Source organism: Tenrec ecaudatus, chromosome 6, assembly GCF_050624435.1.
Source record: "Tenrec ecaudatus isolate mTenEca1 chromosome 6, mTenEca1.hap1, whole genome shotgun sequence".
NCBI classification, from domain to species: Eukaryota; Metazoa; Chordata; class Mammalia; order Afrosoricida; family Tenrecidae; genus Tenrec; species Tenrec ecaudatus.
The window spans coordinates 8,290,957-8,361,418 of record NC_134535.1 but is presented as its reverse complement, the minus strand read 5'-3'; the positions used below and the strand labels follow the sequence as shown (position 1 = coordinate 8,361,418).

General features: G+C 49.7%; 2 protein-coding genes across 3 annotated transcripts; one reads left to right on the top strand and one right to left on the bottom strand.

Moving 5' to 3' along the window:
• Window positions 1-28,718: 28,718 nt before the first annotated feature.
• DDX17 (DEAD-box helicase 17) lies at window positions 28,719-48,263 on the top strand. Of its 2 annotated transcripts, none has more exons than XM_075553564.1 (13): window positions 28,719-29,094; window positions 32,829-32,979; window positions 33,606-33,705; window positions 35,043-35,176; window positions 35,451-35,516; window positions 37,466-37,607; window positions 37,935-38,095; window positions 38,178-38,350; window positions 38,765-38,875; window positions 39,068-39,129; window positions 40,100-40,159; window positions 44,024-44,260; window positions 45,415-48,263. In XM_075553564.1, exons 1-13 carry the CDS (start codon window positions 29,045-29,047, stop codon window positions 45,942-45,944), a joined length of 1,977 nt encoding a protein of 658 aa, XP_075409679.1. In that variant the 5' UTR covers window positions 28,719-29,044; the 3' UTR covers window positions 45,945-48,263. The 2 variants fall into 2 exon arrangements, with proteins under 2 accessions (XP_075409679.1, XP_075409678.1); XM_075553563.1 differs by having other exon boundaries at window positions 44,024-44,266.
• A 659-nt stretch (window positions 48,264-48,922) lies between these two features.
• Window positions 48,923-62,441, bottom strand: KDELR3 (KDEL endoplasmic reticulum protein retention receptor 3). The gene is made up of 5 exons (XM_075553565.1): window positions 62,218-62,441; window positions 54,222-54,322; window positions 50,593-50,751; window positions 49,737-49,989; window positions 48,923-49,084 (listed from the first exon to the last, which is right to left on the bottom strand). Exons 1-5 carry the CDS (start codon window positions 62,306-62,308, stop codon window positions 49,044-49,046), a joined length of 645 nt encoding a protein of 214 aa, XP_075409680.1. The 5' UTR covers window positions 62,309-62,441; the 3' UTR covers window positions 48,923-49,043.
• Between the last annotated feature and the right edge of the window lie 8,021 nt (window positions 62,442-70,462).

Sequence of the window (70,462 nt, the reverse complement as noted above, 5' to 3'; positions counted from 1 at the left end):
CTCAGGCCCTGCCACAGGCAGTGTGTGACGCAGAGAGTGGTGGCTGCGTAGGCAGCCTGCGAGGCCCACTGAGGAGCAAAGGGATCGATCGGCTCAAGACAAGAGACATTGCCACTCACTGGTGAGGGCTGTAGAGACAGGAAGTGCTGCCACCGCTGGGTGTACGTTTTTGGCACTTTTTCAAATACGATCAGCCTCTTGCTGTCTGAACTCTAGCATTGAACTGATCCAGAGAGTGAATATGTATGGATTGTGATAAGAGTTGTATGAGCCCCTAATAAAATGTTAAAAAAACAAACAAAAAAGAAGTGAAACAAAAGAGGTCAAAGAACTCTGAAGGCCACACTCGTCTCCACTGTCTTCTTAAAAGAGATGCAAGTGAGATTTCAGGAGGATCGGTCCGGTCCGGTAGAGAGCTGGCAAACAGGTAAGAGAAATAACATTGGTTTCGGGGAGGCAATTTAGAAAAGCAGTCCTCATCATTCCATTGCGAGATGCTAAAAGATGGTGCTTGGGTGGGATTAACAAAACGGATAGATGTGGGATACCAGAGACTGTTCCCCAGCTCGACTCCCCCAAATATGTATGTTAGACTTAGGACACTGCTTGCAACGAATGGTAAATGACTGTCAAGTTCTCTCCCTGAAGACTCCAGCCATCCAGAGCAAGCAGACACCGTTGTTTCTCCACAGTAGGCAGGGCTCACTCCCTGCTGTTAGGGACAGTGCATTGCTTCCCGAGAGTCCAGGCTAAATAAAGGCTCCAGCGTTGGGCGAGCAAGGTGAGGCTGCCATCATGAATCTAGGATCTCCCATCTTGTCACATGTAAACCCTTAATCCCTCCTCTTTCTATAGTGTGTGTACCCCTAGATAGTCCCCTCTCTTTACTGTATTACCTATAGCACAACCCTTTCCTGTGACGTGTGTCTTTACCTGTAATTATGGGGCTTGCACGGCCCCAAAAGATACATAAGCCTTGGTGAGCAATAAATCTTTCTCCCCCGGTGGCTCTCCCGGTCCTCACTCCCCTGTTCCCTCTCCCCTTGTCCTCTTTCCCCTCCCCCTCTCTCCTGCCCTACCATCTTCCATCTCCACGTGGACCACCAAGCGGGGCTGAGGTGAGCATGCTACCATGAAATGAGTCTGACCCCATTATTTCAATCTCTCTTCTATGTCTCCTGCTCTCTAGGACTTTACTATAATCTTTACTTACGATCGCTGTACAATTGCACCTACTGGGTCTGTGATGATGTGTTAGGGGCTGGCTCCCCCGACAGATAGACAGTTCAAAAAATAAATTGAGATTGAAGTTCCATTGAATATAAAGAGAGGATGAGAAGGTAGAGTCACAGGTGAAAGTATTTTGGGTGGTGAGTAAAGTTCTATGATTTGTGAGAAGTGATTATGTCTATGTCCTAACAGGCATGAAGAGGAAACAGAGAAGAGATGAGGGCTTTGACCTAAAAAGATTACTGAGAATCAGGACCCAGGAGCCCAAGAGACCCACAGAAGCTATTGGTAGCTAACTTCAGATACATGGAAGTCAAGACCTAGGAAAAATAGAGTATTCATGTAGACCAGGAAAAGGTTGACATAGACCATCTCCAGCATCTCTTTAGACCTTCCCTGTCCAATCATTCTGGAAAGAGCAATGGGAAAAACAAAAACAGGAGGCCCTGAGATCCTAATCGAACGGCCAGGTCAAATGGAGGCAGTGCCATAGACCAGCCTCGCAGGTTTGATGCCAGGGGATACTGGGACCCTAAACAGCAAGCTGCCACCGGCGTGTTGGCTAGAGTGAATAAACAGTTACCCCCTGCCCCCAGTTTGTGTCACCTATTTTGAGACTGGGTAATGAGCACCGATCACAGGCAGAACAACATGGGTCAGACGCCGTTCATGCATGCAGTGCCAGGCAGGCTGGCAGGACTGGCAGCAGTGGGGGTGAACTGAGCAGGCTGTTTCTGCTGCCAGGCTGCAGCGGCGTGACTCCTGAACAGCAATGCCGCTCAGTCCCCTGTACATTCCCAGGCTGCTCCTCCAATCCAGTGACCCCAAATGTCCTTCTGATGAAGCCCCCTGGCTTCAGTTCAGGTTGCGTCAGCATTGGGAGTCTATGCAATTCAGACTCCCACCGAGGCAGCCAGCCACAGGGTGTCTCCAAATTGCTGCTTCAGGGAACCAGCAGGGCGTGATTCGCCCTCAGCTGGGGGAGTTCTCATTCTCCTACTGTTGTAATATCCCTGTCGTCAAGAGTTTAGGGAGGTAGCATATGATCATTAACCATAGTACTGAGTGTCACTGAAGACACTGGGCGGGGGGGGGGGGGGGGAGCTAGCTCCCGGAATGGACAGAACTCCAATGGAAATGTTTCGACAAAGGAGTGGAACGCCGGAAGTGCTCACTTGAAGCTCTGACTGATGAAGATCAATGGCTACAGTTTCCAGTACAGATCACATCTCAACATAACCACAAAAATCCTCACAGCTGGACCAATAGACAGCATCATGATAAACAGAGAAGAGTCAGTCTGGATTCTGTGTCAGTCTGGGTAGACTAGAGAAACTAATCCATGCTCACACATATGTGTATAAGAAAGAGATTCATATACAAGAGCAATTGAACATTGAGAAAACATCCCAACCCAGTCCAGATCAAGTCCATAAGTTCAATATTAGCCTATATTTCTGATATCAATCTATAAAGTCCTCTGCAGACTCATGAAACATATGCAATGATGCTGAATGCAGAAGATCACAGGCCAATGGATGGAGAGTCTTTGGATCCAGTGTCATTGGAAATGTCTTGGTGCTAGCAGGGGTCTCTCTGTTGCCTCTCCGGATTCCGAGGTTTGGTTGCATCCGTGTGGCTTGTGTTCTGCAATGTCTCCCAGGGAGTAGCATAGAGATAGAGGGATGTCTTCGCCTCCAAGAAGGAAGTACCAGATTTCCCAGAATTCTCAGGAGAAGGCCATGCCCACGGAAGTCTCATTGTCTATCTCCAGATTGACAGCCTAGACTCCACCCCTACACTCTTAATCCTTAAATTGGCATCAGATTAGGTGACTGCCACAGATTCCAATTCACATGGCTCTCCGATCAATGCCCAAGGAGGCATCCATGAAGAAATCAAATGCTGTATTGCATTGGGCATGTATGCTGCCAAAAAACAACCAAACTCTGTAAACGTGTTAGAAAGCGAAGAAGCCACTTTGAGGACCACGGTGTGCCTGACTCAGATACAGTGTTTCCCATTGCCTTGTATTCACATGAAAGCCGGCCTGTGTGAGGGTGGGGTCTCTAAAGAGGCAACATCAGTGATGCTTTTAGAAAGTGATATCGAGCAATGGCTCCAGTTGTAGAAGTGAGTAAGCACTGTCAGTTCACGTCTATGGGTCAGCTACTAAGATGGACACCTCCCCCAGCTTGTGAAGCTGCGGGGCCTGATGAACCCGGAAGCAAGAAGACACAGCAGGAAGAATGTAGGCTGGTGGGTACAGAGTCAGCAATGCACTGATGGCTCCTAGGATCGGCAGGCAATATGACAGGTCAACGGACCAAATGCAGAATCCAGGTCTAGCAGAAGTACTAGCTAGCTTTGCCGAGTGCCCATCTATACTGGGTAGGCCACGCCCTGAATGAAATCTCCCCTCAACTGTATCAATGCGGTGACCAGGTCAAGGGGGTGGAGGAGCCCCACAGAGTGGTTACGCATTGGGCTGTGATCTGCAAGGTCAGCACTTTGAATCCATCACCTTGGGAGAAAAGCAAAGCTTTCCACTCCTGTGAAGAGTTAGTTTCAGAAACTCACGGGGGAAGTTCTACCCGGTCTTACAGGGTTGCCCGCTGGGTCACTATCAACTTTAGGGCAGTACATTTGGCTTCTGGTCTACCCCACCCTAATCTTCCCATGGTGGCTTGGCTGTTTCATAGAAGATCCCATCATGGCATTGACACTACTATTAGATTAAATTGTGGGAGAATCCTGGACCGAGAGAGCTGACATAAAACCTAACTCGTGTGATTGAACAATGGAATATTATGATATCTGTAAGAGCTCCCAATAAAATAATTTTTAAAAATCATAAAAAATTTAAAACCTCTCACATGGACAATGAATAAGGAGGACCAAGGAAGAATCGGTGCCTTCGAATTATGGTATTGGCAAATAATACTGAATGGTCCATGGGTGATCAGAAAAAGTAACAAAGATATTTTGGAAGAAATCAAGCAGAATGTGCCTCAGAATAGATGGTGGTGGGACTTTGTCTCACGTTCCTCGGACAAGTTATCAGAAGGTACTCGTCCCGGAGAAGGTCCTCATGCCTCGAGGGTCAGCAAGAGCCAGGAAGACCCTCACCTAGAAAGTCTGACCCAGTGACTGCGATGATGGGCTCACACGTGACAGTGACCCAGGGCGCGGCCCAGGACGGGGCAGGGTCTGTTTTGTTGTACACAGTGTTGCTAAGAGTTAGAGCCCGTACCTTAAAAGGGAAATTGCCAAAGAGAGTCTACTAGTTAGAATTTTAGTGGCTTCACAAGAGAAAAACCTACACTAACAGCCTCTGAAACAAAACTGAGGCTTGCTTTTCGCTCACAGAAAAGAAATAGATTGAAAATGATGAGGGTAATGAAGGTACAGATGTGCTTTACACAACTGAGGTCTGTATGGATTGTGGTAGAGCTGTATGAGCCCCTAAGAAAATGATTAAGAAAGAAAAGGAACCGAGTTCTGTAGTCCAGGACTGTTGGGGTGGTTTGCCTCTGTCATCAGGAGCAAGGCTTCTGTCTTTCTGATTGATCATTCCTGGTTCCTGGCTTCCATCCTCAAGGTCACCTCAGGGCTTAAGGCAGTGAGCGGGACAACTCTGGCCGGAGAAACTACGGTAAGTTGTACTGAGAACAACTCCTGGCAGAAGGGGGAAAGTTCCTCTTGCTGAGTCACCACCGCCTGCGAAGCAGCTCTCCCACACAACACTCTCCCCTACATTCACTGGCCCAAACTGTCACATTCAGCTCCAGAAAAGGTAGGAAAATACAGTCTTTGGTTATAGACAGCAATGTGCCTGTCTAAAATTCCGAGTTTGCCATGTAGGATGAAAGGAAGAATGGTTATTGCAGTAGACAACTAACAGTTTCTCAACAAAATCTTATTTCTTACCTCCTCAACCCTGGTAAACTTAATGCCACTACCAGGCGGTGTTTCTGTTTTTTTTGGTTTTTTTAACTGAGAACTAGTTGAATATGAGGGGCCCACCCCCCGCCCAATATGGAAAAAGCTCCACTGGGCAGAGCTTTCATAGTACGAATGTGTCCCGCTAGGCGAGCATCTAGTGACTCACTCTGAGTTAGCGCACCCAGTGGCATCGCTTGGGAAGATTCTGGTCACAGTGAATTTTTTTTTCACAAAAACAGTTTTGCTCAAACCTTGATTTTTGTGATGGCTGATTTAAGAGAACGGCGTGTGGCTGTGAAATTTTGTTTCCTGCTTGGGAAAAATGCCGCAGAAACTGTTGTGATGTTGGACACAGCTCACAAAGACAGCGCTCTGGGAAAAGCAAGTGTACGAGGGGTTTTCTCGTTTTAAAAAAGGTGAAATGTCGAGTGATGGCAAGCCTCATTCAGGCCGTCTGTCAACTTCCCAAACTGATGAAAATATCGACTCGCAGTGCATTTGGAGTTCGTTCCAGCAGGTCAGACTGTTAATCACGCTTTCCATTTAGAGATTCTTAAAATGTTGTGGACCAGCATGCGACAAAAAAGGCCTGATTTGTGGCAGACAGGAGACTGACTTTGCCATTCAGCCACTCAGTGTACCAGCTTTTTTAGCAACAAAAAAAAGCATGCCTCTTTTGACCCACACACCTTATTCACCTGATCTCACTCTGTGTGACTTCTTTTTATTTCTGCCAATGAGGTGGGACAAGAAAGGATAGCGGTTTGATGACATAGAAGAGGTGAAGAAAAAAACGAGGGAGGTGCTGTCAGCCATCCAACCAGATGAGCTTGAAGAATGCTTCCAAGAATGGAATCAGAGATTTGACCAATGTCTTAAGGAGAATGAAGAGTATTTTGAAGGTGATAAGGTTGTTTGTGGGGGAAAGCCCAGCCCCCCACAACTAATCGCAGGTTCAATAGGCGCAATTGTACGGGTACAATATATATAAAGATTATCATAAAGTCATAGAGAGCATGAGAGATAAAAGGAGAGACTGAAATCATGGAGTCAGACACATTTCATGGTAGCATGCTCACCTGAGCCTCACTTGGTGGTCCATGTGGAGATGGGAGACCAGAGGACAGGATAGAGGGGGAGGGGAAGGAGGAGGACAAGGGGAAAGGGAATAGGAGAGAGAGGATGGGAAAGGCTGAGAGAGGATCTTTATTGCTAACTAAGGCTTATGTATTTTTGAGGAGGCATGCAAGCCCCCTAATTACAGGTAAAGACATACCTCACAGGAAGAGGTTGTACTATAGGTAATACAGCAAGGAGAGGGGGACCATCTAGGGATATACACACAATAAGAAGGGGAGGGACTAGAGGCATACATGTGACAAGATGGGCAGACCCTAGATTCATGATGGCGGCCTAATCTTGGTCACCCTTAAGTGGACTTCACCTCCTTGGGCTCTCCTTCAGGAAAACAATTTACTACTATCCTTATCAGAAGGGAGTTGGTCCTACTTGTTGTGGGATAGACAGTGGTGTCTGCTTGCTCTGGATGGCTGATAACCCTAAGGGAGGATAACCCCTGACCTACTTCTGTTGATCTCCAAGTGCATAGTCATTCACCATGTGTAGCTAAGTTTGGCATATATTTGGGGGAGACATATATATAAGTTTGGCATATATTTGGGGGAGACAACTTGGGAGAAATCTTTCTGTTACCCACAGTTGTTTGGTTAAAAAAATGTAAATACATATCTATGAAAAAAAATTCTGTTTTTTTTGGGGGGGTAACCCTCGTATATCCAGGAAAAGATCCAGAAAAGCCAACTCAACGCAGCCTAAACAATGAGGAACTAGGCCCTCCCAGCGTCCGGAAGCCGAGCAGGGAGTTAATGCAGAGGCTCCCGCATGCCACCGGCCGCCTTCTTCCTTCTCCTGCTTTCCCGTCTTCTGTGTGCTGGGCTGTCCAAACGTTCTCCTCACGCTCCAGTGACGGCGACAGCTGCTCCAGCATCACGTCCCCGAAAGGTATCTTCCAGGGAAGACAAGGCATTCTTTTAGAAGAAAAGGGTCCTCAAGCATGCCCCACCCCACCCTGACCCCCAGCAGGTATCTCTTCTGTGTCATCAGTCAATCTCATCTTGTGCCAGTTCCGGCAAGAGGAACTGGACCATCGAGACTGACAGGTCAACAGGGACATCTCACTGCCCCAGACTGAGGTCGACTTAGTCTCCTCCAGGAAGCGCTGCCTGCCACAGAGAGAGATGGCATTTGAGCAAACTGAGCACTCCATGAACAGTGACCCAGAGTGAGTGACTGTGAGGGAAAGAAGGCCTGGTGGCGCACTGGTTGAGCACTTGGCTGCTCACCAAAAGGTTGGTGGTTTGAAGCCACTTGCCGGTCCACAGGAGACAGACATGGGACTCTGCTTCCATGCAGATTTATAGCCTTAGAACTTGGGACTGTTTCACTCTGCCCTAAGGGTTAGAAGTGCCTTGTGGGTACTGGGTTTGATTCTGGGGTTTAACCATCCGTGTTAGGAACCACCGGCCGCTCCAGGGGAGAATGTGCCTGCAGATCTGCTGCCGTAGAGGTGACAGCTAAGGAAGCCCGGTGGAGCGATTTCATTCGGTAACCCACAGGCGACCATGAGTGTGGATTGATGAACTCAACGGCAGTGGGTTTAACCAGTCTGCCACAGGGGCGATGGGGCATACTCAGAGAGGCAGAGTGGAACCATGGGTACTTGGGTGGTGAACTTTCTAAGTATAGCTCTTCTGTCCCTGTCTCCGTAACTCCCAAGTTATCGGGTGGGACCCTGCAAACCGAATGTGAAACACTCATAGAGGGATAGTGTTAGGTTTCTCTCTCCAGCCTAAATCTCAGCCTCGGTCCTTGGCTCCACGCGAGAAAGATTTCACGCCAAAGCCAGGCTCATGATCCAAGTGAATTTAATGAAGGTTCAAAGAAAGCATCAGGTTTTATGCGGCACCCATAGGATTCCTTTGACCATGCGGCCTGGCAGAGACTGCTCCGGGTCACGCAAGGATCTCTCTCCTCCCACGGAGACGACCAGACCGCCCAAGCAAGACAAGCCCAAGAGACCAAGAGCCCCTCTCCCTTCCGGTCCCTGCCTTTTCAAGGGTTCCCGGGGGAGGTATGGTGAATGACCCCAGGTCGATCCCAATGGCTGAATTGCAATCACCCAGCCCAGGTGGGCTGCTCCAGGTGTAACGCCCATCCAAGCCCACCGGCGGGAAAATCCAGCTTTTGTCTTGCTGGCTCTCCTGGGCATGCGTAAATGGACTTCCCAATTCCCTAGGCTAAGCTACCTAACAATAGTTGGTTTGGTTGCGGTTGCCTCCTGTATAAGAAAGCCAGCTCAGAAGCAGAGGGAGAAGTCCCAGGACTGGCCGCCAAGGAAGAAGAGGTCCCAGTGGAGATCCCTGAGGCAAAGAGACCATGAGACAGAAACTAAGACTGTGAAGCGGAGCCGCGGTGGGCTTCCTGGCCCTTGGAGGTAGAGACCAAGGCACCATGTGACTGAGAGGCTGAGGACCTGAGAGAGACTTGGCTGCAGGCAATGCTGTGGACCAAGCACTGCACCCTTAATCTTTTATGATGCTGACATGTTAACTTCCCTAATGAAACCAAACCCACTGCCATTGATTCAGTCTTGCTTCCCAGCGACCCTACAAGACAAAGTAGATCTTGATGGGAGGAGAAAGCCCATCTTTCTCCCACAGAGAATCACAGCCCAACGCCAGGGATCCTGGCTTTCCTAATAAACACCCATCAATGTGACGAGTGTCTGTGAGTTCTGTGTGGCCATTGCAAAGAGGATTGAACCCCAGTAGAGAAGTAGAGTGCTGTGGGAGGGACATGTCGGAACAGGGAGAAAGAAATACGGCCAGTGGAGGCATGTCTGACCCTTGCCTCATTGCGATCAGCTTTGGGCTGGTGAACAGTTGGATTCAGCTTCTCCCTGGTGTAGCCAAAGGGAGTCAGATGTGTCCTCCTCACCATTTTCTTTAAAATATATATATATTTTTAATTTTTAAATGTTATTTTTATTTATTATGTTTTTTAACATTGTGTGCCCACCTTCCTGATATGATCGCTGAAGACAAATGGGTGCATAAGCAATTGTGGTGAAGAAAGCTGATGGTGCCCGGCTATCAAAAGAGATAGTGTCTGGGGTCTTAAAGGCTTGAAGGTAAACAAGCGGCCATCTAGCTCAGAAGCAACAAAGCCCACATGGAAGAAGCACACCAGCCTGTGTGATCACGAGGTGTCAAAGGGATCAGGTATCAGGCATCAAAGAACAAAACATATCATTCTGAAAGAGGGGGAATGCAGAGGGGAGACCCAAAGCCCATCTGCAGGCAATTGGACATCCCCTTACAGAAGGGTTGTGAGGAGGAGACGAGCCAGTCAGAGTGCAGTGTAGTAACGATGAAACATACAACTTTCCTCTAGTTCCTAAATGCTTCCTCTGCCCCCCACCCCCCACTATCATGATCCCAATTCTACCTAACAAATCCAACTAGACCAGAGCATGTACACTGGTACAGATAGGAACCAAAACACAGGGAATCCAGGACAGATGATCCCTTCAGGACCAGTGGTGAGAGTTGCAATACCAGGAGGGTGGAGGGAAGGTGGGGTAGAAAGGGGGAACAGATTAGAAGGATCCACATATAGCCCCTCCCTGGGGGATGGACAAGATAAAAGTGGGTGAAGGGAGACATCAGACAGTGTAAGATAGGGAAAAATAATAATAATTTATCATTTATCAAGGGTTTATGGGGGGGGAGCAGGGAGGAAGGGGAAAAACGAGGAGTTGATACCAAGAGCTCAAGTAGAAAGCAAATGTTTGGGGAATGATGAGGGCAACAGAAGTACAAATTGTGCTTGACACAATGGGTGGATGTATGGATTGTGATAAGAGTTGTACAAGCCGCAGTAAAATGATTTTTTAAAAATTAAAATAAACATAGGACTTTTCCACACAAAAATTTTTGTTTTAAATATTTTAATTTTTTAAATTTATTGTTTTTACAAAAAATTTTACTCACCATGTTCTCAGCTTCAAAGATTTGCATTTGAATGCAGGGCACCACCGAGAATCTGTTAGGTAGTTCCAGCGTAGGGCTGGGGAATGTCCATTCACACATGCCCAGAGAGCCAAACACAGGAACAAGGAGTGGCGCACTGCACATGCTCAGAGGTTCAGGTTTCCCGCAGGTAGGCATGGGTGGGCGCTAAACCTGGATTGGCCCACCTAGGTCACCTGGATTGGCCCACCTAGGCCAGGTGAATTCAATTCAGCCAATGGGGTCGATCAGGGGTCGCCCACCACGCCTCCCCGTGGAATCCTTGAAAAGGCAGGAGCCCAGAGTCGAAACACAGACCTTTTGTCTGCATGATGCCGAGCAGCTTCTGCCAGGCTGCATGGTTGGGAGGAGTCCTATGGGTGCCGTGTAAACTCATAAAACTCACTTGGATCACGAAGCAGGCTTCAGCGTGAACTCTTTCTCGCACGGGGCCAAGGACTGAGGTGTAACTCCAGCATCAGAGCGATCTAACGAATCCAGTGCCTGGTGCAGTGACCAGTCCTGTGTGGGTCTCGCTTGGTGTCCATCACTGTGACACTTTAGCTGGCTATAGAAACTGCTGCCTAGCCCTGTGGGGCACCTTCCTACAGCCTGAGCCTTGAGGTAACAGCCCTGTCGACCAGCTCAATGGCACCCAACAGCCACCACTTGGCCTTAACCAAGGCCTAACCACAAGGACAGCAATTCAAACTACCAGCTGGCCCTCAGGGCAAAGGTGAGATTGCCTCTTCCTGTAAAGAGATACAGTCTCTGAAACCCTACACAGGGGTGCCATGGTCATAATGGACTCAGTGGGGGCTGGGTGTGTTAGATTGCTGGAGGGGTTTATGTTGGGGCCGGGTTCGAACTAGGCAGCCCATTAGGACGAAGCTGGAGCAGGTCTGGGCCCTGCCTGTGCTTCCCTGTACACCCCAAAGGTCAGCAGCCACATAAGAGAACGGCCAGATAAGATAACCAGTGAAACCAGATGTTCTGGGTTTCAAGAAAGCCACAAGCAATCTCGGAGTTTCCAGACCCCATATGCTAATTGCCATAACTGCCATACATTCCTCACCACCCCTTAACTCTAAAAGAATCCACACGGCAGAAGCACGTTGATAATCCAGGTGACTTTTTTTGAGGAAGAGGGAAGTTTGGGGTATTCCCAGGAAATCCCAGGGACCAAGAACAGGAAACCCTAAAAGAGCGCCCTGAGAGACCTGAGAGGGAGTTCAGGCCCCAGGGCCCAGGTGGCACATGTGTGCCCCTGCCCTCAGACCTGCAAGAGCACCCCCGAACAAAAGTCAAAGAGGGGAGTTAAAAAAAAAACAGACTTGGCCTTCCTGTGGCAGGCTCTTATCAACTCCAGCTGGCGAAGCAAGGTTGAAGGTACTGACTGACCTCATTGGCTGAGTTTAAGCGCACCTGGGTGATGTCATGTGGCTGGGCCTCGTCTGTGCACCAGGTGGAACTCCCAGCTGGGCCTAGGGGGCTGGCGTCTGAGCATGTTCAGCCTGGGTCTTTCCATAGGTGTCTGATGGGTGCCTGCTTTCTCTGGAGTCCCTTTGTGATGGCCCCATGCAGGCATCTGGGGAGACAACCCCCATGCCACTCCACCCCTGCCCACTTAGTCCCGATGGTGGCTGCCTAATAGTTGGATGTGGGCTTGTCCCAAGAGTACTCGGAGCACAGTGGTTCCGTTCTTAGTTGCTAACAGAAATGTCAGTTGTTTCTGTTTGGGCCTGGACCGCACTAGGCAGCCCCCATCTCCTCTCCGGCTCCCCAGGAGGATAGAACTTCAAGGCCCCCATTTCCAGCCTCTCCGGAAGATGAATGATGTATTGAAGTCTGCATCTTCTGTCCCAGCATTCCAAGGAGCTCCTCTCTCCAGACCAAGGTTGTGCAGCCGTGTCCCAGCGCTCCAGGGAGCAGGTTGGCAAACAACAAAGGCACTTCATCCTGACTCAAGGTCCTGCAGCTGCAAGCAAAATATCTCCCTTCTTGTCGTCAATGTATCCCTCCTTAGCTCGAGCCCTAGATATCTCCCACCACCTCACTGACAAGCTGCGATTTCCGATAGCAGTGCAATGTGTAACCCGCTACAACCCCAAGCAAGTTCAAAGTAAGGAGTAGAGATGATGAGCAAACAGAGGTTGGGTCTACGGCCTAACCACCCTGAAGGCACCTGATCTCATCTGTTGGCAGAAGCTGAGCAGGGTGGGGCCTGGTTAGCACTTGGGAGGGACAACAAATGGGGGTAGTCCTGAGCCGAGGAAAAAGGAGGCGATGCACAGAAAGAAACTGAGTGAGAGACCTCTCTCAACTTTGCCTTGGACCCTAACAGTGTGTCACTTGCCTGAGGCCTGGCTCGGCTCCCGTTCTTATCCTGAGAGCTTCAAGAAGCCACTCTGGATCCTCACTATCAACTTGCCTTGCCCGGAGCTGGCTGGAGTGGAGTTCTGTTCCTGACATTTTATCTCTCCCCGTCCATTGCCTTAGTGTGTCATCTCAGGCCCCTTCCAGCCCTTCCCATCAAAATGAAGTCAAGCTCTCTACAGCATAGTACCGTTGCCCATCTCAGAATCTTTGATGACTCTTCTCATTGTCTATTGAATCAGTGCTACACATTTTCTAAACCTATTCGTCGTCTTTTTTATTAACAGATCATTTTATTGGGGGGTCTTGCAGCTCTTACAACAGCCCACACATCAATTGTATCGAGCACATTTGTACATATGTTGCCGTCATTCTTTTCTAGACATTTACTTTCTATTAAGCCCTTGGTACCAGCTCCTCATTTGTCCTTCCCTAGCCCCTTACTCATGACCCCCTGAGAGATTATAAATTATTATTTTCATATCTTATACCGACCAGTCTCCCTCCCCCCATGGTTTCTGTTGTTCTTCCCCCTGGAAAGGGGTGTGTGTGGTTGCGTGTTGATCATTGTGATCGGGTCCCCTTTCCTCCCCTCCTCTCCCCACCTTGCCCCTGCTCTTCTGGTATCGCGACTCCCATTCCTGTTCCTGGATCCCATGTGTTGTGAGCTCTTATCTCGTACATGCTCTGTGTACATGCTCTGGTCCAGTCTGAAGTGAGAGCCAGCACTGGGGTCATGACAGTGAGGAATGAGGCCGCCTCATGGAACCAGAGGAAGATTGTGTGTTTCATCAGTGCTTTACTGACTCATCCCTTCCCTGTGACCCCTCATGGAAGGATGTCTCATTGTCTACAGATGGGCAGAGACCCAAAGCCCATCTGGAGTTCTCCACATTTGAAGCCAGCACTCAAGGCAACACGCTGTTAAAAAGGCCATGGTAACTTAGGGGTAAACTCAGCCCCTCTGCTTGTTGGTGTTGGGTGCTGTTGACTCTGACTCAGAGAGGAGGACCCCTGGTGGTGTCATGGTTCGGTGGCAGGCTGTGATCCGGATGTCTGTCAGCAGTTGGGAACCATTAGCAGCTAGAGGGAGAAAGAAGACAGGGCGTTCTACTCCAGTCAACAGTTACAGTCTCGGAAACCCACAGGGGGTTGCTGTGAGTCAGCTTTGACTCGATGGCATCGAGTTGGCTTTTTGATTTGGACTTACAGAGAGATCACGTGACCGAGTAGAACTGTCCCACTGGGTTTCCCGGGTTATCATCTTTATAGGAGTGGCGAACCAGGCCTTTCCATGGGGCCTCCAGGTGGGTTCAAACCATAAGGCTCTCAGTCAGCAGCCAAGGTTCTTAACCATCAGATTCTGTTGTCAGGATAACACACTTTCAACAGTCTAGGGCAGCAGTTCTCAACCTGTGGGTCGCGACCTCTTTGGGGGTCGAACGACCCTTTCATAGGGGTCACTGGATTCATCACAGTAGCAAAATGACAGTGATGAAGTAGCAACAAACAAAATGTGATGGTTGGGGGTCCCCACCACATGAGGATCTGTATGAAAGGGTCACGGCGTGAGGAAGGTGGAGGACCACGGATCTAGGGGCTCTTGCCCAGCACTCTTTCCAAGCTCTTTATTGGCTCCCCCTCTCTGACAGGTGCTCATCCAGGCAACTCTCCCCACATTAGGTCTGTTCATGTCCTTCCCGCCACCAGAAACACACTCACCCCCAAGCTGTTGACGTTCTCCCTGTCCTTGAGGACCCTTATCAAATGCCATTTCCACGGAGGACTATTTCTTCACAGCGTTTCATGTATGACATCCTCCACTATATGTACAGAGACATGAGGAAGGTCAGGCACAACGACTAGAGGAGTGACTGACCAAGACAGATGGTTTGGGGCATGTGGAATTGCAGGGATCGCCGCCCCAAAGGACTAATTCCCATTCTGGTCAAGTGCTACAAAGGGAGAATGTGCAAGCAGCTATGCGGAGCCCCCGCTGGGAAAACGACCTGGCCTGGGGTTCACCCACTGCCAAGATCTGCCAGGTACCATAGACATTGACATTGTCTTGGCAACAAGGTGCCCTCTAGCCTGGATAGCTCTTGGATGGCTGCTACCAAGCTCACCAAGCGATTCCATCCCTCCTCTCCATGGCTCTTGGCGAACAAAGAGCTGCCTTGAACACAGCCCAATTGAATCCACAAGGACAGCCAATGGAGCCAACTTCCTCGTCTCTAACCTACCAACTGGCCTTTGTGGTGAATGCCATTGGGAGAGGGGTGACGCCTCTAGGACCGGCTTAATCGGGTTTATTCCTTTAGCAGCAGGCAGTTTGAAAACCACTGGCCTGCAGTACCCCCATAGACTCTCAAATATACATGCTTGAAATTATGTGTTTACACAATGGTAAAAGTCCTTCATTTTGACGACTGTTTCCACTTGGTATCATTTGGAACCACCCCCAAACCCAGAGGGGTGTGGGGGGGTGGGGGTGTGTGGGAGGGGGTTGTGTATGTGAAGTGGTGTGCGCTTGGTATTCTTGTGTAGAAACAGAACAAGCCTTCCACAAGGCTAACCCAAATGCTCGTTGGTTTCCGTCCAAGTGTGTACATACTCTGTTATGCCTCTGTGATCCAAATGATGTTAACACCAGAGCTCTGCTTCCCGCTATGCAATACCGTGAACACGCCAGTTGGTGTTTAACTGACCTATCGGTTTTTTTCACTCTCTGTCCTTCTGTTCTGAGTTTGGTGCCAGCCTGTTTTTCCTCACATTACTAAGTCCCCATACTTCTGAAATACACTTCGACTGGAACACCATTATATCCTTTGTGATCGATTCCCTACCTTCCCATTCTGGTCCCCAACAGGACAATGACAGGTTTCCTCTGGCTTTCCATTCAGCTCTGTGTCTGATCAACACCCCCAGATTTCTCTCTTGGGGTGGAGGGACATAGGGGCACAGGCTGAAAAGCATGACCCAACCCCTCCCAGTGTTATGCAGAAACTAAGGAAGCTGGGTTCCGTTTTAGCGTACACTCATGCCCTCCCCTCCTGCCTGTGAAGGCGCGGCTTTTCCTCTGTTAGGTCTGCCATGGATTCCGTATGGATTGCAATTCAATGCAAAGAAACTCAAAATCCTCACAGCTGGAGAATGGATTGAAACTGTCAAGGATTTCATCTTGCTTGGATCCACAATCAACGCTCATGGAAGCAGGAAATCAAAAGGATGCACTGCCTGGTCACTCTGCTGCACCACACTGCTTCAACATGTTGAAGTGCAAGGATGTTACTTTGAGGAGTAAGGTGCACCTGACCCAAGCCATGGTATTTCTAGAAGTCTCATATGCCTGTGAAAGTTAGACACTGACTAAGGAAGGCCGAGGAAAAGTCAATGCGTTCGAATGAGGGTGTTGACGAAGAATATGCAAAGCACCACGGAACGCCAGAAGAACACACCCATCTGTCTTGGAAGAAGCACGGACAGAACACTCCTTCCACGCAAGGATGATGAAATTTCCCCTCGCCTACTTTGGACCCGCTGTCAGGAGAGACCAGTCCATGGAGAAGGACACCGTGCTTCATAAAGTCGCGAAGCAACGGCAGAGGAAGACTTTGCACGGGATGCATTGGCACAGTAAGAACAGTTTTAAGAATGGCACAGAACCAGGCAGTGTGTTCTGTTGGATGAGTCGGGACCACCTCCCTGGCGCCCAACAATGACAACCACAACAGGTTTGTCACAAGCCAGGCAGGAATTCTGGCCTGACAAAGTAAGAAATCGTTTTTATAGTCCACAGCAGACTAGGTCCCTTCCCTGGAAGTGTCCTGTCAGCTAAATTACAGATTAGCTCATAAAACATAGAATTGTACCTTCAAGTAAATCATTTATAGGAGGTCAATGGTCAAAAATGACTCTGGAGCCAAGATGAGACAGTAAAGGGGCCGAGAGACTAGAGTGCTGGAAACAGCCAGAATGGGACAACCCATGAGGCAGACGAGACACTGGGAAAGGCAGCCAGCAGCACTGACTACAAGGCTGTCTACTCCCTCCCGTAAAGGGGGAATGTCTCGGAAACTCACAGGGGCAGTTCTAGCCTGCCCTGTAGGGCTGCACTAAGTTGGCATCAATTTGATGGCAGTGAGGGAGTAAGGATCAGTGAATCATTTGTGCAAAAATTCTTCCATGAGAACTTAATCTCTTCTTCTTTCTTCGTCGTCTTCTTCTCCTTCTTCTCCTCCCCCTCCCCCTCCTCCTCCCTCTCCTCCTCCTCCTTCTTCAAATTGTTTGAAACTAGTTCTCAGGCCACAAAAGCATTAACATTTGTTTCAGTGTTAATTTTCCATTTACTACCTCTCCCACCAGTGTTTAGATCTGCTGGGTAAGGAAACTGGAGGGCTTTCAAGGCTGTGTGGGAACCTAATCTGCTGTGTAAACTTTCCCTTCACTGTAATCAGATACTATTAAAAAGAAGCGAGGAAAAGACCTACCGTATATACTCGAATATAAGCCGATCCGAGTATAAGCCGAGGAACCTAATCATTACCTGGGAAACCAGAAAAACTGACTGACTCGAGTATAAGCCTAGGGTGGAAAATGCAGAAGCTATTGGTGAGTTTCAATAATCAAAACACATGAAAATAAAATTACTAAAAATTGAGACATCAGTGGGGTAGTGTACTTAAATATTTATTTTAAATAAAAAACATAAATAAAAGGACAACAAATCATTTAACATTAGTAAACTTGCACAGTAAGTGGAAAATAGGTTCGACAAAAACAATAAGGTATCAACAATGATACCTTAAGAGTACTATTCCCTGAGCTCAATCAGCAACCAAGCTAAAATGTAAAGAGTTAAAATCCTTCAAAACTGGATTCCTCATCATCATCCATATCCCAATGCAGAGCTTCAGCTGGTGTGAGGTCATCATAGATGCTGTCCTCACTGAGATCGCCATCATCACCATCACTGCTGTCATTTTCATACAAAGCGCAGTCTTCACTGCCATCCATAGCACTACTAATACTACATTTCTGGAAGGCACATCGCACCATGTCTTCTGGAATGTCTTCCCATGCATCTCGAACCCACTTTGCTATTAACTCTATGTCAGGCTTCATGAGATTTCCTCCTTTTGTTAGTCGGGCTTGACCAGATGACATCCATTCATGCCACTGACCCGTGTATAAGCTGAACTCGTTTTTCTGCATATTTTTTGTGCTGAAAAACTTAGCTTATACACGAGAATGTACGGTAAGTAAAGAAAATAAGATGTAGCCCCTACTACTGTTACGGGGACATGGGTGGGGGGGCCCATGCCCCGAGGGCCAGAGTGGCTCGGTCCTAGCAGGGCGAATCTGGAACCCCCGAGTCCTGCCCAGAAGAATTCTCAGGCCATCATCAGCAGGTCATGTGGCAGGTGGGCCTGGGCCACAGAGATGCAGTAGTTTGCCTGGGTTCATCCAAAAACAAGAAGCTGCCACTGAGACGGCCTTAGTCTTAGTCATTCAGACCTTGGTCAGCCCACACCTGGTGAATTAGCTGGTTTTTCTACTTGAAGCCAGCAGGGTAGGGTCAGGGACACGAGCCGGTCAAGCCTTCACTTGCTGCAATGGTTACATGCTCAGGTGCTACCAAAGGTCGATAGCTCAAGCCCACCAGCAGCTCTGTGGGAGAAGAGACTAAAGACTGTTGCCTAGGAAACCCCATCTCATTCTCTTCCTCTGCCTGCCACCAAGTCCATGCCGACTCACGGCGACCACATCACACAGGGTAGAAGTGCGAGTTTCTAGAAGACAGGGCAGAACTACCCCTGCGAGTTTCTGAGACCATCACTCTTTAGGGAGTAGAAAATCCTGTCTTTCTCCTGAGGATCGGCGGTGGTTTCGAACTGCTGACCTTCCAGTTAGCAGCCCAACAGCTCTACCCTGTTCTGTAGGTTCAAGAGGACTCAGGAACGTGAAAGCACATGGCAACAATGTAGCACCCATGGGCATTATTGATTTTACTGAAATTAAATTCATCGTCGCCGCATTACCTCATGCTCCCTATCTTCCTTATGAAAACTTTTTTGTTTTACTCTATTTAACACCTTGAATTTGGCACCCCTGTTGTCATTTAACACTCACTCCAAGCTAAAACAAAAGCACATCAAAACTCCCTGCCATTGAGTGGATTCAGACTCATAGCAACCCTGTAGGACAGGGTGAAAAACTGGCCCTGTCAGTTTCGGAGACTGTAACTCTGAACAGGAATACAAAATGGCACCTTTCTCTCAAGGAGCAGCTAGTGGTTCTGAACTGCTGACCTTGGGTTAGCCACTCATCACATAACTCCCTATACTGCCAGGGCTCTGTCATTTGCCACAGTCTTTCATTATGTTCATACAACCAAAGGCCCTTCAGTTATCATGACCCCCTTGACTTAGAGCTGCTAGGGCATCGGTTCCCAACCTGTGGATTGCGACCCCTTTGGGGGCCGAACGACCCTTTCACAGGGGTCATCCGATTCATCACAGTAGCAAAATGACAGTGATGAAGTAGCAAGGAAAATAATTTTATGGTTGGCGGGGTCACCACAACATGAGGAACTGTATTAAAGGGTCACGGCATTAGGAAGGTTGAGAAGCACTGTGCTGGGGGATTCTACTGAATCATTTATTTGTTCTATTCCCCCCCAAAAAAGTTGTCTTGTCCTACTCTAATTAGAAAGAGTCGTGTGCTGAGGCAAAGGTCGGGGAGGATGCGTCATCCTGTGTGTCCAGAAGAATAAATGCTAAGCATTTCTATGTTAATGTGTTATTTGTCACAACTTGTTAATTACACCCCTCCTTCTGACTTAGAGTTTTTTACAATGTATTAACACTATTAATTCCAAGGCTAGTGAGTCATTCTCTCTCCTTAAGGTAACTCTGAATAGTTCAACCTTCCTGTACCTATAGTCTGAATTGTTTTCTCATCTAGGGGAGGAGCTGAACTGGTCCATTATTTTAAAAGTTAACAGCAAACATGGTTAATGTCAACAGAATCATAGTGCTTCTAAGGGCCGGAGGACAGAAGACAACTTCCAGAAGGCTGCAGGAGTGAGGGGAGGCTAACTAGACCTTGAGCTGTTCAGTGGTAGAATTCTTCCCTTCCATGCAGATCTGGGTCGGATTCCTTGGCCATCCTCCTGCAGAACAGCTTTGTTGCTGTCAAGTTGAACATGCCTCAACAGAGCATCGAAGACTAGGGAAAGAGGCCTGGTCATCCACTTCCCGAAAATCAGCCATGGAAATCTCATAGATCACAAAGGTCTCCCCCACAGTGTGTGGGGTCCCCATGAGTCAGGAGCCAACTTAATGACAGCGAACAACAGAGAAGCATTCATAAAAACCATGGGTGATGGCCAAGAGAAAAGCTGATGTGAAGAACAGAATGGATGGGAAATGCGGGAGCAGAGGAGGGGCGGGAGGGGTCAGATTTCAGAAGGTCTCAGAGGTCAAAGTTTGTGGAGTGCATGTCCGGCCTTTAGGTCACGGGGAACCATTGCAGGATCTTTCCGCAAGAGACTTGCCCTGAATAACAAAGGAGAAGCACAGTGTGTCCCTGATAGAGACGTCTCTAACGTAGACATTCAATTAGCTATCGCTAACTGATGTGGACTTTAAAGTATTACAGGCTGGCCACATTAGGTCAAACAATGAGGCCCCCACTTAGATGGAGCACCTGGTCCAGTCTCACTCGTTAGAACAATGGTTTTCACATACCACTGGGAAAATTCTACGATTCGGGGTTGACAGCTAAACTTTCTCATCTTTAAGTGTAAAGACTTCAAAGGATGTAATTTATGATACGACGAAATATTGAAAATTTAAAATGAAGCTGTCATAGCACTCTCTTAAATGTATCTCAGTAGAATTTAAATACCAGAGCAGTTTGATAGCCACTAGCATTGGTTAAAAATGCATTAGTAAGTTCTTCTTTAAGAATTGGATATTCACCAGATCTGACCCCACCACACAGAGGCAAAACACTAAGGGCGTGCAACAGAACTGCAAGGGGAGCAGAGCAAGGAAGTCCCGAGAGAGTATCAATAATAGACTTTGGGGCCAGGGCATAGCACCTCATCAGACACACCAGAAAACACGCCTAAAGGTCAACAAACAGACCATGAACTATTTAAAGGCTTTTTTTTTCTTTCTGTCATTGGTTTCTTTGTTGTCATTGTTTTCTTTTGTCACTTTGCTTTGCTCTGTCTTGTTTTTTGTGCATATTATTATGTTATTATCTCTGCGGGTCTATCTAGATAAGATAGGCTGGATAAACAATCTGAAGGAGAAAACAACGGGACCAATGGTTCGGGGGGTGAGGGGGGACAGGTGAGAAGGGGAGGTGGGGGAAAGAAAGTGGTGTTAACCAATCCAGGGACAACGGAACAACAAGTGATCCAAAATCAGTGGCAAGGAGGGTGTAGGAGGCCTTCAATCAAGGTTAATGTAACCGAGAGGAATTACTGAAACCCAAATGAAGGCTGAGCATGTTCGTGGGACAAGACGAAAGTAAAAGGAAATAGAGGAAAGAACTAGGAGGCAAAGGGCATTTATAGAGGTCTAAATACAGGCATGTACATATGTAAATATATTTATAATGATGAGGAAATAGATCTATATTCACATATTTATAGGTTTAGTATCAAGGTAGCAGATGGACATTGATAATAAACCTATAAACACTGATACTCCACTCAAGTACTCCCTCAATGTAAGAACAAGCTTTTCTATTAAATTGGTATTCCATGAAGCTCACCTTCCCAACACAATTGCTGAAGACAAATAAGCAAAGGTGGTGAAGAAAGCTGATGGTGCCCGGCCATCAAAAGATCTAGCACCTGGGGTCTTAAAGGCTAAAAGGTAAACAAGCAGCCATCTAGCTCAGAAACAACAAAGCCCACATGGAAGAAGCATACCAGCCTGTGTGACCACAAGGTGTCGAAGGGATCAGGTATCAGGCATCAAAGAACAAAAGATCATACCATTGTGAATGAGGAGGGGTGCAGATTAGGGACCCAAAGCCCATCTGTAGCCAATTGGACATCCCCTTACAGAAGGGTTGTGGGGAGGAGACAAGCCAGTCGGGGTGCAGTGTAGCAACGATGAAACATACAACTTTCTTCTAGTTCTTAATTGCTTTCTCCCACCCCACCCCCACTATCATGATCCCAATTCTACTTTACAAATCCGGTTAGACCAGAGCATGTACAGATAGGAACTGGAAACACAGGGGTCCAGGACAGATGGATCCCTTCAGGACTAATGGTGAGAGTAGCAACACCAGGAGGGTAGAAGGAAGGATGGGTAGAAGGGGGTAACCAATTACAAGAATCTACATATAACTCCTCCCTGGGGGATGGACAACAGAAAAGTGGGGGAAGGGAGATATCAGACAGTGTAAGATATGACAAAATAATAATTTATAAATTATCAAGGGTTCATGAGGGAGTGGGGAGCAGGGAGGGAGAGGAAAATGTGGAGCTGATACCAGGGACTCAAGTAGAAAGCAAATGTTTTGAGAATGATGAGGGCAACAAATGTACAAATGTGCTTAACATACAATGGATAGATGGATGGACTGTGATGAGTTGTACAAGCTCCCAACAACAAAAAAAAATTTTTAAGTGCATTGCATGGTGGATTATGTGAATAGCCTTCAACACGAGTGGATTGGAAGGCTGGTTAAAACAGATATATTTAGGTTAAAATTTCACATTTTATCATTTGTTCTATCTTTTGATCCAGTTAAAATCTGTTCTAGGTTTTAATATTTTCTGCTATGTTTTCAATAAAGTTTTCCTTTCTTTTAAAAAAAAGAGTTGGATTTTTTTAAAATGAAAAATATAGTTGGTATGTATATGCATGAACTGTGAAAAGAATTGTATGAGCCCCAATAAATTGTTAAAATTAAAAAAATATATATATATAGTTGGATGTTTTACATGGTACCATGTGCTCTTGGAATGCTATTTTCCTTTTAGAATTTTATCACATTGCATATCTTTTATTCACCACTTACATATATTTCTCTAAGCTTCTCAAAGTTCCTAAAAATTATAGCACAAAAATGAAGGCATTTTTTTCTTTCTAGTTTTTGTGACCTTAAGGTTCTAAGTACGAAAAGTTCTTTGGGATTGAGTTATCATGTGACACCTTTAGACAGATAACTATGAAATATAAAGGGTTAAAAAATTAATTGGACCCATCCCCCAGAAGAATTTGTTTCAAAGGACGACATTGATTCTGCAGCTCCGGGAGAGGGACATATCTGATCAGAGCACACTGGAGCAGATGAAGGGGGAGGAGGACGAAGTAGAACACATCCTGGCCCACCAGGCCCTGAGGATGATGATCCCAATTAGAGCAGCCAGTCCACAGAGAGGGCCACATGGCCAACCCCACTATGAGACGTCCCTCACTCACCCATGGCCCTGCAGGGGACAGCACCAGAAACACATGGTGGGAATTGCGCCTGACCTGATCCCACCACACTGAGGCAAAGCACTGGGGGAGTGCAGTGGAACAGCAAGGGAATGGAGCGGCAAGGTCCCCAGGGAATGCTGAAAGTGGACTTTGGGGTCAGGGCGTGGTGCCCCAACAGACTGAACTGGAAAACACTCCTACAGGCCAACAAATGTTCCTTGAACTAAAAAATAATAATTGGAAATGCCTCTTTTAATGATAGGTTTTTTTTAAAAAAGAAAATTCTTTATCTATGGATAAATATTATTTTGGATTAGAGCAAATCAAGGTTTAAAATCAATTCTATTATTTTTCTCTTTGTTTTATAGAAGGAAGTGCTGAGAAACATTGAGCACATAATTTAATAAGTAGAAATAGAATTTTGATATAGTGATGTCATTCAATTATTTGATTTTCTAAGTTAGATGCCCAAAATCCACAGTGATCGTTCCTAAGAAGTTATTTATCTTAATGGCCTATCTTGGATGCATCTTGGCTGAAAAAATCCTCCTTCCATTTTATTGAAAGCAAAAGTAAAAATGAACCCCTGCTCATTGGCAAAATGATCTGTTCCCCAGTCAACACAACATATGAAATGGAAGACGAGCAGTTTGAACCCACACGTCATCCCTTGGGAGTGTGTTAGAGCACAAAAAGCCACCCCCACACACCAGCCGCCCCAAGTCTCAGGAGAAAAGTTATAAAATCTTAAACAGGAAAAGACAACAACACATCATCCGGATGAGACAAACCACGAACACGAGGTTGTAAGAGCATCCAAGGGTTTCCAGAGACTCAAAGGACGAGAGAGGGCTAAGGAAATGGTCACAAAAGCAGATCAATACATCACAGTTGCAGGTAAGATGACAGAAGTAAGGATGGGACCGTGACTGGGACACATACCTTATGCTAGAAGAGCTGCCAAGATGGCTTCAGGGCCCTCCACCGAGGCAGTCAGCTGTGACTCCTGGCCATGCGACCCTCACCAAGGCAAGTCCCATAGCTCATCCCTCACTGATGTACTCTCTCTGCCTGAGGGCAAAGCTATGCACTCCCCATGGAGGCTGAAGTCATGTGGAGATTCAGAGAGAGAGAGAGAGAGAGTAACAGCATCATGGGTAAGCATGTTGAATCCAGCGCAATGATTCTCAGGTAGGGGCATTTCACAATGTCTGGCAGTTCTCTGTCAATGTGCTATTGGACTGTGTGGACCATAATGCACAGTTTTGTGGATGACCTTGAGAAGAATGGGAATTCCAGAACCCTTCGTTGTGTTCATGTAGAACTTGTACCTGGATCAAGAGGCAGTTGTGTGAACAGACAGGGGAATGCTGAGTGGTTTAAAATCTGGAAAGGTGTGCGTCGGGGTTGTATTCTCTCACCGCACTTCTACGAGAAGTGTTCAAATCTACAAGAGAAATCATCAGAAAACCTGGATTATGTGAAGAGTTGTGATTGGAGGAAGGCTTATGAACAACTTGCGGGATGCAGATGACAACCTTGCTCACTGAAAGTGAGGAGGACTTAAAGCACTTGCTGACAAAGTTCAAGGATTGTAGCCTTCACTATAGATCACAATGTGAAGAAGACCCAAATCCTCACAACTGGCCTAATAGGTAACACTACGATAAATGGAGAAAAGATTGAAGTTGGCAAGGAGTTTGTCTTGCGTGGATCCACAATCAATGCTCACAGAAGCAGCAGTCAAGAGATCACAAGACATATTGCATTAGGGAAATCTGCTGCACACGACCTCGTTAGAGTATTGAAGAGCAAGGATGTTACTTTGAGGATTAAGGGGCACCTGAACCAAGCCGTGGCGTTCTCCACTGTACCTTATACATTTGAAAGTTGGACACTGAATAAGTAAGCTGGAATAATCAACGTGTTTGAATTATGGGGCTGGAGAAGAGTATTGAAAGTACCATGGACTGCTAAAAAGACAAACTGATCTGTCTTGGAAGAAGTATGGCCAGAGTGCCCCTTAGAGGCAAGGAGGGCTAGACTTGACCTTACATTCGTTGGATATTGTCAAGAGAAACCAGTCCCTGGAGAAGGACATCATGTTAGGTAAAGTGGAGGGGGCGACAAAAAGAGGAAAGGCCTCAATGAGATGGACGGACACAGTGGCTGCATCAGCGGGCCCCGGCATAGGAACAATGGTGAAGATGGCGCAGGACCACGCAGTGTTTCCTTCTGTTGTGCACACAGTTGCTATGGGTAAGAGCAGACTCCATGGCACCTCACACCACCACCACCTGGGGGCGTTTGTATTGTCACAGCTGGGCGGGGAGTGGGTCCTGATGCATCTAGTAGGCAGAATCGAGGTGCTAAGTATTTTACATTGTGCAGGACAGCCCTCCACAACAAAGAACTACCCAGCCCAAAATGCTATCAGTGTTAAAACCCTTCCAGAGTAGCTGGACTTGAGGCTCAACTGTGACGTTTGCTGTGTGACCCTGGGCTGACAGCTACCTTGCTGAGGCTCAGCTTCCTCATTTGTAAAGGGGAGCGATGACAACAGCTAATGCTTGTTGACTCTTGATTATACAAGAAACCACTCTAAAGTGTTTTTCCCAGCACCCCTACGAGGTACTGTTACCGCGATTTACAGAGGAAGATAAATGAAATAATGAAGATAAAAATAAACAAAAGCTCCTATCACAATCCTTAGAACACAGTGCGCACAGGAACTCAAAAACTGTCAGCTGTTAGGTTTGGGGAAAAGGAATGAATTGTACCAACAGTCTTGGCTATACACTTATTAGGTCATCTAATGCCCCAACCTAATGGAAATTGTCAATGACCTCTGGGAGGAAAACAGAGAGACCTGTATCAAGAAAGAAAATGACATTCTTCAGATTCATTTCATAATCATAAAGTTCTCTTGTAGAGAAAGATGAAGAGATTTGTGTGGGAAGGGAATTCATTAAAATAAAGTTTCTATCACTAGATATTGTGATAAACTTTAAGAAGGCACAGGAACTACGTAATACTCTAAGATGAAAACCTGATCTAGTAGCAAAATATAAATTACTCTTCCCTGGAAATAGGCAGGGAAGGTTTCATTGGACCTACTTTCCTTTAGGAATCATTTATTGCTACGTATAGAGCCCTTGCATAAATGATAAACATGAACATCAGTCTAAATTATACTTTCAATGCCCATCACATTGTCTAAATTCAGTTAGAGTTTAGTATGTGCTGGATGACTCCATCAAGATCCATCATTGATTTTTCTTCCACATTCATTCCATCAGCAAATCTTTGACTTGATTTTCAGAATCAGACCACTTTCTCAACCCAGTGCTATAAACGCCTGGATTACTGCACATATCCTGGTGAATCCACCTGCTTCTGCTCTGGGCCACCCTCAATTTATTCTCCACTGTACAATCACCAAACCCAAGTCAAACTCACTGCCATCAAGTCAGACTCCTAGTGACCTGTTGGACAGGGTAGCACTGCCCTCTGAGTTCCTGAGACCCTAAGAGGCCCGTCTTTCAGAGGTCCTCTAGTTATGTCACTACTCAAAACCTTCCAGAGATGTTCTCTTTTACTCTAGGCGGGAAAACCCCACAGAATTAGCCATGGGCTATGAACTGGTCACAGTGCTGCCTCTCCCCACGGTTCCAGCCACGCTGGTTCCCCCTCATGGCCTTTACACTTGTGGTTCCCGCTGTGAGGAAGGTTCCTCCCTTCACTTCAGGGTTTTCCTCCCATGTCATTCGGCCAGGACACCCTACCTAAGGCTATGCACCACCCACCACCGCCCACAGTCTCAATTCCCTTTCCCAACGCTTTTCTGCCACAACTGTCTAACCGAGAAACGTAGGAGCCCTGGGAGCCGAGTGGTTAACACAGCAGCAGCGGTTCAAACCCACCAGCTGCTCTGCGAGCGTGAGCGCAGAGCTCGCCAGACTCAGAAACTCAAAGGATCAGTTAGTTCTTCTCTGTCCGATGGGGTCAGTAAGCCTGGGGTTTGGGTTTTGAGCCTAAAGGAGCCACTGTGGGTGTGATAGTCAAAGCACTTCACCACTCTGGCAGGTGCTCTCAGGACCCACCAGCAGTGCTGGGGACAAAGATGAGACATCCAGCTTCCCTGAAGATGTAGTCTGGGAAGCCCTATGCCTACGGGTCGTGATGAGTGACAATCAATTGGGGTGGCAGTGGGTCAGATCATTGTCTCCTGGACCAGCGAGACTAAATTCCAGGACGCAAGAGCCCGTGTCCACTGGCAAGGCCGCGCCCCGCCCCGCCCCCAACAATGCCTGAAGCACAATAAGCCTGCAACACTCTCAACCAACCCTCGATTCCGGCTCCCTTTTCGTCAATGGCCCATCAGGTGCTTCCCGGAAAGATGCTCTCTTTATTCTACACTGTCCCTACAGTAAGGGACCTCAAATCTCATTTTCCCCATCTGTCAAAAAGCCAACAGAAAGGTCAGGCAGCAGTTCTGCAAGGGTCCTAGCCGCTCGACCTTCTGGAACATTCCGTCGAGCTTAGGCCGTCCAGGGCAATTTCAGAGCAGGAGGGAGAGAGGGAAGTGGAAAGAGTTTAGATCCTACGCCTTCCTCATGCCGCGCCCTTTTCATAGTTCCTCGTGTGGGGGTGACCCCCACCATAACATTACTTCCGTTGCTCCTTCTTCACTGTCATTTTGCTACTGTGATGAATCGGGCGACCCCTGTGAAAGGGTCGTTCGACCTCGCGACCCACAGGTTGAGAAGTGCCTTGCTGCCTCATCACACGCGTCCAAGGGCCACCCGTTAAATCCAGCAGTTCGGAGAACACGAGGGGACAGCGGCTGGCCGCTGAATGGCGGCCAGGGGACGGCGGCGGCTCCGCCTGGCGGTGCTTCACGCGGGCGGGCTTAGCGGCGCGCACGTCCACCGCGCTCCGCGGGGAAGGGGCAAACGTTGTTTGGACAGTGCATTCCCTTCCGAATCAAGCGCAGCAGGTAGCGCCGTCCCGGCCGGCCCGGCGCCCAGACGCCCCACTCCCGGGAGAACGGGCCCGGGCGCGTCCATCATGGCCGCCGGCGCCAGGGCCGCGAGAGGCAACGCGCCGGGATGGCGCCGCGGCGCGCGGCCGCTCTCGGCGGAGGGGTGAGGAGACCCCGGGCGGCCTCCCGGAAGCGCCAGCCAGGGGCCACGGCCGTCCCCTTGAGCCCTGGGTACTTGGCGCCCCTGGAATTCGGTGACTGCCATAGGGAGGTCAGTTATTGTCTCCGAAAAGCACAGCCGGACTCCGTCCCGCGGCCGGAACCGGGCAAAAGCCTCCATTCTCTAAACAGAATGCGTTACGCACACGACGCAACTCCGCAACAGCGCCGCCAAGAATGTTACGTCGCCCCGGAGGCGCCCCCGCCCCGCGCCACGCCGCGTTCCAGCGCAGGCGGCGCGAGACCACTACGCCGGTTACGTATTTTGTTGTCTGTCCGCCTGCTGTAAAGCGCGCCCGGCTGCGCAACCGGCGCAAATCGATTCCAAGAATAGCCGGATGGCTCTGCGGCGCCCTCAGGCGATTCCGTGCACTGTTTACGTAGGGCCGCGGACGTACGTAGCGTTGAGCTGGAGCAGGCTCAGCGGCGGCCGCCATTTTGTGCAGTCGCCGAGGAGGACGGAGACGCTAGAGTCGCGGCATTGCCGGGTTTGAGGGTAGCCCAACCTACCCGCCCTTTTGATAACCCCGATTCTCTGGGTTTTGCTCCCGTCTCCGACGAGAGAGGCGGCGACGGTGGCGTCTGCGACGGGAGATAGCGCGTCGGAGCGAGAGAGCGCCGCGCCTGCCGCCGCCCCGACAGCGGAGGCGCCGCCGCCATCGGTGGTCACCAGACCGGAGCCACAGGCCCTCCCGAGCCCGGCCATCCGTGCCCCGCTCCCAGATCTCTACCCTTTTGGGACCATGCGCGGAGGCGGCTTTGGGGACCGGGACCGGGATCGTGACCGTGGAGGGTAAGGGTGGAGGAGGAGGGGAAAGGCCTGGCGTGTGCGGGGGGCGGGGAGGCCGTGTCCTGAGGAGACTGGGGGCCCCGGGGACGCCGAGGGAACGGCAGGTCCAGTTAAGCCCCCCCGAGGGGGCCCTCGGAGCAGCTGCGGGCCGCCGGGCGCGCCTGGGCCCCGGCCCCTGCGGTGACCTGGCAGAGGGGCGGCGGCCCGGCGGCGCTGCAGGCCCCTCCTCGTGGGGGGGGGCCGCCGTGGCCGCCACCAGCCCGGGCCAGTCACGGGATCTCTCTGGGCCCCCTCGTGCCCCGGAACAACGCGGGGGGGACACACGGGGATCTGTGGGAGCGGCACCGGAAGATGCAGGCGAAATGGCTGCCCTGGGGCTCTCAGCCTCTCGTCAGAGAGAAGGGACGGTTCGGGGGAGGGGGGGCTGGACACGGGGTTTGAAACTGCCCCAGAAGGACTCCGTAAGTCACCTATAGGATCCTTGGGGGGGAGCCGGGGCAGCATTTCTCTCCTCCCCCACATTGGTGACAGTTCGCGTGTGGAACAATGGACGCACCGGCCTGGCCGTGGGAAGGATCGTGTCTGAGAAAGGGGGTTTAGGGGTTAAGGGATTTGGGGGTGGGGTCCGACAGATGCACGGTCGTCTTCCCTCTTCCACCACGCTAGGAAATTTCTGCTGTACCAAGGCTAACGTTCCTGGGATGGAAGCTGAGGTGGGCTCCAACCTGAAGCCCTGCCAGAGTCTGGGGTTCAGATCTTAATGCCAGACGAGGAAAGGCGACTTGCGCGATCCCTGTTGATTTGTACTGCTACTTAATCAGTTCCAAGGGTTGGCGACCCCCCCCCCCCTTAAGCTTAATCTGGCCCCTTAATACTCGCATGACCTTGGATCCCCGGCCTCTGTCTTCATCCGAGGATGATCCTTGCCCTTATTCCACAGTGTTCCTGTTATTCTTGCCCAATATTTCGTCGTCCTGGCTCAAATGCACCAGGGCCAGGCATCCCCACCGCCAGTTTGCTCCTCTATGCACGCGCCTCATTTGCAGCGCTCCGCTTGTTTATTTTGGCGGTAAAATGTAGAGGGCTGTACAGTTTTGCTGAAGAGTTTCACAAGAGAGCTCACTGGCGGGCACCCTCTCTAATAAAGTTGACATTGAACAGTGTGACTCCTCTCCCAAGCTTGAACTCCCTGCATTCTGGGGTTAGAGAAACCAGTGCCTGGAACAACAGACTACAGCGCAGGAGCCAGCACAAAGCCACGGGTCCCTGCAGCCAGTCGGAGTCATGCACGTGCATACGAAGGGGCGGCACGGAAAGTGGAGGCAATGAGTAGATTTCAGAGTGGGCACTGGTGGGCTTGCCCAACCTATGGGCAGACGTGTGCCCCCAGGATACTGGGAATGTTTCCTTACCTTGGGAGTTTGGCTGTGCATATGCCTTTTAAAGTGACCAATTATTTGAAAAAAAGAAAAAAATAAGGATTTATACTTAATGCCTGTTACTTGCCCCATATTGACTGCCCGGAAACATATGTTCTAATACTTTAAAGTTAATTTCAAACTGCAGTCTTATAAGGGCTGTTTCCTAATACTGTCTTCTCTGTGAAATTTCCTTTGTGATCGAATTTGCAACGTTATGGACCAGTGTGTTGTGCTGTGGACTAAGTCACCTGTATTCCTCTTAAAAGGCACAAATGGGGGCTCAGTTTCTCTAGGGGGATAAGGAGCTCTTATTTGGAGGTCACCATTAAACAAACATAGTGCCCCCTCCTTCAGGCTGATGTTGAGTGCCGGCCAGTATGTCTGGGCTTCGTCTTAATGGCAGCCTAGAGAAGGGGAGGGGAGCACACCTCACCCTCGCCATAGAGGGCTGCTTAGGGTAAGCTTGGAGAGCAAGCCTACTTGTAGAAGTTGTTGCTCCCAGCCCCCATCTATAGTTTAATTGCTGTGTAATTCACATAACCATGTTTTCGTTAGTTTAAGGGTTGAGCTGGAAAGCAGTGTTGACACTACACCTTCTAGGAAACATGCCGACTGATAAAAACTGGACGGGCCGCAGCTTTCATGGTTGGCCTGGCAGCGACCGTGTAAAGAATGACCATGGAGCCAGCTGCCTCATTCTCCAGCAGTGAGGGGCAGAGCCTTGGTCAATCGGCATGGTAGAGATGATAATGCCCTTTTGATATGTGCCATCCCTCTGTTGGATGCTATATTCCCGTTCATTTTCATTATCCGTTTACCTTTTCTAGCTTCTCTTACTAGTTCACCAGTTTAGTTAATTCAGCAGCCCCAAATAGAGTGTTCCTTCATCTTTGTACATCTCCATTTAGAGACTTGTCTAGCTGGATCCTGAAGAGTGCTAATGCTTTGGATTATAGGAAATGGAGGCCCATCTTTATTTAACATCTTTTGTTTTCAAATAAATTCTTTGAAGCTCTTGAGGCGCTAGAAGATTGTGTTCTACAAGGGTTAGAAATTAAAGGGAAATAAGGGTCACTGTCAGAGCCCAGGTGATGCAGGGCTAGGTGTGGGGTCTGCAGTTCAAAACCCACCAGCCACTCTGAAGGAGGAAGACATGCCTGCCTACTCCTGGAAAGAGCGACCGTCTTGAAACTCACAGGGCCAGTTCTACCCTGTCCTTTGAGGTCACTGTGAGTGGACATAACTCAATGGCAGTGAGTGTGGAGGACTGCCCTACTTGTATTCCAGGCACATGAATGAAAGGTGGCTACAGAATCTGCTACTTTTTGTCCAACCTAAATAACCACTAGCGTCTGAGAACCTAGAGGAGGTGGGGTGAAAGGTCCTCACTGGCTCTCACCAGTCTCTTCCAGGACTTTCCTTGGGCCTGCTGACCATATGCCTACTTGGCTATACCAAGGAGAAAGACGGGGTCTCCTTGTGATGGAGACTGGATTGAAATGTTTTTTAAAAGCCTGTCCATAAACTTCACCTACATTTCCATGTATGAGAGGATTTCCAAAAAGTCCTTTGTGGGAAAATGGAATTAAAAGATAGTGGGATTTTTTTTAAGCCCTCTGTCGTATGTTGCCCTTTGCGTGTCCTAAGGGAAGTTCGGAGGTAAGCTCGTGCTGTCCCTGCATTCTGATTATCAGACAAGGTTAGAGACTTGTTTTCACTCACGAGCTGCAGCACCACTTCAACCAGTCCATGGTACACGGTTACATAGTAACTGCCTGTGGATGACTCCGGCCAGTGCTACTAACCTTGTGCTGACTGGTGTGCCAGGCCTGTTTCCAGCCCGTGACTCGTTAGTTCACTCCATCCTCATACTAACCTATGGTGTAGGTTTTAATTCTGTTTTATAGAGATGGTGGCTTATAGACATTTCTAGATTTGCTTAGGTTCATAGGAAGTGGGCAGCTCTAAATTTCAGAACTAGTCTTGTTCCAGAATCTTGTTCCTTTCCTGGTATATTTCTTAAGTTTTTCATCTAGCATAACATTTATAACTACTCATTGAAAAGAACAGGAAGTTTCACAGTTTCTCTCCACACCTTCAAATAAGAGCAATGCTGTTTCTTTGTGTTTATGGTTGTTGGTGTTAGGTGACATCAAGCTGCTGCCAACCCATAGTGACCTTATGCCCAACAGACTGAAACACTGCCTGGTCCTGTGCCATCCTCACAGTTGTTCCTGTGCTTGGGCCCATTTGTATGGTATTTGAGGTTTATTGCCTTTACAATTTAATAACCCGTTTTGTTTTTTTAATTTCTAGCTTTGGAGCAAGAGGTGGTGGTGGGCTTCCCCCAAAGAAGTTTGGTAATCCTGGGGAACGCTTGCGGAAAAAGAAGTGGGATTTGAGTGAGCTCCCCAAATTTGAGAAGAATTTTTATGTGGAACATCCAGAAGTGGCAAGGCTGACTCCAGTAAGTTGCTTATTGGTGTCATGTAATGGGTTTTGTGCACATTGTTGAACCTAAAGGACATACTGGCTAGAACTGACATAAACACTGCTGCTGTTAAATGTTGTATTCTAGCACAATGGTGTTATGTTAAGGCTGTTGATACTTAAATATGCCCGGAATGTAATATTTGGTCCTCACTTGTTGGTTTATTTACATGAAAGCCTTCAAAAAGCTCATGGGGAAAAAGTCTGTATGTTTACATTTAGTTTTTCCATGAGCTTTTTTAATACACCCCTACCATTGGCACTGTGTGCTGTTTGTCTTGGTAAGCTCATGATGTAGCTATTTGCTCAGGAGAAAGTGTAATGGAAGCTGGGCTCCCTACGTCTTCCTCCTTCCTGGGTCTGATCGTAAAACAAGTGACTTAGAAAGAACCAAGTCCCAGACCTTTCTGTTTGCTCCAGTGCTAAAGAACACTTCTGTCGCTGCATCCCAGACTCGCAGGGTTAGGAGAATGCAAGGAAAGCATGAAAGCACTATTTGAAATTTCCCGTCTCGTTTGTGGGTAGAGGAATGGTTGTTCAGATGGGTTGAAATCTAAACATCTCCTTTTCAGCATAACTTGTCTTACTTGTTTGCTTCCATAGTATGAGGTTGATGAGCTGCGCCGAAAGAAAGAGATCACCGTGAGAGGGGGAGATGTTTGCCCTAAACCGGTCTTTGCGTTCCATCATGCTAACTTCCCACGTAAGTGTTGTTTAATCCTGGATCTGAATCATAGCTCGGGGTTGAAAGGTGAATGTTGTAGTAGGTTGTTGAAAAGTTCTGGCCTAGGCTTTTTTTGACAGGCCGGTGCAGACCTTTCCCAAGGGTGAGACTGGTAGTACCTGACTTAACCCTATAACACCAAGCGTGACGGTTTCATAACATTTAATTAAATGTATATATTAATTTCATGTTGATAACTATGAAAGTAAAGAATAAAAACAACAAAATTTTTTTCCTGAAATTAAAAATTCAGGCATTGGAAGGTTAAGACATGTTTGAGTTATGTACAGTTCTGAAAACTCCCTTTTTGGTGTTTAAATTTAATTTTTATGTATGTTTAAAATAGATCTATCTATATGTATGTAATGTTTCCAATTCCCAAAGACCAACATCAGCTTCTTACAGATGCTGATTAATAAAAGGCAGTGAAACTGTGGGGGCAATGAGGTGTTCAACTGATCTGGGCGACAGAGTCTGCAGCACAGGACGGCTGAGGGGGCTTTTTAAAGGCTGTTAGTGGTAGAAAGTGGCTAAGGTTATCTGTTGCATGCCGGCACTCTTCAAGCATGCAGTCAGCTGTTCCGCCATCACCGTGGACGCCAGGGGTTCTTCTGTCGCCACAACAAACTCCGTGTGTCCTGGGTGTCTTCCCTCCTGCCTCCTCCTGGTAGAAAGCAGAAGTGGGTTTCCATCAACTCCCTAGAGCAAGTTTCTTCTTTTTGAGGGTTTCGCATTTTCTACAGACTTTGACTCTGCCTTGAAGAAAGCTGCAGTGAGACTGTTTCTAAGCTGAGTGGCCCTGGGTTTGCCATCAGTAAGGGATGCTCTCGGCCAGCCGTTCTCAACCTGTGGATTGCTACCCCTTTGAGGGTCCAATGACCCTTTCACAGGGGTTGCCTAAGACCATCAGAAAACATAAATATTTCACAATATATAATTTTGTGATTAATTACTGTTCTATAATTATGTTTAATTTGTAACCATGAAAATAAGTCCTGCATATCAGATAGTTACACGACAGTTCATAACAGTAGCAAAATTACAGTTATAAAGTAGCAATGAAAATAATTTTACGGCTGGGGGTCACCACAACATGAAGCATTAGGAAGGTTGAAACCCACTGATCTAGGCTGTGAGTGTGTGTGTTTGTTTTGGGGTGGGGTGGCGTAGGGTAGGGTAGTGAGTTGGTCAGGAGATAAATAAAAAGCCCAGTTTTCTTTGGAGCAATTTATAAGCCATAAATGATCTTAAATATTTTTAAAGGGGTGTTACCGCCTTTACCCAAAAAATAATAACATGTTTATTTTGCCTTGCAGAGTATGTAATGGATGTGCTGATGGATCAGCATTTTACAGAACCAACTCCGATTCAGTGCCAGGGTTTTCCCTTGGCTCTGAGTGGCCGGGATATGGTAGGCATCGCTCAGACTGGCTCTGGGAAGACATTGGCGGTATGTACTACCTTGTGCTACCTTTGCTAGATTCTATTTTGCCAGGTAGAGTCTCAAGTTGTGGTGACATTATAATTCAGATAGTGTGTTGCTGATAATCTTGGCATTTGTAGGTATCTGAAATATGTGGAAGTATTCAAATGTTGGTTCACGCATGGGCAATGGTGAATTCTGTTCATTATTTTCCTGTTTACAAATTGGTAATTGCTATGATAAGTTAGAACGATTACAGTAATGACTTAGATAATAAGGGTGTCATTTTTGTTCCCCCCAGTATTTGCTGCCTGCAATCGTTCATATTAACCACCAGCCATATTTGGAAAGGGGAGATGGCCCAATTGTAAGTGTCTTGGTTTTTATAATCCCGAGTTACTGTCACTTAGTACCTACTGTGTTTTGCACACTGCTTTTATAAAATCTTTTAATCCATTATTAATTGGGAGTTACTACATATATAATTTCCTAGTTGAGTCATATCAAGTAGTATTGTACAATTGCTACCACAGTGAGTGTCCGAACATTTTTTTCTTCCTGGACTCCTTGACATTATTTCCCCCTCCCCCAAAATCTAATTTTATTCTCACCCTTACCCCATGCCTGGAAGTAGTATTAATCCCCATCATACTGGTAGGAAAAGTGCCGTGAAGTTCATTTAAGTGACTTGCTCAAGGTCACTACAGCATTATGTGGCTGGACTAGAGCTAAGTCCTAATAGGATTGGGTAGACCTATCCCTTAGGCTTCCCCAAGCTGGAGTCTTCATGCTGGTAGGTTCAAACTCCTACGTTGTCAGCAGCGCAGCGCTGTGCTTCTAGAGCGCCCGCATTCAAAGTAAAGGCTGGTTCAACACTCCCCAGACGGTCTTGAGAAGATGGGGCATATAATCCCCCTTCTCCTCTTTTTTAAACTTTGTGAATTAGGTGAGAGTTTACAAAGTGGACCATAGCTTAGGTTCGGTAATTCATGCACATTCCCTCCTCCCATCATTTGTCCACTTCCTCTCCGTTGTTTTCCATTCGGAGTCCTGCTCTGCTAGTCCTCTGAGCGTTGCCTTTGCATGAGTGCTGCTCTTTGATCCCAGGTGCTTGATCTAACTTGGAGGTGACTCCGTTTCAGACCTGAAAGGTAAAAGCCACCATCTTTGGGTTCCCTCTGGCCTTTGACCAGTTGGGCTAGTGTTTATGATTTTCCCCAGTGTTCCACATTTTCCCCCTGGTGTAAGTGCTTATCAGAGTATCTGGTAGTGAGTGGTGGCTGGCATTTGTATGGCCCATTAGTCCATTCGTCTAGTTGTTTTCTTTGTGTCTTTCCATTTTTGTTCTTGTGGTTTCCTCTGGACAGAGAGAGACTAATCATTACCCCTTAAATGGCTGCTCATGAACTTGTAAGACACTAGTCACTACACACCAAATGAGGACATAGAACACTGTATTTATGGTATGTTTAGTGTCTTACGCATTTTCTGTGCACTGAATTCAAATGCAGTACTTAATTGTTGACTGTGTCGGAGAGTTGTTAGGAACACGAGATTGGGGGGGAGGTCCCTGCCCTATGGATCTCAGAGTTAGATTGAGGATTTGTGTTTGAGGGCTTAAGTTTTTGGTTGGATGAGTTTGCACATAACATACAGTCCTTGGGTTAAGAATAAGGCATGTCCCTGAATATGTCTAATAACTTGGAACTAGTACATGTGGGTTTTTTAGCCTTTTAGTGCAGTCAAGGATCTTCGATCACGAGGTCAGGAATTCAAAACCACCAGCCACTCCATGGGATACAAGGATTTCTACTCCTGTAAGCAGTTAAACCATCTCAGAACCCCCCAGGGGGCGGCTGTGTGTCAGCGTTGCCTCGGTGGCAGTGAGTTGAGTTTTTAAATATTACTCAGCACCCAGGTGGAATGATGGACCCTCGCTTGGTTAACTTTGTTAACTTCGGGAATCTTGGGATTTACTACAATTTTGGTGTGCTATTTTAGTGAATCTCGATTATATTACCTAGTTAGAACTAATCGCCTCTCACCAAATCAGTAAGTGGGTTTAAATATTCCATGAAAAAAATATGTAAATTAGATATTAGTAAGAAACACAGGTAAATAAGAAAATGACAGCTGAAAACTTCCTGGCTTCCAGCTAAAACTCTTCGCCAGGCACATTAGACCGAAACAAATGATTTTTACATACACAGGGTCTGCCAATTGAAAAATAATTAGTCTTTTGGCTTCACTTTTGGTTTTGTTTTACTTTGGCTTGGGATGGGTGTCTCAGCTGGCTTGCTTGTTGGTTTGTTGCAGTGTCTGGTTCTGGCTCCCACCCGAGAGCTTGCCCAGCAAGTGCAGCAGGTGGCTGATGACTACGGCAAGTGTTCTCGGTTGAAGAGTACTTGCATCTATGGAGGTGCTCCTAAAGGGCCCCAGATCCGAGACCTGGAGAGGGGTAAGGAGAGGGTCTTTCAATCTGCCACTCATTCTAATATATTTTTCTTTGCTGGTTTCAATGCATGAAATTGAGGAGGAAAATAGTACTTTTATGGGGTGGGGGGTACTCTTAGCAGCTTCAAAAATCTTTTATCATTTTGATTGAAGAGAGACCGGGCTAGAGATCTGACTCTGGACGTTTGATGAGCAGCCCTAAATTCTCCTTACATCCTGCTCTTGCAGGTTCAGGCTCAAACTGAGCTGCTGCTTCTTCGTTGGCTAAGGCTTGGGTGGGTGGGGGTCTACAGGAGTATTCTTACTAAGCTAACACTTATCTACCCTATAGGTGTTGAGATCTGCATAGCCACTCCTGGGCGCCTCATTGATTTCCTGGAATCCGGAAAGACAAATCTTCGCCGTTGTACTTACCTTGTACTTGATGAGGCCGACAGAATGCTTGATATGGGCTTTGAACCCCAGATCCGGAAAATTGTTGACCAAATCAGGGTATGTAAAACTGACCCTTTGTTATCTTGATGTCTCTTTCCTGTGGCAATTCCTTAGCTTAAAACATTACCTCTCTTGATAGCCTGATCGGCAGACTTTGATGTGGAGTGCCACCTGGCCCAAAGAAGTTAGACAGCTCGCTGAGGATTTCCTCCGGGATTACACCCAGATCAACGTGGGTAATCTGGAGCTGAGTGCCAACCACAACATACTCCAGATTGTGGATGTCTGCATGGAAAGTGAAAAAGACCACAAGTACGGACGTGAAGGCACTGGGTTGGCTTAATGCTGATAAGTCTACGGTCGTCCTTGACCATCGGAGTCCCCAAACCATGGAAAGTTTGGCTGACTTGAACAATGCAGCCCTCCCCTTAGGATAGAGTCAGCTGAACGATGCGGTTAAAGTCAAGGGCTCTGGCTGTAGTTCTGCTGATGAGCAGCGAGACGGTTTGGGGGTGGCTTAGTTTCTTCACGGCTAATGGAGATAATCAGATGTGCTGTGAGGGCGGTATTGAATGAAGGATTTCTTACAAATGTGGAACAGGATCTGAGTCCTATTGCGCTCTATATATTTATTAAACTAACGTAAAAGTAAAATAACCATAGTTTTGAGGTGTTAATTTCCAATGTGTCTTCTCTGTGTAATGTTATTGCTGGTCTTGCTGTCAGATTGATCCAGCTCATGGAGGAAATAATGGCTGAGAAGGAAAATAAGACCATTATATTTGTAGAGACAAAGAGACGCTGTGATGACCTCACTCGAAGGATGCGAAGAGATGGGTGAGTGCCGCTCCAAACTATGCAGCTTGCCCTGGGTTTGATAGCTTAGGAGGAAGTTTTTAATTAGTATTATGAGTGCTATGTTATGTGATGGGATTGTTTTTCCTTTTTTTAACCTTAGTTTTCCTTATTTTTAAAACCTAAAATGAAAAAAAAAACAAACTAAAATGTTGGTCACTTTTCTTCGGACAGTTGGCCAGCTATGTGTATCCATGGAGACAAGAGTCAACCAGAAAGAGACTGGGTACTCAATGGTGAGTTTAAAACTATATATTTGTAAGTCCCTGCTCTAGTTCAGGAATCAGAAAATTTATTTCTATGAAGGGCCAGATATTAAATATTTCCAATTTAGCCTTCTGGGTGGTATTACCTGTTGCAGGCATTCAGCTCGTCTGTTCAGAGCGCAGAACCCTCCATTGGCCCTACGTAAGGGGTGGCTTGACTCTGCCAGGAGGAACTGGGTTTTTATATTTGGCCCGTGATCCGGAGTACATCCCCGTCAAAGTCATGGTTCAATGCATCTATGTTCCAGCCCTGTTGTTCCTGACTGCTCTGAATGGGAAGTCCACTGAGATAGACCATATTTAAGACATAATATGTATTGAACTTCTGGTGGCTACAAATTGGGCTAACTGCAAGGTCAGCCATTTGAAACCACCAGCCACTCTGGGGGACAAAGACTAGGCTTTCGATTCCCATGAAGAATTGCCGTTTCGGGAACACAGGCAGTTCTACTCTGTCTTACAGGGTTGCTATGAGACGGGCTAGGGGTGGGGTCGGTTTGGGTTTTGCTTTTGCTCCCCAATGCCTTTGCTGGCCTCCCCTTCCTTCCCAATGCATTTATTTTCCGTATTTCCTTTGGGGGATAGTGTCCATGTCGTTTCCCTTTAAGGAAACACAAGCCTAATTTGTGTTATTTTGGTCACAAATTTCCACACCATTTTAAAATCTGCTTTATGAGTGGTGGTAGAGAAATTTGGGGGAGGGGTTGATTTTTTGTCTCTTGCCCCACTGCTAGCAGTGAAGTGAGTACAATAGAGCACTGTAAAAGAATGACTAGTCTTTGCAAAGGGGATTGTCGTTTTTTTGGAGACCATTATTTGGAATTTTAACACAATCGGGTAAAAGTTCAGATCTCTGGGAGTGTTTGTCTGATGCTGTTTTCAGACAGACTTCTCTCCCAATTATCAGCTTGGAGTTGATGGTAGCACTCTTGTCTTGCAGAGTTCCGTTCCGGAAAGGCTCCCATCCTCATTGCCACAGACGTCGCCTCCCGAGGGCTAGGTTTGTTTCAATAGGCCTCTATTGGTGGTACATTCTATGTGTCTTTTGGTTTAAAGATTTGTCAATTCAACTTAGAGTTGGTTGTTGGATATATGTGTGTTTAGATAAATATTTTAAGTTTAGAGAACAATACAAAGCGTGATTTCCCCCAACAATTTTCTTTTCGTACCCTTGTTTTTTCTTTTTTCCTTCTCCTTTTTAAATTTTTAGTCTCTTCCTGCCCCTAACAAACAGGCTTTGGTCTCTGGCAAGGCCTCGGCGTGACTGTGCAGACCGTCCAAGGGAGAGAGGAGACACTGTGGTTGTGCAGCCCGGCTTCTGGGCGTTGTTCTGGCTTCTGGCTAGAGTTTTTCATGAGACTGGTTGGCTCCAGCTGTTGTGATCTCATTATTCTTTTCCCGTATCAGTTTCTCCATCTGAACTGGGCGTGTGTGGAAGCCCAGTGCTGCTGTATTCTTGAAATTTGCTAAGTCTGTACTCTAAGTCCACGTTGCCCCATCTTACTTGCTGAAGAGGATGGTCACGGGCATTCACCTGACCCTCTTTTTACCCTTACTGGTATCATAAATACCTTGACTTCAATCTGAAGATTTTCTTCTGAAGTTTTCTACCTATTATGACTCAAGATGTAAATAATAATTCAAAATACTTTTTTTAGCCCGTTATTCTCAGCTAATTAGGGCTAAATTTTTAACAGGGAATTTTAAAAGTGATAGGCATTTAACGACTTGCCCCGTGAAGCCTAGCCCACCCTGCTCTGATGGCGTGTGCATTGTAAAAGGACGAAGTGTTCACACTGGACTGAGAAGGGGGGCCGCCTTCTACAATGCACTCCTCGCTTTCTCCTTCAGAGGTGCGGCCTGGAGCCGTGACTGAGAGTTGTCCCTGTCCTCTGAGGTCATGTCTGGGTCTGTGTGGTTAGAACTTGGGCCTGTTGGGAGAAGAGGCTGCGGCCTGAAAGCAGCTTTCACACAAGCTTTCGGTAACGGTGGTTTTGAGCAGGCTTGCTATGTGCTGGTAGCTTCTTTGTGCATCTTGCCTAGACAAACTATAAACTATATTTGCTCCATATCCCCCGCCCCTCCCCTGCCCCCATTCCTAAACCGATTCAATTGGCTGTCATGAGAATAACGTAGACTCTTCATCCAGCCCCCCGCTCACCCAGATGTGGGGAGAGGGAAGGTCCCCGAGTCTGTTTCTTGTTACTGAACAGCAGTGCTTGTTTTGGGCCCCTTTGTTTGCTGCCGTGTAAAATCAAAAGGAGGGGAAACCCACCCCGATGGCAGAATTCTGACCAAGGTCCTACAAGATACTGGAAAGTGAAGGCGTCTACTTCGTAGACAGGGGTGCAATTTTTAGCTGAGTCACCAGGCCTTTTTTTCACTTCCTGTCCAACGGTGGCCTCTTAAATGTTCCCTTCAGGTAAGTTCTTTGATGATTCCCGTAATTTGTTAAAAGTCATCCTCGGGAAACCACTACTCTGTTTCCACTGAGGTATTTTTCCTTTTTTTATTTTTTTTTATTTTAAATTACACGCTGTTAAACTCAAAAGTATTGAATTTATTTTTTGTTTTGTTTTTTAACAGAAGCTTTGATATCAGCTGCAGCTCACTCAGTACATGGCTGAGGCAAATCTACATTGGCCCGAAGCAGCTCTAGATGAGCCTGTTGGCGGGTCTTAGTCTGCCCTCCCCATTAGTGCTTGGAGATGGCAGGCCATGCCGTAGGGCTTTTTCTGTCACGGGCAGCTGGCCACAACGGGAACATTTCCGTTCTTACCTTGCTCCGGCATCTTCTCTATCGGCAACAAGATAATCTTGTGGCAGTGCACACGTGCCACCAGAGCAGGCTAGACTGGAGCCAAGCAGATCCCTGCACCTGCTCTTATGTGCCCTCCACAGCCCGCTCGGTGTGTGCGCGCGGCGCACCTCTCTAGTCTGAAGGATTCGAACCCTCTGCTCCCCAGTGAGCCTCTCCTGAGCCCCTTCCCGAGGTAGTGTTTGAACTGTTGGCACCAGCCCCCTGGTGCTTTCTGCTAGGAAAGCGTGCCTCGGGGGCCAGTGCACCGGCCAGCTTGCTCTGTGGAACTGACTGAGGAGCGCTGGCCTTGCCCTGAAGATGAGGCCTCAGGGCCCAATCCCCTGCCCACCTGCGCCCCTCGCCCTCCCAACAGACATCCGCCCTTGCTCTGTATACTTTTTTTCCCTTGGTTGCTTCAACGACCCTAGCCGGAGACTCACGCTGCCCCCTGTGATAACTGCCTTCTCGTCTTTCTGGTGTGATTCAGGACTTTAGGGGTCAGTAACGACTGAGGAGCCTTTATTGTAATAAGAAACAGACACAATGCCCCTTCTTCATGGACCCTTTAACAATAGCGGAATTTTCTTTTTTCCTTTTTTTTTTTTTTCTTTTTCTTTTTTCCAATCATCTCCCCTGTCCCCCTGAAATTAATCCAAGTCTGGGCAATAGATGCAGTCTGACCCTTTGGATGTAACTCAGCACTTTTTTAATAATGATTTTTTTCTACAATCACCCCAATATATCCTTGGGGGAGGCGTTGGAGGACCTGAAATTTTTACCCGAACCCAGGTTCTCCGGCGCTTGGCAACCAAAAGGGGCTACAGAGAAGCATCTAAGCCAGTTCACAGAGCGAGCGTGTGTGGGGACCTCTCACTGCCACGGACCCTTGATGCATGCTCCCCGCGCTCCAGTGGTCCCGTGTCAGAAGGCGGAGTTTTCGAAAGGAGGCCGCCAAAAATAAAAGGCAAAGAGACGGGATCGGCTGCAGCGGTTTCCCAAAGGAGGAGGGAGTGTGCATCGGTCTGGTAACAAACAGAGAATGTTTTTTCATTATTTCTATCACAAAAATCTGTGTTTTATCTAGGATATTTCCTGAATATTCTTTGTAAAATGCAGATTTTTTTCTCCACAAAACACTAGGAGTCTTTGTTATATTCTTAGGCTTGTATGTTTAAGTAGGTAAAAATATACATTCAGCGGGAAGCATTACACTAACATTTACATCCTTGAAGCATTAGGAGGCGTTTCACTTCCCAGCAGTGGACAGAATATTAAACTTGTGTCTCAGGGTTTCATGGTTCTTCCACTCTGGCCATTTATTTAATGTGTCCCAGGTCACATGGACAAGAGTCAAAATAACCTTGGGTTGAGCAGAAACCCCATTTGGCAGAAGCTGGGCTTGGTGGTCGAGTGACATTTTAGTGTAATGTGCTCTTGTGGTAATGGACTGGAGAGAACCTATGGATGTTTCAGCTCTGATCAGAGTCTTTAAAACAACAGCAGAAATTAATGAAACTAAGTGTTTACATGTCCTTGAAAATGTAGTCATAAAATAATGCGGAGTCCCCCCCCTCAAATGTGCTCTGTGATTGGTTTAAAGGTAAGTCTGTTATATTACTGATAGATTTTGCCAGGCTTCTCCCAACAGAGTAGAAATTATTTGGCCGTGTCACTTGACTGGCGCAATTTTTTAGACATTCCAGTTTCAAATGGGATGACACTGGAATTTGTTCTGGAGACCATTCTTGGTGTGACAGCTCCTGTCCGCACACTCAGTTTGAGTACAGAAGAGGTAGGAGTGCGGGTGGCTGGGCGGGTCCCAGAGGGCCGTGCCTCTGGATGAAGATGCCGCTCCCCGTGCACGTCCCGAGAGTCACCAGTCAGTCCTCTTTTACTCTGTTGGGATGAGTCTTCTTTGGTGTCTGTTCAGAGCGGTTACTAACTTCGTCTTCTCTCCTCTTGCTGTCATCTGCATTCGTGCTTCCCACCTGTCGTTGGCATGTCCTTTACCTTCTCTTTCCCTGCCACGTCAACCCACACTCTGACTCATCGATGGCTCGGAAGATGTGGAAGATGTCAAGTTTGTGATCAACTATGACTATCCAAACAGCTCTGAAGATTACGTGCACCGCATTGGCCGAACGGCCCGGAGCACCAACAAAGGCACGGCCTACACCTTCTTCACACCAGGGAACCTGAAGCAGGCCAGGGAGCTGATCAAGGTGCTGGAAGAGGCCAATCAGGCTATTAATCCCAAGCTGATGCAGCTGGTGGACCATCGTGGCGGCGGCGGCGGAGGGGGTAAGGGTAAGTCCTGGAGCTTTCCAGGTACTGCCAAGGTGTCTCTTTTCTGGCCATGCTGGCTTGTTTTTATTTGCAGTGATTGTTATTAGAGATGTTTATTATACAGAACAGTGTCATTAACGATGGGTTATGTAAATAAAAAACAGAATGCTCAGGGGCTTATAGTAATGCCGTTTTTGTGACAGAATAATGCAAAGACTGGCCCTTGTATTTGTGCGGTCCGTGGTGAATGATCCAAACAAAGCCGTGGGGACGCCCTGCTGGCACAGTGGTTATGCATCGGGCAGCAATCCGAAAAGTCGGTAGTTCTCAACTACCAATGGTTCCAAGGAAGAACGGCTTGGGGTTTTTTTTGCTCCCGTAAACAGAGAAACCCTGGGGGCAGTTCTGCCCTGTCCTGTCATCATTGACTCGAGGGCAGTGAGTTCGGTTTGTGGTTGGTGGCTGCATCGGAAGGCTCAGTGGCTTCCTCCCAGGGAAGCAGCAGGTTCCCCCCCTTACGATGATAGGACCTGCGGTGGAGCTTGGAGCCGCAACCTGCTTTGAGAAGGGGCCGTTGGAGAGTTCGTGGGAAGGTGGAACTTAAAGGCTGACGAATGGCATTTTCCCATTGCCATTAACGTAGGATCCTGGGCCTCGTGGTTCCTGGCAGGGTAGTTTTTGCTTCGTGTTTGTGTCCTGTCCACACTTATATCTTGAAGCTGCACGACAGCCGTGCCTGAGAAGGTAGTGAAAATGGGCTGTGTGAACGTAAGAGCTCGTGCAGTTTGCCCAAGTTCGGGAGGCGATTCTGATGATGATGAGAGCCAGTGCGCAGAGTGAGGCAGCGGGGCAAGCATTTGGGCATCTAACTGAGCTTGGCCGTCAAGACCCACCAGCCACTCTGCGAACAAAGATGCAGTAGTCCAGAGCTTAGGCTTACGGCCTGGGGACAAATTGTTGATAAGCACATTTCTGCTCCCTAATCGCAGTAGGCTCATGTGTGTACCCAGTTAGGAACCCAGTTACGGACTCGGACTTTCCGCAGTTACATGCTTTCCACTAAAGAGCAGGGAAGAATGGTGCATGTTTTTTGTGTACTCGAGTTTTTTTTAATTGCAGTTATGTTTGGATCACGGATCTGACACTAAAATTTGTGTTGTTCCCATCAGGAGGCCGTTCTCGATACCGGACCGCTTCTTCAGCTAACAATCCCAACCTGATGTATCAGGATGAGTGTGACCGGAGGCTTCGAGGAGTCAAGGATAGTGGCCGGAGAGACTCTACAAGTTACCGTGATCGAAGTGAAACCGATCGGGCTGGTTATGCTAATGGCAGTGGTTATGGGAGTCCGAATTCCACCTTTGGAGCACAAGCAGGCCAATATACCTATGGTCAAGGCACCTACGGGGCAGCTGCCTATGGCACCACTGGCTATACGGCTCAAGAATATGGCGCTGGCACCTACGGGGCTGCCGCCGCTGTCGCTGCCGCAGCCGCTGCCGCCGCCACCACAGGGAGAAGTGCCCAGAGCTCAAGCCAGCAGTTTAGTGGGATCGGCCGTACTGGGCAGCAGCCCCAGCCGCTAATGTCACAACAGTTTGCACAGCCTCCAGGAGCTACCAGTATGATAGGTTACATGGGGCAGACCGCCTACCAGTACCCCCCTCCCCCTCCTCCCCCTCCTCCCTCACGTAAATGAGGCCACTCACAGGGTGTGAAGGGTGCATACTTGCAAAGTTAAAGGAACGCTGTCTTTACCTCTCTTCTCTCCCCCCCTCCCCCCAATCTCTCCCTCTTTATCTTTTTTCTGTTCCCACCATTGTGAGTGGTCTTTCCTGCAGATTAGTTAGAATTCACTGCCAGGTGTCTTCTGCCCACCAAGACCATCCAGTCCGTGCTAACAGGTTTTGTAAAAGAAAGAGAGAGATATATATAGCTGGCTGGAAGAGATGGCCTTTTCCCAACTTTTTGCATGTTGAGGATATTTGAGCAGATATTTTTCATTTTAAAAGAAAAAAGGTGTTAGTCCCTTTTGTGGGAGCTCAGTTTTTGTTGTCCAGAGGTGGGAGAGGGTGATGGACTGGCTTGTTCCACTGAAGATGATGGCATCTGGCTTTCTGTCACTCCAATGCCCTCATTTCCCACAATGCCATCTGCTTCTATTGGGAGCTGGTGCCTCAGGCCAGAAAACTTTGAAGGCGGTGCTTCGTCTTTGTTGTTTGGGCTGATGGCTTCTACCCTTCATTCAGCAGTTTTAAAATTCCTGATTTGTCTCCCTTACTCTCCTCCTCTACCCAATTTACTTGAAAAAAATCTCTTTTAGTGTCAGGTTAGAAATGGGATTGTTGGTTCCAAGGTTTTAAGTGTGTTTTGCTTTTTTTAATTAAAACCCACAAGTGTTTACTGCAGTGGTCAAGCTTGCATTCAGCCTCTGGTGGGAGCTCCCTAGTCTTCCCCCGTATGTAGCCAGGGACCATCTGTGAAGTGCATTGGCCGGCCAGCCAGTTGCTGGGAGCGGGGGTGCTCAGCTCACTGGAAGCTTGCGTCACTAACCACTTGTCCGTGCATTCATTGGCAGTGTAAAGGCACCGTTAACAGTAAACCAGGCACTCAGAGTGGGCAGGTTTTTCTTTCTAATCTCAGTATTAGTCAGGCTAGAGTGAAAGCAAGTCTTTATCAGCTACTCGGCCCTTTGGCTGTGTTAACCTTGACCAAGGACTCACAGGGTTTGGGAAGAACTCGCTTCTCCATACCCTCCTCTGCTGTGCTATTAGCCACTGGATGCAAACTGTGCTCAGCATCCTTGTGCGCTCGGCTTTTTGCAGGTAGGTAGAGCTTCAGACAGTTAATGGCTTAAACTAAGAGTCGCTTCACTTAACCTCCACCGGAAGGTAGGTGAATTTATACACCCCCACCCCACCCCCACCCACCGTAGTCATACTCCTTTCCTGGGCCCGCAAGTTGTTTTTGTGTTTTGTTTTTTTTCTCCTGCTCTTGGGTTCACCGTAACAGGACAGAGAGGGCAGACAGCCCCAACAGCCTTCCAGGTTCTGGGAGAACTACTGGTTTGGGTTTTTGGTGTCTTTGTGCTTTCCTTTTTTCTCAATGTTTCCCACAGTGTAGTTACAAGGAGGGTGCTCCACTGTGTTGCTCAGTTGAGGCTTAAGAGTGCCGGTTTATAAGCTCAAAACTAAGTGCTGGCGGGTGTTTTTTTTCTCCCCCCTTTAAAAATTCTTGCGGGAGAAGGGGGTGGTTTCTGAGGGTTCTGAGCGTTGGCTGAATGGCCAGCATACAGGTAGGTTGTAACATGCATGGAAGAGCTTGGGCACCAGCCCCTGACTCCCTCCCTCCATGTTGTCTCCCCCTCCTCTGGCCCAGGTGGAGGCTGGAGGACGGTAGGCACAGGGAAAATGGGACAAAATGCCGTGCTTTCAAACCAAAGCTGCAAAACTCCCAGCCCCGCCCCTAATGAATTTGTAAACCTTAAGCGCTGACCCGTCCAGTAATGGACATTTCTCTCCAAACAAAATGTTACCTGCCCGGAGGTCCTACCAGTCACAGGTGCCACCAGGTGGGCACGCTATGCCCCTTGCAACAGCTCGTAAAAGCAACCATTAGGGCCGAAGAATGCCCTTTGGACAAGCAAGCGATATGTGCACTCTCCCCTTTACAACCGAGGACATTGTCCTCAAATCAGAACGACAGCTGGTGGCCAGTCTTGTGGCCCGAGCTCGGTGAGACCTAGTAGGGTTCCTCTGGAGTCACTGCTCCCTGGTGGTGGCTGGCTGAGCTGTGAGGACTTCTCATCTGAAAGGTTGGTGGCTTTGCTGGGGATCAGTGCGCTCTCCTCGCCCTTGCTGGTCTCTGCACACATTCCGGTTGCATGGAGACTTGAGTCGGAAGATCGCTACATTGTGTGTTGTTCGGGCGCAGGATGCTAAGAGCCGTGTTTGTAAATCGTCCTTTTGATACCATCTTGTTTTCTTTTGTAGGTATAAATAAAACACTGTTCACAGTACGTCTGAACCTTTCACTGCTTAAACATTCTTTGCCAAAGAGTTGAATTCCAGAAAAAATGGTTGTCCCTAACAATCTTGTTGAAGACGTTAGACTCACCCCTGAAGGAGCAAGTGGTCTTGATGGCTACCTGCACAGTGGTGGCCTTGGCTTTCTGCCTCCCCGGGCAGAAGGCGACCGCGGTGCCTACTTGGGTTGTGCTCTGCATGAGTACATGCTGGGTGTCTGTGCTGCTCGTATTGTGAGCTGTGCTCTGAAGGGAGGGAAGTGACTCAGCTCCCTCCACTGAGACCATAACTCGGAACAGCCACTTTGCACCTGTCCGTCTCCCCACAAGTGTCTCGGTACTCCTTTAAGTGCGCTCGGGTGACCTAGGAAGTAAAGCTGCAGAAGAGAAGCTCTGCCCTTTGGGCCACCGCCTGCAGTTTGGGGGGTGCTGGCATGTGGCTTAGAGCCAGAGCAGTGTGACTGACTGGAGCCGAGACTCCACCACAAGGGCCTTCCAGAGCCACGGCTGCAGTAAGCACCTTAGGCCTGGCTGCTGCTGCAGTGATTTCAAAGCAGCATTTTGGTAACCCCTTGTTGCTTCTCTAGGAGGCTTACTGAGGAGATATATTGATAAGCGCCTCTTAAGAGCAAGTACTTGGCTGAAATTCCACATTTAAAATTTTTCTGGTTTTAATTTTAACATTTGGGGCCCAGTTGTGCTAAGTTGCCATGGGAATGTTTGCAAATGGCTTCTTCCGTGTCCTTGTTGAGGGTGGAACATCTTTGAGGGTTCTCAAATTGGCATTGGGAGACTTAACTTCTTTCCTTTAAGAACTGGAAGGAAACAAAAATGCAGTTAGAATTCAGACAGCTCGAATCGCACTCTACGCTGATGGACAGTCAGTATATTCCTGATGGCCAGCTTATAGTGGGTGTCGAGGGTGTTGAAAATCAAGGGGGAACCCTAGGCCCCCTCACAGTTCCTGACGCCCAGCTGCCTTCAGGTAGACCTCCACCCAACTCCCGACAGTTCCCACCTCCCCACTGATGAGCTCTCGGGCACAATTGCTGTGACTTGGCTGGAAAACTTGCCCTACAGGAGTAGCTGGCAGACGTGTCTTACCTGAGGGGCTGCCCTGCAATCACTGACCCTTGTAGGCTTAGGGAACGACCACAGTGTCCTTGTCATGATGTCACACCAAACTGGTTCCTGCTCTGGAATACCTGTATAAGATGCTCTCTGGGATGTGTGTCTCGTTTGCCTAAGCCTTCAAGAATGGGGTCATTGCCATCTCGTAACTTCCTGTACTCCCCTTTTACAATGCTGCCCAGCCACCATTCTTCATGGCGTTGACTGTCACCTGAAAATCTTCCCCTTACCTGTTGGGATGGCGCACCAAGTGGCCTTGTTCACTTTGCTTCACATATTTATTGACAAGATGAGCAAGTCCTTGAGCATGTGCCAGCAATACCTCCTAGCACCCACCTTTGGTCACGTACAAGTAGAAGAAGTCACAGTAGAAGATGGTTTGTACCACTCCGGACACCACAGCGATTTGGTCATAGAAATTCTCCGTCTGGTACCGCCAGATCCAGTTCACCAGGTAGAGTGCCCGGTACAGACCCAGGAAGAACAGATAGTGAGTGGTAATGGTCTCGGCCTCTCCAGTCTTGCTGATCATGAAGAGCTGGGGCAGGATCGCCACCGATTCCAGGTAGATGGAGAAGGTCCAGAGGATCTGAGCAAAGAAGGACGGTCAGACAGGCCGACTGCACAGTTGTATCAAGAAAGCCATGTGCTCGTTGGGGAACAAAGTTGAGCATGCGCAGAAGTCATGTTTTAACTTGAAGCAAAATAAATCATGCTTACTGCAGGGACATTTCTATAGAGTTTACTTCCCTAGTTAACATCAGAGTATTGCATGAACTTCCAAATGGAGGTCATGAACGCCAGCATCAGAACACCCCCCACCACACACACACACACACACACACAAATGCTTGTTATAACACGTGCCTGGGCCATAGCCCAGACACAGAATTCAAAACTCTGGACTGTTAAAGTGCTCAGCCTCAGCTCCTCCTCTGTGGGACGGCGGGTCTCCACAGCCAAGGGGCTGCTGAGAGGCCACTTGAAGTGGAGCCCTGGGAAGAGCTGGTTGGCAATTTCTTGGAAACTTCCCCTGGAACAATACGAGTGTATGACGGGCAGTTCATGGGACCATGGTTGGGAAAGCAGGAAAGGGGCAGGCTGGCCTTGCTAAGGGACCCAAAGGGGAAAGATGTCAGGGAGCAAGCCTACTGGTGGGGATCAGACCCCCTGGGTCCCTTGCTTCCCTTACCTCCAGGGGAGTGAAACTGTAGTTCTCCAGAAAGGAGAGGCCAATAACCGGGACCAGGAGAAACTCCAGGCGGAATGTGTCGTTCCCGATGTCAAACGTTTTCCGGAATTTCCCATAGATCATGTACACCGTGACATAGGCACAGAGCAGAAAAACCACCTAGACGGGGGGGGGGGGGGGGGGGGGGAGACATACGGAGTCAGGAAGCCTCCCCAGCCTATGAACTGGGCTTCAGAGAGCGAAAGTTCATGACCCTTGATCACGGTAAGTACCGCCTCCGAGTGGGACTGAGGAAGCTTCCAGGAAGACAAGAGTGTCTTAGCTATAGCGCATTAGACCAAAGAAAGAAAAGCACACTCAGTCTCGGATTCATTTAGCAGTGATGCTCCAGGGCTCTTGCCCTGGTTACCTGGGCCAGTGATGTGGGAGTACTCTTCTACAAGAGTAAAACCAAACTCACTGCCATCGAGCCAATGCCCACTCATGGCGACCCTATAGGACAGGGTAGAACTGCCCCCTGTGAGTTTCCAAGACCAACTGTTTATAGGAGTAGAAAGCCCCATATTTATCCCAAGAGATTTGAACTGCTGACCATTAGGATCGCAGCCCAAGTCATAACCACTATGCCACCAGAACTCCTTCCACAAGAGTAACACTGCTTAAAAAACAAACAAGAACAGTAACACTGCTGGCATTCGTTGGCCAATGGTCCTTTGGAAAGTTCTATTTTTCCAATTAATGGCAATTTCCCTCCCAACATATAGAGTCCAGTCCTTCAGATCTGGCCTCTAACCTTCAAGACCAGAGATCCTCACCCCGAAACACCCTCCCTCCCTCACAGGGAGCCTAGAGGGCAGAGTGGAAAGGTCCTGTGGTTTTCCGAGGCTATAAATCCTTTACGGGAGTAGAAAGCCCCATCTTCCTCCTGAGGAGTGGCTGGTGGTTTCCAACTGCTGACCCTGCGGTTAGCCCCCAACTCCCAACCCCCAAAGAAGTCCTCTCATTAGAATGAGGCGTTTGGGGAGAACCCGTGCTGGGGCCCGTGAGCCGCTATTCCATCCATGTCTGTGGACGAGAGATTGTCTCTGATAACCCATGTCCTGGCCACCTAGGGGTCTGCAGCTCCGAGCTCGGGGCTTCTGGGAGTGAACCGCTGGCGTGCAGAAGGGCGTTCCTGGTGACCCGATGTGTTTACGTCCCCACACCTCCATCCGCCAGGTCGAGGGCTGGTTCTGCCAGATCCCTGAACAGTTAGGGAGGGGGCAGTTGACATGTGGGTGTTGGGCTGAAGGAGACAGCAGTGTGGAGAGCTCAAACTGAGGTCCCATCCAGCGTGTCTAATGCCCGCAAGTAACAGCAACTTCCATTCTGCGCATCCTCGGACCAAGATGCCTGAAACCCCACCGCAGCGGCTGAGACATGGAGAAGGAGAACGTGATGGTTTATTATCGGCACTTGGCAGAAGCGATCTCACCAATCCTCACACCATCCTGCAACAGGCAGAACCTTCTCACTTCCCGGGGGGCTTCTGAGACTGTGACAGCTTACAGGAGTAGAAAGCCCATCTTTCTCCCGCAGAGCAGTGGGCAGTTTCAAAGTGTGGATCTTGGGGGTGACTGTACACCCCGGCTCCTCTCCAGCGGACCTCTGGCAGTTCCTTCATCCTCACAAACGGCACTCAAATAGAACGTACATGTTTAGAGAGTAATGATGGCAACGTATGTACACATGTGCTGATGCCTCTGATGCATGGGTTGTTATAAGAGCTGTAAAAGCCCCCAGTAAAATGACCTTAAAAACATTGGGGGGAGGGGATGAAAAAAAAAGCTGATACCAAGGGTTCCATAGAAAGTAAATGCCTAGAAAAGAATGAAGGCCACGTATGTCCAAACATGCCTGATGCACTCGATGTATGGATTGTGACAAGGGTTGTAAGAACCCCCAATAAAATGATCTTTTATTTAAAAGAAAAATAAAGAGAATATATAACTCACTAAGCATTGCAAGGTGATGCTAAACCAAGCCAGGGTCACATCTCCCTAGCCTTGGACCTGGTCATCCTCTAACGCTAGCAGAGAGGACGTCGGAGTCTAGGGTCTCAGTGGTGCTTCCGTCTCACCCTACGCCGCCCACCTCCAGGTTTCATGTTACGACAGGGGAAATAAAAGACCCCCATCTTGTTAAAATATTATTCTCCGTCTATAACCAGAATCCAAGCCAAGGCAGAGCCCATTGTATGGACTCTGAAACCCTAGTTCCCTCCACCGAGCCACGTCACCCTCAAGAGTCAGAGGGGGCTGCTTAAAAACTCCGAAGATGCCTCCATCCCAACAACTCCTAACAGGCCAAGGGCACGGGCATCGACTGGAACTAAGAGCTGTCCAGCTGTTCTTGTGAGGCAGCACCGTGCCCCAAAACCAGGGCTTCCACCACCAGTCCAGCGACTGGCCGACTTCAGCAGCCCTGCACCATCTGCCCTCACGGCCAGGCTGAGCTCCCCTCTGGCCTTCTGTCTGTCCTGAGTCTGCTGAGCTTGTCCTGTCTGAAGCCCGGGCCCCAGCTATCCCTTCTGCCTGGACTGCCCTTCCTGTGACCTTCCCCCGCCTAGCCCTTGCTGTCACTCCGATCTTGGCTTAAATGTCACCCCTTCGGGAGAGGCCCTTTCCGATCACGCTCCCTAAAGTAGCTCTCTTTGCTTCAAGCTTGGTTTTGTTCTGGCTTTCACGGAAGTCAACGTTCATTACGCACACAGCCTTACCCCTAACTAAAAGGGTCGGGGGGTGGCACAACAGTTAAGCATTCTGCTGCTAACGGAAAGGATGGCAGTTGGAAAGGACGGCAGTTCGAACCCTCCTCCCGGCAGCTCCACAGGAGGAAAGCCCTGGTGATGGACGTCCATCAGGATTACAGCTAGGAGCTCGATGGCCTACACCGAGCGTCTGACCTACCAGGTGCTTTGAGGAGGAATGAGCTTCAGAGCACACAATAGCCCCTGACCACAGCTATTCCTGTTCCTTCGCTTGATCCTCTGTCCCCGTTAGAATGTCAGGTCCATGACAACAGAGCCTGTGTGGTCTTCAGAAGGATGCCTGGCACACAGGACACACCATAAGCACCTTCTGTTTGGGTGGGTGCGTGGATGGAAGGATAGACGGATGAAGGAGCTCTCTGAAAGTTAAGGATACCGTACTTGGGGCCCTCATTTTGATTCATCGTAATCGCTACCTTTTCTTTTGTAATGTCTAAGGGAATTTTATGTCAAGAAGTCACTTAATAACCAGAAAGCGCCCCAGCCCGATCCAACCCTTGTTCGTAGGTGTGATGCCAGCCTTCTGCAGGCTCACGTGGCTGCGGGTCGGGGATGCAGAAAGGCCTCCGATAGCTGACTCTTACTGAGTGTCGCACCTGTGACGACGGAGATGCATTTACATCCGTGACTTCCTCTGCCTTTCCTAAGGAGACCCTGGGTTCGAACCTTCAGTCTTCATCTAGCTGATACGGAGATGAGAGCCCAACGAGGTCACGTGCTGCCAGCCCACGTCCCGATCACCTGACCAACCCCTCGAACCCAATTCAAGGCCCAGCTGCCCCCCAATTGCACCGTCCTGGCAAGCCCTGCCCCTGCTCACCTTCATCAGCGTGTTGTAGGTGGAGATGAAGTTGGTGAAGAGGTCCAGGTACCTGGTGGTGAAGACGAGTGCAAAAAGGATCTGACTCTTCCCAGAGATGCCTGCCGGCAGAGAGCACAGGAGACCCTGAAGCCCCACGCCCCTCCCCCCCACCCCCAGCCCATCCCCATTCCAGACACTCGAGAGTCTGGAGCTGGAAAGGCCTGGGAGCATCCACGCCCACTTAATGAAGACACCCAGTGCTGGGAGGGAGGCTGTCACCCTTCAGGGGGACAGGAAGCTCACCCCTTCCCACTGGATCACTTGAGTCCTTGTTCCTCTCATTAAGCTGTAATCTGTCTCCCAGGCTCCAAATAAAGACGTGAACAGAGAGTTCCCCGTCCCCCTGCCTGCGCCCGCCTCACTCCTTGCTCTGGGAGGCTGCCGGGGGCGGTGTGAGTCGGGCTGGGGGTGATGTTGAGACTTCTCTGCCTTCACCCCTGGGTTCCACTGAGCCCCGCCTTTGGAGAACACGCCTCTGACTCTCCGAGGAGTTGATTCATGAAGGCAAGGGAGCAGGCGGAACAAGGCGCGGGCCAGGAGAGCATGCTACTTTATTTTCCAAAATTTAAAGATTGCAAAGCTGTTTTCTAGTTATGAAAGTGGTGCCGTGTTCGGCTTTGTGAAGTGAAAAAATCAGACCGTGCATAAAAATGAAGAGAAAGTCGCTGTCATCCCAGAACCCAGAACCTCAGTGTGTGCCTTTCCGGTCTTAGCTGGTGTGTATGGACACATAGGACACATGTATGCACCTGACATCCACAGACACACCTGACACATGTGGGAAGAGGGAGTTGGCAAAAACTCCATACTCCTTCTTGGCCTGATTTGGCCTCTGTTTCCCTCCCTTCTTAGTCACCTTCCTTTACGGTGTCATTGAGAGACCCTTCAAGCCACCCGCTTCAAGAGTATGCTCAACGGGGTTCTAGATTCAGAGGTGTGCAGCCCCACCAGGGTCCACCTTAGAACAGTTTCATCGCCCCAAAAACCTGGAGCAGCCGTGAGATACCACCTGCCACCGACCACGACAGTCCAACCAAATCAAACACCGGAGAGGGTGCGGAGGGAGGGAGTAGAGCCCTCCCACACAGTCGGTGGCCCCTGTGGAAATCAGTATGGGAGTAGATATTCCACGGGACCCGGCAATACCAATGCTGGAGGTAGGCCCTCAGGAAGTAAGAGCCATCGCACAGAGACGTGGCACTGATCACGAGAACACGAGGCTGGGGACAACCCGATGGCCGTCAGTGGAAGGACGGAGACAGAACCTCAGGGCACGCACACAAGGGAGTCTGTGCCTCGCTGAAGGACGACAGCGATGAAACCGCGAAGCACGTCGTGATGCTGGGCGGAGTCACTCAATCAGAAAAGGGCAGATATTGCACGAGACACCACGAGAGAGAGCAGAACCAAGACAAAGGCTTGCACACCAAAAGGAACAGACTTTGGAGGTTCCCAAGAGGAAGCGTGTGGAAAACTTAGGACCTGGACGAGAGGGTACGCGGCCTAATCTCTGCCACAGGGCTTGGCAGACTGGCTCTGGTTGGAGAAAGATCTCCACAGTTCCGAGAGAGAGGTGACATCAACTACACATTCTCCAGACTGAAAAACACCCCCACCACAGCCCTCCATAAAGGAGCGCCCATCAAAGATGTCTCCTCCTTGTGCCCGGCTGCTCCCTAGGCACCCAGAGGCTACCTGTCTAAACGCAAGCAGATTCCTTTGTCCGTCCCACCCAAAGCGCTGCTGACTCCCTTCTGACATCTCCTTCTGATACCGACCACAGATTGTTCCCCTGGGGAGAGCTCAGGGACAGACAAGGTGAAACCCCAACTCACTCTATTACCTGCCCACTCTATTAAATGCGTGCCTGCTGGAGGCTGGCCAGCCTCATGATGATATGAACCCCTTGAAGAACACATTAGGCTTCTTGATTCCGACATCAGGACATGCCCTTGTGCCTCACGGTTCTGACTCTTATTTTCTGTAATCACACACTGCTGCTCCTAAGGACCCGGTCGGTGGTGGGGCTGGATCCCCCCAGAAGAGGGTAAGGGAGGCAAAATGAAGCAATGGACCAGAGGGTTGACAAGTGTTGACCTGGGTGAAAGGGAGGACAGACAGCCCCAAGAGGGAGGAGAGAAATCAGAGGGAGGGGGGTAACGTATGGGGAAGGGGTTAGTGAGTGTGGTTTGTACTGTTGAATGCGGAGTTGATGTTCTGAAATATAAACTTCCCCGCTGTGTGAGTCTGGGTGGACTGGAGAAACAAATCCATAGAAACTCATATGTGTATGAGAGAGAGTTTTATATAACGGGTAAGTGTACATTAAGAAAGCATCCTAACCAAGTCCAGCCCAAGCCTATAAATTCGATATTAGCCCATATGTCCAATACCAATCTATAAAGTCCTCTTCAGACTTGTGAAATACATGTGATGACACGGAATGCAGGATGATCACCACAGGCCAGTGGGTAGAAAGTCTTTAGATCCAGGGGCGTTGTAAGCATCTCAGCACTGGTAGGGTCTCTACATGGTTTCTCTGACTCCAGAGGTCTGGCTGCATCAGGGTAGGTCCATGTGGCTTCTCCAGCTCAGGGCACTAGCGTAGTTCCATGTGTCTTGTCAGTAGAGTGTCTTCCAGGGAGTAAGGTGAGAGAGAGAGAGAGAGAGAGAGAGAGAGAGAGAGGTGGTCTCCCACCTCCAAGGAGGAGAAATACCAGAGTTCCCAGAATTCTCAGGAGGCCATGCCCACACAGAGGCCTCACTGGCTATGACCCAATTGACAGACTAGACCCCACCCCTTTGCTCTTAATCCTCTCAAGCCCCAAATTGACAGCAGATGATGTAACTACCACACCCACTGAATGAGTGACTTTAAGACAATGAAGCCTCTATCCTTTACTTAGTCCTACCCAAAACGCCAAACTCACTGCCATCGAGCTGATTGATAGCCATTCATAGCGACCCTATAGGACAGGGTAGAGCTGGCCCCGTGAGTTTCCAAGACTGTAGTGCTTTAGGGGAGTCCGTCTTTCTCCGGAGGAGGGACTGGTGGTTTCAAACTGCTGACCTTGTATTAGCAGTCTAACTCGTAACCACTACGCCACCAGGGCTCCTTCCCCAGCTCTCTCTGCCTCGATAGATCGCCTTGTTCTCCACAAGCCTCCCCTTGGGTCTTCTTGAACTTTAGAAAAAATGATCACTGAAGTCATTCGAGGTTCACAGAAAGTGGTCAATGCTCAGAGGCCACGGGGAATCGGGCTGTTGGGATGGGTGAGAGGTGGAACAAGCAAGGAGTTCTGGAACTGAGTTCCTGCATCCTGGTGCCTCTGCCCAGGAAACACTGGGCTGTTAACGGCAAGGTTGGCAGTTCAAACCCACCAGCTACCCCAGGGGTCGAAGACGAGGTTGTCTGCTCCTGGACCGTTTTATGGTCTCAGAGACCCTGTACAGGGTTGCTGCGAGCCGTGATCGCCTCCATGGCCGTGGGTGTGGGGTTTCCAACAAGTCTCTGGGTGTCGCCAAGAGTAATGGGCGCAGCTACAAGCTAAAAGCTTGGCACCTCAGAAGGCCTGGCCACCTGCTTCCGAAAGGTCAGGGCCACCAAAAGCCTCAGAAACAGACTGGCTTGGCAGACTGACTCGCGCTGGAGAAAGTGGAGGTGCCTCCTGGTAACCCCACGTACCAGGACCCTCGTTTACACCCCACCCTCTTCTGAGTGCCTGACCTGTCCGAGGGGGTTTCAGACGGTGTCTAGAACAATTCCAGTGTCTAGCTTTTAATTCTACATTTCCACGAACTTGTAGAGGCATGCTCGGACAGCCAGTCAACATCGGAGGAGCCGGGGTTTGAACGCGTTGGACCACTGGACCGGACATGACCAACCCAAACCCCATCTGTTGCCGCTGAGTTGATCTCTACCCTTTCTCCTGGTGGGTTTGAACTGGTGACCTCTCCGTTTGCAGCCACTTAACCATTCCACCATGAAGGCTTCTTCTGTAGTGATTACAGCCTAGTTCACCGCCTGGGCTGCTCTGCTCTGTCTGTTGATGGAAGTCAAAATCAGTTCAATGACCTAACCCCAACACTCAGTACCACTTGGCTGTCCCATCTTCTCACTGCCAGCGAGTCAATTCCGACCCGTGGCGACCGTGTGGGTTTCCAAGGCCATTCATCTTCACACGAGTGGAGAGCCTCATCTTGCTCCCATAGAGGGGTTGGTGGTTTCAAACTGCTGACCTTGGGCTTAGCAGCCCAACGTGTAACCCACAAGACCCCCCCGGGGTCCCCTAGTACCTTGAACTCGTTGTTGTTAAGTTCCATCAAGGTAATTCTGACCCACAGCGACCCTGTGCGCAGCAGAAGGAAACACTGCCCAGACCTGTGTCATCCTCACAGCTGTTCCTGCGTCTGAGCCCACTGTGGCAGCCACTGACACTCCATCTTGTCCAGGGCCTTCCTCTTTTCCGCTGCCCCTCTGCTTTCCCAAGCATGGTGTCCTTTTCCAGGGACTGGTCTCTCCTGACAACATGTCCGAAGTGTGGAAGATTAAAGTCGCTCCATCTTTGCCTCTCAGGAGCCCTCTGACTAAGAGAGCTGGGTTTGCCCTGTGAGCAGTTCACGGCACTGGAAAGAGTCTTGTCCAGCACCACAATTCAAAGGCATGGATGCTTCTACAGTCTTCCTTGCTCAATGTCCAGCGTTCACGTGCAGAGGAGGTCATTGAAAATACCGTGGTTTGGGTCAGGCGCCCCCTCTATACAGCATCTCCTCCAACCTCGGCCTTCTCGCGTCTCCTCTTCCTCCAAGGTGACAACATTAACTTTGCTGCTCAAGCCCGGAAGCCAAGAGCCACCCTGTGTCCCAGCACCCTTTGTCCCTCACATCCAATCACTAAGCTTGACACCAGCCCTCTCCTTGGTGTCTCTGAAATGCACCCCCACATTCTCACCCAGTCCAACCCCCTCACAGGTCTCCGCAAATCCTCTCTCTTGCTGCCTCTTCACCCCAATGCCACCGTCCATCCAGCAACCAAAGGACATTTGAAGAAGTCAAGAGACTCCTGGGAAGATGGCGCCCGCGGAGAATCGCCTGCTCTGTGCCCCTGTTGTTAGATCGGAAAATCCAGGTAACATGTAAATCTGTAGAGATAGTAATTGCATTCATGGTTCCTTTTGGGGTGGGGGTGGGATAGCCGGGGAGGTGGGAGAGAAATGAGGAGTCCAAGAATGAAGAAAATGTTCTAAAATGGATCGCGATGGTGATTGTACAACTCTTCTTGACGTGACTGCACTATTGAATTGTGCAATATGCAAATTACATGCCAATAAAACTATTTGGGGGGGAATGAGTAAAAACTAAAATAAAACATAGAGTTCTGCTTTAGTCTATAGACCCAAACTCTGATGTAGGCTCACGAGGTCTCCCTCCCCCGCACTCTCTCCCTGTAGCCAGGGTGACCCTCTGGGTTCTATCCGGTAGCATGAGGCGGCTGGGGAGTTAGGCGCCAAATTATGATTGGAGGCCCAGTTCCCTTGTAGGCCTGATGCGGGTCTTCTTGAGCCGAGCTTCAGGCGGCAGCATTCACTGGAGGACCCAGCTCTAGTGACTGAGGGTGAACAGCCCTGGGGTTCCTAACCTGCGCTCAGGCGCCAGCCTTCCTACCTGTGTGGCCTTGGGCAAGCCTGGACCTCCCCTTCGCCTCTGTAATTGGACACACACACACACACACACACACACACACACACACCATACACCCCCTGTGGCAGGATTGGTGAAAGGAGGCCCTAGGCTAGAATGGGAGCCTGGGGGCGTAGCCTTGCTGGGATGGGTGGGGCAGTGAGTCTAGTGAAGGGAGGAGACCACCTAGGCAGGTGGAGGTAACACTGGGTCAAGGCCAGCTGAACCCACCCTTTCCAAAACCTTTTCTGGTTGGCCCTCAGCTCCCTGCAGTCTTCTCTGCCCCTCAAATCACCAGGCCCCTGGGCTTCATGCACAAAAACCCCACAAACAAATACACTAGGCGTGGAGTCATCCCCACCCTTAGCAGGGCTATAGGGCAGAGTGGAAGCGCCCCTAAGGGGCCTTGACAGAAACAGACAGCCCATCCTTCTCCCGCAGAGCAGCGGGGAGTTCCAACCACCAATCCTTCACCCAGCGCTGAACCCACGGTGCCACTTGGGCTTCACGCACGTTTGTCTTAACTCGTGGGTCATACTGCCACACGTGGGTCCATCCACGTGAAGTGGTGGGTAATTTCCACCACAGCAAGCTTCCCCCAAGTATACAGGACCCACAGACCCTTCAGCAAGTGGAGAAGTTGAGGCTCAAGGTCAGGAAGGAAGTCAGTGGTGGAGAGAAAACAAGGCCCAAGTCTCCTGCCTTCCAGGCTGGGTCAGGCAGGGCCACAGGAGGCCGGCGCCCACCTTCCCCAGACCTCTCCTTGGCACCCAGGGACCCCTCTCTTCCACAGAGCACTGATCACCACGAACCAGCCAGATAACGGGCTCCAAACTAAGAGAAAACAGCCTAAAGTCAGCTCCACCAGAGCAGGCAGGTTTTTGTGTGTCGTCCAGGTCTGTCCCAAGGGTCTCGTGTCAGATCATAGCGCCCACCCCTGGTCTTGGTAGCTCACGGGCTCAGATGCCCCCAGGAAAGAGCATGGTGTGCCCCTGAACGGCGCCTGGTATCCCTGGACACCGCTGTCAGCGTTCCTGGCCCACCACCCCTGAGAGGGAACCAGAGGGGCCATAAATGATGATCTGTCCTGAGAGACCGCCCCAACCCACCCAATGACCTCCAAATGTAAAACTTCTCCCTTCCCAATGACATCCGCCTCACCCTGACTCCCTCACCAGCCTCCCAAGCTGGTAGCCTGCACCCTGCCTCCAAGTGACCTGCTTCCAGCCCCCTCTACCCTCCTCCTGCTAACTGTCCATGGCTCTCTGGTCCAGTACCACACCTCCAGCCCTGAGCCTGACCAGTCCTTCATATCTGACCACCCTCCTCCCACACGTCCCATACGCTGTGACTCCTGCGTTTCGGCCCACTCCTCACATGCTTGCCTGGGGTCTGAACACACCGCCCTGCCCTCCAGGGCCCAACACAGGGCCTTCCTCCTGCCTGGGTCCCTCAGCCTCCAAGGAGGGGGGCCGGATCTGAAGTCATCCCAGGGCACTCCTCCCGCTCAGTGCCTAGCATGGGGATCGAACCCTCAGCGCAAAGAAGGCTGCAGGAGACCTGAAGACTGGGTCTGTTTGTCCAGCGCCCAGCCTTCTCCAAGCCCCAGCAGGGCAGCCAGCACAGGCAGCTCCAAGCCCATGCGACACGCCCTCCTGCCACATCACACCAGCCCGGCCATACACAGATGGGCAGGCAGAGAAAAAGGCCTGCCTGGAAGGGAAGTCTGAGAAGAGGTGGGGTGGAGGGCTGAAGGGAAGAAAAGCCCGAGAAGTGGGGAGACCCCGAGTGTACCCCACATTCCAGACAAGGTGTTGAAAACAGCAGGGGCCAAGCCAGTCCGTCTCTGAGCGAAGGGACTGATTTGCAGTGGAGGCCCAATCCCACACCCACCGCCTTCAAGTGCATTCTGACTTACAGCCACCCTAGAGGACTGAGACCGGCCCCACGGGGTGACCAAGGCTGTCATGTTCACAGGGGTCCCCTGCCACATCTTCTCCCCGGGAGCAGCTGGGGGGGCTCCAGCTGTCCCCCTTTGAGTTAGCATCGGAGCACCATGTACCGAGTTGGGGCGCCCAGCGGAGCAGGGCGAAACCCGTTGGCCAGACCCCCCCAAGCCAAAGTCACCACTCTGAGAGAGCGTCCGGAGTCCCCCACCGCCCCAGCCTTTCACGGTGGCCCTCGCTGCGCTCCGTCGGGGCCACGGCTGGCCATCCAGGGCCTGGGACCCCTCCGCCCGCCCCCGGCGGCCCTCCGCCCGGTTGGACCCCCTCACCCGCGCAGCTCTGCGACCTCCAGATCTTCCCCAGGAGCAAGATCATGGCCAGGAGGTGGCTCAGGTCGCCGAGGATTCGGAATACGTTCATGGTCCAGCCGGGGGCTCGGCGACCGCGAGCAGCAAACTTCCAGCAAAGTTCCGGCCCGGCCGGCGGCTGCCCACGTCCCCGCTGCCTCCGGGTGCGCGCAGGCCCGCCCGGCGCCTCCGAGCCCCGAGCCCGCGCCCGCGCCCGCGCCCGCTCCGCCCGTCGGCGCGCTCTCGCCGCCGGGTGACGTGGCCGGCCCTGGGGTGCACTCTTGGGGAGTGGGGAGGAGGGAGCGGCAGGAGAGACCCCGCCTCCAGTCCGGCCCAGCCCAGCGCCGCGGGTTCCCAGGGCGGGGCCGTCTGGCCTGGCCTGGCCGAGGGGCTTCCGCCCGCGCCCTGGGCGCAGCTGTACCGGCCCTGGCGTGCCTGCCACGTCCCTGCACCGCTGCTGGCCTATGACCGACGGGCGGTGTCGGCCTGGGAGTGCAGGCCTCCCGTCCGCCACCGGTGTCAAGCCTCTGAGTCCCTGACCACGCAGTCCCGCTGCCAGGATGAGTCTAGCATGTCCCACCCACCACCCACTGCCATAGGCACCGCCACGAAGCCCATTCCGCTGGCCTCGGAGTGGCCCATCAACGGCTTCGGAGGCTGTGAATCTCTGCAGGAGCAGAGAGCCTCCTCTTTCTCCCTCGGAGCTGTTGGTGGATTCGATCCTCTGATCTTGTGGTTAGCAGCCCAACACTTACCAGACAGCACGTAAGGGCTCCTAAAAACCAGACTTACACTACAGAACAGAGGAGAACTGCCCCTGTGGGTGTGCGAGATTGTAACCCTTTCGGAGAGTAGAAGGCCCCACCATTCTCCCACAGAGAGGCTGGTGACTTCAAACCACTGAGCTTGCAGTGAGCGCCCCGATTCACAATCACACAGCCTAGGTGCAAGTTGTAAGCACCTTGACCAAGATGGCTCAAGGCGCAGTGGGTTAGACGTTGGGTTACCAACCCCAAAGTGGGGTTCAAACCCACCAACCACCACCTGGTAGGAGCACATTGCAGTCTCCAATCACTCACACTCTGTTGGGGTGAGTCGGGCTGAAAACCCTTTTCTCCCCCGCTCACGAGGGTGGCCTTGCTTGTCAGACTCCATTCTGTATCCTTGCACAATGGTAACGACAGCTCTGTGCCTGGGGAGGAGGGGGTGTCTTTTTTTTAATCATAGTTGCTTCGTCTGCAAAATGGGGTTCACGTGAGTGTAGTTGTAGCTCAGAGAGACTGTGGGCGCAGGGTCTGACCTCTGCAATAAATCATATCTCGAAATAAAGCCAGCTGCATGCATCTTTTTGTTTCCTCAGCAAAGCAAACTCACTGACTCTGATCCATGGCGGCCCTGGAGGACAGGGTAGAACTGCCCTTGTGGCTTTCCGAGACTGTAAACTCCTTACAGGAGTAGAAAGCCTCCTCTTTCTCTCACCCAGTGGCTAGTGGTTTCGAACTGCTGGACTTGTGGTTAGCAACCCAAAGTGTAATCACTATGCCACCAGGGCTCCTCTTTGGTTTCTTAGCGCATGTAAAGGAGCTCTGTTAGCTTAGTGTTTACACGTTGGACTGCCAACTGCAAGGTCAGCAGTTCAAAACCACTAGCCCCTGGGTGAGAGAGCGAGGAGGCATTCTACTCCTGTACACAGCTAGTCTCAGAATTCCACAGGTGCAGTTAGACCTTGTCGTATGGGATCACTGTGAGGCAGAATTGACTCGATGGCAGTGAGAGTGGAAATAAAAATTATGTTTACATGACACTGTGGCCTTTTGTGCAATTAATGACGAAAGCAACCCTTTGGCCATTGAGTTGATTCTGACTCGGCGACCCTCTTGGAAGGACAGAGTAGAACTGCTCCTTTGAGTTTCCGAGGCTGCAGATCTTTATGGGAGCAGACAGCCTCATCTTTCTCCTGAGGAGTGGCCGGTGGGTTTGAATTACCAACCTTGTGGTTAGCAGCCCGGCACTTCGCTCACTGTACCACCAGGGATCCTTATTAAGGCAAGAGCATTATGAGAAAAAGTTCAAAATATCGTAAGAAGGACCCCAGACACGATAGTAAGCACCTGCTATTAGGAAAATGGCCTTGGTCGACTCCATTCAGGGCTGCCACAACCTACGAAACTCTAACTAAATAACAACAATGCAGTATGTGGAAGTGCAATAACGCCAACTGCAGGAAAAAGCCCTTGCATGGACCGGTTTCATTCTCTCTGGGAGAGACCGGCCCTCACTAGCTCCGCCCTCTTCCCCAGAGGGCTGTGGACAGCTGGCCAGAAGGCTGGGAGGTGGGCAGGGCCCTCTAGTGGACCGAGCCTCCGAATGCTGTGTGGTCAGACCAGTCCGGCCTCCCTGTCTGGGCCTCCGTTTCTGCATCCCCCACTCAGGATTCTCATCTCCCCCTCAAAAAGTGGCCCGCTTCTTTCTCCTCCGCCACCAACAGCCAAGAGCCATTTCCAGAATGAAAACCCGCCTACACTCCCCTCCTTTCTCTCTGTGTCCCCCAAGCAAGGAGGGAGACCTCTGAGGCTCAAATGTGCTCTGAAGACCAGCCGCACTGATGCCCATGAAAAAACAAGCTCACTGCCATCAAGTCGATGCCTATCGGACAAGGCAGAATTGCCTTGTGAGCTTCCGAGACTGTAACTCTTTAAGCCCCGTCTTTCTCCTGGGGAGCGGCTGGTGGTTTTGAACTGCTGACCTTGCCGTTAGCAGCCCAATGCATAACCACTCCACCATCAGGAAGCCATTGGCAATGCAGTTGCTCAGGCCCCAGCCCAACCCCATGGAACCAGAGTCTGCAGCTCAAAGGACTTGCCAGCAAGTTGAGTGCATGTGAACACTTGAGAGGCACTAGACCAGCTCGACCAGCAGCGGTTCTCAACCAGTGGGTCTCGACCCCTTTGGGGGTTGAATGACTCTTTCACAGGGATCACCTAAGACCATCGGAAAAGACATAAATATATCACACTATAGAATTGCATATTGTTACATCACTTTGCTTTAATTATGTTCAATTTGTAACAATGAAAATACATCCTGCATATCAAATATTTACATGACGATTCACAACAGTAGGAAATTTACAGTTATGAAATAGCAAGGAAAATCATTTTATGACTTGAGGTCACCACAACATGAGGAACTGTATTAAAGGGTCGCGGCATGAGGAAAGTTGAGAACCACTGCCCTAGAGAGAGTTGAGCGAATTGGCTGAAGGACACACGACCTGCCACACAGCCAGGCCTGGATTCCAACACCAGGTCTGATCCCAGACTCCTGCGAGACAACCCTTACACTTCCAGTTGCCACGGGAGCGGGTGAAAAGAGCAGGTGCCCACATGTCTCAGATGCTGCGTGGGGACTCCTGCCCTCAAGGGAAGGTGGCGAGACAAGAGCCATGAAAGTTGGAGCGCCTGCTGTTGGCAGGCATGTGACTCAGGCTCTCTCTGACCAGGCTAGGCAGCCCCTGTGGAGCAGGCTTCTGGTGCCCTCGTCAGGTGGTGAGCATTGCCATCCAGGGAGGTGAGGGGCCCGGGGCCCTCTGGGGGGAGGAGGAACCAGGTGGTCATTCCAGAAGAGTGGCCGGTTTGGAACAGGCTCCTGTGTTCGTTCCCTGCCCAGATGCCTCCCTCCCGCGGTGCCCAGAGAAGGCGGCGGCTATTTAAATCTCTCAGGTGTGGCTGCGGTTCTCTCTGCCCAACCAGCTGGCATCTCCTCTTCAGCGCCCACCTTCTCCCCTAGCCAGGGAAAAGCACGTGCATTTACCAGTTGGCGAAACATCTGTCTTCTGGGAAGCAGCCCCAACTGCCAGCAGGGGCTAAAAGGGGCTTCTTCCCCTTCCCTTTCTGTCCCTCCAGGGGTCCATGGAGGACATGGCCCGAGGCCTGAGGAGGTTTGAGGAGGGGGCATCCATGGTGAAGGAAGAGAAGAAACCGAACTGGGGGCCCCCTGGAGCCTAGCTTTCCTGGTCCTCGGGCTGCCTCTGTGACCTGGAGCTGACCTTGTCTCCTCTGTGGCCCTCAGCTCCCCGTCTCAGGAAAGGACAAGACTGGTGGCTGCCGGAGTCTGGGTCATGTTATGAGAAGAAGGGCCCAGTACTTGGTAAAGTAGAGGGGAGAGGGGAAAGAAAACAACCCTGAATGGAATGGCTTTACACCTGGGCTGCGAGGAGGGACTCGAACGTGTCAAGGACCGGGAAGACGGCACAGGATCGTGTAGCATTTCCTTCTGCTGCCCAGATGGTCACTGTGAATGGGCGGTACTCTGTGGAGCTTGACCAGCACCACAGATGGGGACAATGAGGATGAAGGACACACTGCAGGTTGCTTCAGGCAGTTCACACTTCCCAGGGAGCCCCGGGCACAGTGGTTAGGTGGTCTGCTGCTAAGAGGAAGGTCAGCCTAGGAAATAATCCAATGGCGCCTGATCGGAAAGGCCTGGCGATCTGCTTCCATAAAGATCGTGCCCAGGACATCCTGCAGGCAGATCTACTCCCCTACTACTCCGTTCATCGCTGAAGGAAATCAACTCCATGGCACAGTTGCTTCCTTTTTTTTTTCTTTTAAAAATCATTTTATTGGGGGCTCATACAATTTTTATCACAATCCATCCATCCATTGTGTCAAGCACATTTGTACATGTGTTGCCATCATCATTCTCAAAACAGTTTCTTTCTACTTGGTATCAGCTTCTCATTTTTTCCCCTCCCTCCCCCCCAACCCTCCCTCATGAACCCTTGATAATTTATAAATTATTATTTTGTCATGTCTTACACTGTCCAATGTCTCCCTTCACCCACTTTTCTGTGTTCCATCCCCAGAGAGGTAGTTATATGTAGATCATTGTGATCGGTTCCCCTTTCTCCCCCACCTTACCCTCCTGGTATCTCTACTCTCATTATTGGTCCTGAGGGGTTTGTAAATCCTGGATTCCCTGTGTTTCCAGCTCTGATCTGTACCCATGCACATGCTCTGGTCTAGCCAGATTTGTAAGGTAGAATTGGAATCATGATAGTGGGGGGAGGAAGCATTCAAGAACTAGAGGAAAGTTGTATGTTTCATTGGTGTCTTACTGCACCCTGACTGGCTTGTCTCTTCCTTGTGGCTTTTCTGTAAGGGTAAGTTCAGTTGCCTGCAGATGGGCTCTGGATCTCCACTTCACACTCCCCCTCATTCACAATGATAAGATTTTTTGTTCTTTGATACCTGATGCTTGATTCTATTGACACCTAATGATCACACAGGCTGGTGTGCTTCTCCATGTGGGCTTTGTTAGTTCTGAGCTAGATGATGGCTGCTTGTTTATCTTCAAGCCTTAAGACCCCAGATGCTATATCTTTTGATAGCCGGGCACTATCAGCTTTCTTCACCACATTTGCTTATGCGCCACGTTGTCTTCAGCGATCGTGTCGGGAACGTGAGCAGCATGGAATGCATGGCACAGTTTCTTTCGCTTCCCAGTCTTCCATGAAACAAAAGACTACTGCCCCCGATATACAGATGAAGACATTGAGGTTTCCCAGGGCCCATCGTCATTCTCTCCCTAAGGTTGTGCCACTCCATCCTCAGTCATCAGCCCTGCCTCTCTCATGTTCCCATCTTCAAGATGTGTGGACACATTTCAAAGCTCTCTGTGGAGAAGAGCAGAAGTCCCCTACTCAGTTAAAACACTTGGCTTGGGCCCATGCCAATGCTCCACCATCCGCCTCATCAGGCCCTCTGTCTCTGACGCTGGGTGATTTCCTGCAGGTCGGCACCCTACTGAGGGAGCCCCACTCCCCTGGCACCCCAGACGTGTGCCTGCTATAGGGATGCAGTTGAGGAGACGCCAAGCGGGAAATTCTCTTCAGCTCCAAGGGCCAGGGCTGTCTGCCCCTCATCAGCAAAGCACACTGCACCACAAATGTGTTTCCCTTTTTGCTTTGCCCACCAGGATGTTAAAAAATCTAATTTATGGGGAGTGAGTTACTCAATTACAGGAAAATCAAGTCTATGCAATATTCGTTTGTCCCTTCCTGGTCCTAGTCCCTTATGATAGTTCACCACAGTATTGAATTTATGACAAGCTGCCGTCTGTGTACGGAGCTCTTGCAGTATCGTCTTTACATGTTGGGCTGCTAACTTCGTGGCCAGCAGTTCAAAACCACCAGCCGCTCAGGAGAAATATTGGGCTTTCTACACCCTTAAAGAGGTACAGATGTCTGGGAAACTCACAGGGGCAGTTCTGCCCTGCCCTACAGGGTCACTATGAGTCGGCATTGACTCGACGGCGGTGAGTTTGGTTTGGGTTTGGCTTTCGGTGTGGGAGTAGGAGAGTAGAGGTATTTTTGAGATTGGCTGCCTCTCACAGGGGTGGGGGCCAGGTCCTGAGAAGAAACCGGGGAGTCATCCTACCCGTGGGACCGGACCCAGCACTCCCTTCAGATCATCAGAACCCGCTGTGCTGTGTCTGGCCTCTCAGAGTGGTGCTCTCCCATGAAAGGAATGGCAACTCCCCAAGTAGCTCTGAGGTCCCACCCGGGAGGCGAGGATGAGCTCACTCTCTAAGCCGGAGCAGGTGGGCTGCGGGCTGTCTCACCCTGGTGTTGGGAAGCTTCTCCCAGGCTTTGTAGTTTTAGAGGGGCAGGGGGTGCCCCACACAGGCCTCTTCTGCAGTATGAGAATCCAAGGCCTCAACCTCCTCTTTTTAGGATCAGCCCCCCAAGCACTTTGTGGAAGAGCAGCTTTAAGTGCCAGGCAGACACAGAGGATGCTGCCAGGTGCGCTTGGAGCACTGGGGGAGGGGGCACCAAAAAGGACGCTAAGAAGAAAGTGGCATCCGGATTGGAGGGATGCTTATTCCCAATATGCAACATGCATATGACATGTGTTGGCTTGGTGGAAGGGAGGGGGACTTGAAGGACTTGCTGAGGAAGATCAAGGAAAGCAACCTTCCGGATGGATTCCGACTCCGACTTGAGGTCAAGAAGATGCGAACCGTCACAACACGTCCGTCAGAGAGGGCACATCAGAATAAAGGGAGAAAAGACCGTGGGGGGCTGCATCTCCTGTGGATCCACAGTCAATGCTCAGGGAGGCAGATCACAGGACAAGTTGCCTTGGGCAAATCTGTGGCTCTGGAAGAACGAAGATGTCACTCTGAGGCTGGAGGCGGGCCTGACCCCCGGCCCTAGTATTGTCAAAGGCCTCCTGGGTCTGCGAAGGTTGGACACTGACTGCTGAATGAAGACGAACTGGTGGGTTTGAATGACGGTGCTGGCAAAACAAGATCAAGAGCACCGTGGATTGCCGAAAGAACAAGCGTACCCGTCTGGGAAGAGTACAACCAGAATGTTCCCGAGACACCGGGAGGGCGAGACCGCATCTCTAAGGGCTGTGGAGTCCCTGGAGAAAGCCATCACGCTTGCTAAAGCAAGGGGGCAGCAGAAATGAGGATGTCCAGCCCCAACCCTTGTGGGACCGACTGACACCGCAGCTGCAACAACAGGCCTCAAACACAACAGACGCAGCCAGGACCAAGGACCCGGCAGTGCTTCCATCTTTCCACTCAAGGGGCCCCTATCATTAACAGTAACAACAACAATAACAAGAGGGAGCAGTTACCAGGACTGGAGGTGGACGGGAGTTCAGGAAGGCATCAGAGAGGAGGGGATGCATTCATGGGTTTTGAAGGAGAGTAAGGGCTTGCCTCAAGGTCAAGGTCTGCCAGAAAAGGAGACTCCTACGTAGATGGAACCACGTGCACCAAGGTGGCCCCAGCGCATTTTATTTGTCCTGGTTTAAACCAAAAACACCGAACTAAACTAAGGGAAACAAAAACAACAAAGGATAAAGGTCACCGTTAGACTCGATGCACCCCAAAGCTCCAACACAGAGTTGCCTCATCGGTAACTACAGATGGAGCGAGCCAGGTAGAGTCGAAGCACTTTTGGCTAAGGAAACCAACGCCAACCCCGTGTTCTTTTTTACAGGAAAGCGAAGCAGTGTCGCCGGGGAAACGACACGAAATCCCGCAAGCCTTCCAATTGCGATCTCTCCCTCGGCGGGTTATTCCTGGAGATGTGCAAAAAAGACAATTAGCAATATGCTCCCGGCCCGAGGGAGCCCTCTGGGGCGCTGGCGGTGTTGTTTCTTCCTCTGGGCGCGCTCCTTACGTGAATTTTAGACATCTGTTGAAATCC

What these genes read in the sequence shown, in the direction of transcription:
- DDX17 (XM_075553563.1), top strand. Translation starts at nt 29,045, where the DNA reads ATGCGCGGAGGCGGCTTTGGGGACCGGGACCGGGATCGTGACCGTGGA. An exon ending in GCTCTGGGAAGACATTGGCG is followed by an intron (nt 35,177 to 35,450) that starts GTATGTACTACC and finishes TGTTCCCCCCAG; the next exon opens with TATTTGCTGCCTGCAATCGT. An exon ending in GAAAGTGAAAAAGACCACAA is followed by an intron (nt 38,351 to 38,764) that starts GTACGGACGTGA and finishes TCTTGCTGTCAG; the next exon opens with ATTGATCCAGCTCATGGAGG.
- KDELR3 (XM_075553565.1), bottom strand. Translation starts at nt 62,308, where the DNA reads ATGAACGTATTCCGAATCCTCGGCGACCTGAGCCACCTCCTGGCCATG. An exon ending in GAGGTCGCAGAGCTGCGCGG is followed by an intron (nt 54,323 to 62,217) that starts GTGAGGGGGTCC and finishes CTCTGCCGGCAG; the next exon opens with GCATCTCTGGGAAGAGTCAG. An exon ending in CTACTTGTACGTGACCAAAG is followed by an intron (nt 49,085 to 49,736) that starts GTGGGTGCTAGG and finishes GTTTCCTTCCAG; the next exon opens with TTCTTAAAGGAAAGAAGTTA.